We start from the raw sequence: 72089 nt of genomic DNA on the forward strand, positions 1-72089 counted from the left end.
GGCCGGTGAATTGAGATAACCAGTGACTGTGCGGCAGCCCCACTGTACATTGTTCAGAGCGTGAGTGGGCTCATAGCGAAAAGGCAAGGGAATGTTGACCATAATGTTAAGAGCGCTCACAATGGACATGACTACGCTGGCTATTCTTTCAGTGCAACATCTCGCCTTCAACTTGTTGCAGCAAATTGCTACAAAACGGTCAAAGGTGAAGGCGATGGTAAACCAGATGGTGAGCTTGAGGCTCAGACGTTGCAGGAGAGCACTGAGTCGGCACGCAGGAGTGCAGTTCAGCAGCCAGCTCGGGAAATTATACCTGAAGATCTGGCTCACAATCACATTGAAGACAACGACCATCAGATCTCCTGTTGCCATTGCAGTCATGTAGCGAATTATTCCTTTGGAAAGGCCACACTTCCCTTGGGAAAGAATCAACACTGTCATCATGTTTGCTGAAAAAATAGAATCCCAATTATCACATGTATCAAAATGCCGATCAGAAATGGGCAAAGACAAGGCCTGGAATTACAGAAGGAGGGTTCTGCAAGATAGTGGGCTGCTTCCTGGTAATGCTCGACTTGTACATCAATGAACAAAACTGACATCTTAGTGGCAACACATTATCTCTCTCATAGAAGTATTCTGAAGGTGATTTCAGGAGTAGAATAGAACTCACTGTCACTTTGCACACCTTGGCCTGCCTATTCCAAGCAAATAAATATTGCTGCTTTAGAAGCTTGGAGAAGGTTCATTTACCTTAGTCCAGGGATTAAAATATGTTGCTGTGAAGAAAGGTTATGCTTCATCCAGTTATTAAGTTATTAAGCAGACAGGATAAGGTGGATCAGTGGAAATATACTCCTCTTCATGGGACACTTGGGGATACAGTTTAGTAATAAGTAGTTCCCCTTATCAAATAGAGATAAGGACATTTCTATTCTCTTAGAGGGTGTTTCGTATTTGGAATGCTCTTCCTCTGAAGGTAGTGGGACTGTGTCGGAAGGACTGAGTTGAATTGTTTTGATCACACAAGGCATTCAAAGGCTATGGAATGCAGGCAGAAATCTGGATCTTATTCTCATCAATAGTACTCCTACTGAAATTTGGAAAGGTTTCAAAGGGCCACATTGCCTTTTTCTGTTCCGAATTCATAGGTATCTGTATTCATCTCCTTTGGCTAACTTTCATCAAAGAAGTTGTATTTCTGTGGGGTCTTATATGTATGGCACTACCATCAAGAATATCTCTATGTCAGGCCTGAAAAGTACATGTGAACTCTGCCCCCACACCTCTCTCTATGGCAAGAGGTTCCAAACATTCACAATTCTCTAGCGAGAAGAAATTTCTCCTCATCTACGAATTAAGTTGACACTCCTTTATGCTGAGACTGTCCCCTCTGGGACATATCAAAACAGAACAGGCAAGGAAAATGTCGCAACATCTTTCAAGCACTTCCCAAAAATTTCAAGGATTTTCATGATGGAATTGAACATTTCTCTTCGAAATGTTTGTTGTCCTAATTTCTGGTGAAGCCAAAGCACACTCTGATGAGAGGAAAGCATTCTCTCACCATTCACCCTGTCAATTGCCTTAGAAATCCGATATGTCTCAATGAGATCAACTTTAATTCTTCTAGATTCCAGTGAGTAGACTTCCACGCTAAGCTTTACCTGTGTATTAACTTTATATGCTTCATTCTGAAGTAAAACCAAGATGTTTTGAATTCCCGCTTTCTGCAACTCTTCTCCATTTAAATAAAATTGTGTCCTTTGTTCTCCCTTCCAAAATGAACAACTTCACTTTGATCTACGTCATACTCCATTTTCTGACATATTCCCTACTTACTTAACTGATCAACATCTTTCTGTAAACTGCTTGTATTCTTCTCTTAATCTGCCTTTTTCACTTATGTTTGGTATCGCCTGCAAATTTGGCCATAGAACATTCACTTCCTTCCTGCACATACTTAATATATTTGTATAATTACTAACCCTGCAGAACCCAACGAATCCTTTGCCCCATTCATTGTTTCCTTTCCATCAGCCATTTCTCTATCCATACTATTATGCTGCCTTCAATACAGTATAATGTTATCTTATAACTTAACCGTTTGTGAGGTACATCATTGAGTGCTGTTTCATTGTCCAAATCCAACGCATCTCCTGTTTCCACTCCATCCAATCTGGTTGAGACATCCTCAGAAATTTCAAGCAATGCATTAGACACGAGTTCCCTTTCATGAAGCTGTGCTGACTCTGCTTGATAAAATATTTGTTTTACAAATGTGCTGTTATCCCAACCTTATTAATTCATTCCAATATTTTTTCAACGATACATATGTTTACTCACTTTATGCCTCCCTCACTTTTTCAACACGAGTGTCACGTTGTCAGTTTAATAAATCTCTGGCATTTCTGGACATGCCAAGATGTTTTTGCGAATTACAGGCAACGTTGAGGTTTACAAAATCATGGAGGGTATAGACAGAGTGGATAGAGACAAGCTTTTTTCCAGGGTGAAGGATTCACTAACGAGAGGTCACGCTTTCAAGGTGAGAGCTGGAAAGTTTAAGAGGGATACATGCGGTAAGTGCTTCACACAGAGGGTGGTGGGCATTTGAACCGTGTTGCCAGCAGAGGTGGCAGAGGCAGGCACGGTAGATCCATTTACGATGCGTCTGGACAAATGCATGAGTATGTGGGGAGCAGAGAGATACAGATGCTCAGAAATGGACTGACAGATTTAGACAGGCTTGGAGAGCTTGGAGGGCCTGGGGGCTGTACATTGCCTTTGTTCTTTGCCTCTACTATCTCTGTAGCTAACTCTTTTAGGTTGCTGGGATGCAAGTCGTCAATGTCAGACACATTTTTTTGCCTTGAGGGCCAATAGTTTTTCGAATACTCCTCTCCCAGTGATGATGAAATGACATGATTGCTCTACCATATCCTTGAGCATTCATGAGTTGTTTGAAATATTCTCCACCGTAAAGATTGATGCAAAACGTTGATTTAAATCATTTGCCATTTGTTGTTTTCTTTATTTAAGTGAAACACAGTTGTTTCCAACCCTCAGTCATCTGGGACTGGACTGATCAACTGAGGCTGAAACCAATGGTAATGAACCACTCAGTGTTGTCCTATACCAAATATTAGTGATGTCCCTGCCCAATTGTCCCATTTAGCGGTGCCCTAGTCTAATTCTCCCATTCAGTATCAACCTACCCCAATTCTCCTATTTAGTACCACACTGCACTAATTCTCCCAATTCATCCTGCTCTGCACCAATTCTCCCATTTAGGGCGAGACAGCAACAATTGTCCCATTTAGTGCAACACTGCCCTATTTCTCCCATTTAGTGCGATAACACCCAAGTTCACCCACTTCGTGCTACGCCACCCCAATTCTCCCATTTATAGCTACATGTTCAAAGTTACCCATTTCGTGCCACATTGCCCCAATTCTCCCATTTTGCATGACACTGCCCCAATTATCCCATTTAGTGCTACATTGCATCAAGTCTCAGTATTCAATATTGTTTTACTCACATTCTCTCTTTTACTCGGATACACATCTTCAACACAATGGTGCCCTGCTCAATGTTTTTTTTCATTCAGTGGTGCGCTACGTGGAGTAAAGTGGTGCTTCTTTGCAAGATTTCTCCATCTCACGGAATCCAGCCTGTGTTCTCCAATTTATCTGTACTCTTATTACCACCCTGCACCAATTTTCTCATTGACTGATGCCATGCACTAATTCTCCAAATCCCTGTTGCCCAACACCAATTCCCCAATTTCCTGATGTCCTGAACAAGTTTTTGACTCAGTGTTGCCCTACATCATATATTAGTGATGCTCCAGCCCAATTGCTTCATTTCGGTGTGGCCTACTCTCATTCTCCCATTCATGATTGATATTCCCCAATTCTCCCATTTAGTGCTACACTGCACCCATTCTCCCATTTTATCCTAATCTACATCAATTCTCGCAGTTAGTGTCAGAATTTTCTCATTTTAATGTTACATATATAAAATTCCCAATAGTGATCCTGCACAAATTCCATCTTTTGAGGTGAACTGTACCAGCTCTTCCATTTGGGTATTCCCTGACACACATTTTCCACGTAATGGTGCCCTGCTGAAATTGTTCTCATCTGGTGGTGCCCTGTATTGAGTCTCCACTTCACTGCACATTGGAAAATTGGAGGAGAACTGGTACATGGCATCAGTAAATGAGAAAAATTGGTGCAGGGTGGTAATAACAGCACAGATAAATGGTAGAACACAGGCATGGTATCCGGAAGTTGGAGAAATGTTGCAAATGAGCACTCCATGTAGGGCACCATTAAATGAAAAAGAAACGTTGAGCAGAGCATCATTTTGTTGAGGGTGTATACCAGAGTAAAAGAGAGCATATCAGCAAGACAATACTTAATACTGACGGTTGTTGCAATTTCGCACTAAATAGGGAGATTGGCGCAGTGTCTCAGTAAAAGGGATAACTGGGGCAGTATTACCCAAATGGGAGAATTGGTGCATTACAGCACAAAATGGGAGAATTGGGGCAGTGTCGCACTAAATGGGAGACTTCGATCGTGGAGTCTAAGAGTCGCACAAAATGGGAGAAGTAGAACAGTGTCACTCGAAATGGGAAATTGGAGCAATGTCGCACTAAATAGAGGATGTGTGGCAGTGTAGCAATAACTGGGAGAAATGGTGCAGTTTAGCTCTAAATGGGAGAATTTGGGCATTGTGGCACTAAATGGGAGAGTTGAGGCAGTCCAGCCCTAAATTGCAGCATTGGTGCAGAATAGGGTGGATGGGGAGAATGACTGCAATGTAGCACTAAACAGGAAAATTGGGTAAGGTAAATACTGAATGGGAGAATTGGAGTAGCGCACCCCTAAATGGGACAATGGGCTGGGCCATTACTAGCATTTAGTGCAGGGCAACACTGAGTGGAGAACTTGTTCAGGACATCAGGAAACGGTGAAATTGATGTTGAGAAAAAGTGAATTGGAGAATTGGTTCATGGCATCAATAAATAAGAGAATTGGTGCAGGGTAGTAATAAGAACACACGCAAATGGGAGAACTCACGCATGGAATCCGTAAGACGGAGCAGTAAAGTAAAGATTCGATGCAGGGCACCACGAAATGAAAACAAATTGAGCAAGGCACCATTATGTGGAAAGTGTGTGTCATGGAATAAGTAAATGGGACAGTTGATAGAGTTCACCACAAAAGGCGGGATTTGTGCAGGATCAGTTTTCGGAATTCGATATAGGTGACGCCAAAGTTAGAGAATTCTGACACTAAATGCGGGAATTGGGGCAAAGTAGAACTAAAAGGGGTAATTGGGTCGTGTAGCATTAAATGGGAGAATTGGCTCAGAATAGGTTGAAATGGGAGCATGGGTGCAGTGCAGCACTAAATGGGAGAATTGAGGAAGGTCATTACTGAATGAGAGATTTAGAGTAGGGCATCCCTAAACGGGACAATTGTGCTCGGGCATCACTAATATTTGGTGTAGGGCAACACTGAGTGGAGAACTTGTTCATGACATCAGGAAATGGGTTAGTTGGTGTTGGACAACAGGGAATTGGAGAATTAGTGCATGGCATCAGTAAATAAGAGAATTCTTGCAGAGTGACAATACCAGCACATGTAAATGGGAGAATACAGTCTGAGGATCCGTAAGCCGGAGGAATGTTTGAAAGTTGCACCATTTTACTCTACGTAGGGCACCACAAAATGGAAAAATAAACCATTGAGCTGGGCACCATTGTGTTGAAGATGTGTATCAGAGAAAAAGACAGAATTTGTGCAAGACAATACTCAATACTGAGATTTGGTTCAATGTAGCAACTGAATGGGAGAACTGGGACAGTGTCCCGCGAAATGGCAGAATTAAGACAGTGTCACACTAAGTGGGAAAATTGTGGCAGTGGAGCACTAAATGGATCAGTGTAGCATTAAAGGGGAGAATTAGTGCAGCTTCACTCTCAATGGGACTCTTTGGGCAGAGTAGCACTAAATGGGAAAGTTGGGGCAATGTTGCATAGAATGGGAGAGTTGGGGCAGTGTTGCACTGAATGGGAGAGTTGGGGAAATGTAGCACTGAATGGGAGAGTTGGGGAAATGTAGCACTGAATGGGAGAGTTGTGGCAGTGTTGCGTGAAATGGGAGAATTGAACAATGCAGCAATCTACTCAGCATTCGGAGCGACAAGATCCTCCACGGCTCTAAACTACCTCGAGTAGAATTCTAGACATTTCTTGGAGGACGAAGGCACCAATTCTCACCTTGCGGCATCTCCCAAACAAACCAAGTTTCATCAGCACAGAGTTTTCCAAAATAATGGACTCCTGGTGGAAACCCCTGAGAATATAAATGGTGTGGTTCAGCCTGAGTCACCTTTCTCTGACCTTACAGTGGCATACCTTTTCAAGTGTAGACTGGTAATTATCAACAATTCCTGGAAAGTGGAGGACCTTGTCGCACTCACAATATTTCTCTTCGTGTCCTCTTCCTCCCGTCTTTCCTGAAGCCACCAGGTTACTCCTTTCGTCGTTATTGGATCACTCCAGCCGTGCCATCCAAATTCCAATGTTTTTTTTCTGTCATTTCAGGTGTTCTTCATTTCAAAAGACAATCAGCTCCTTTTGAAATAAAGAATCAAAGCCTTCATTCTTGTGAATATCTTTATGAAGAGTTGAGGTAGAATCACAAATGTGTAACAATGATGGTTTTAATACCCATTTCCTTTCCAGATGCGCTGATTTCTGAGAATTCCTCAGACATTTCAACACTACAATCGATATCCCACTGAAAGTTCAAAAATGAGATGTTCTGTTCCGAGCATCATTTCGATGGATAGATGTTAGTTTCTTCACATCATTTTAAGATCAGGAGCTTTATGACTTTTGCATTCTCCCATTTGCTCCAGAAAGGTCCTTCCAACCCAAGGTATTCTATCCCTCCAATCTCCTTCTGAATTCCCTCATGACCAAGTCCAAATACCAGACATCATTGGCTTCCGTCAAAACTCCAGCATCTTGGGTCTTTGAAACTTGACTTGATACTTGACAAAATCGACATATGGCGGATGTTTCCTCACATGGAGAAATCTGGGTGGAGAGGTAACTGCTTTCTGATTTGCATGAAAAAATTTAAAACAGAGATCAGGAGAAATTTCTTCCAGCAACGGTCATGATTCTATGGAATGTGTGTTGGATGCTGGAACATTGAGTGAATTTAAGAATGATGTTGGCAGATTGTTATTTAGTAATAGATGAAATGATTATGGTTTTCTCAGTCCCTAAGGCGAAATGCAAAATCCGGTGATATGTTGACGTGAATATATTTTATCAGTAGTTGATTCTGAACTGCAGAACTGCAGTGTCTCCTTCCTGAAATGTATTGAACAAAGCGAAAAAAAACATTGAATGAACACAGGAATGTTTAAAGCATTATTTTGCTTCTGGTGAGATATTGTGGGGAACGACATGAATTTTTGGGACTTTAAAACTTGAGCTGTCTTGCATAAAAATAATTTATTTGCCTGAGAGAACAATATTCCAATAGAAACTTCGTTTTAAATCGATTTTGTTGCTGACAATGTGAGTTTAGATCTTCTAGTCTAAACAGACTTAAGTAAAATGTGTTTTATATGTCAACCATTGTAATGTATAACTGTATTTTGTATATGTTATCACTGCTGTCGATGAATACCATCGAAATCACGTTTAAAACAATCTTTCTGTTCGAAAATGAAAATGGCTGTAAAAAAGTTTTTTTTTCATTTTTCACAGAATGCAATAACTAAAAAGAGAAAGACTATGGTGAGACTAGAAATGTGTAACTGAGGGCTCACGTCGCACATTTGTAGGATCACTCTGGATGGGTTAGAAGGCCTGGATTCAACTCTGACTTTGTCCAGAGCCGTGACGTAGCACAGGTTGATTTAAAAGTCTAAAACTTGGTGATTTGCATCCTCCTCTTGAACTAACCACCTCTCCGTGCCTGGTAAAAGTTGAGCTGAAGCATTCAGGTCTTGAATGACCTCCTGAGAGTTAAGAGCTGTGGAGCCTGAGAGAACTGGTCCTGATCCTCGGGGGATAATACAACTCACTGTTAATGCTGCTCAGTTAAGCGAGATGTTAATTTGTTCGTTAGAAATAGCATGTTTAATGAGATCTGTTTACTGTTTCACTGGAGGATTGGCTTGTGTATAAATTGAGTGTGTTTCAGTGCATTAACTCATTTGGACTTTGTCTGCTTACACCTGAAAATGCGAATGCAGGCGCTTCTAATAGAAATTCTCTTTCCTGTTCTTGCAATTTTTGGAATTCCAGGTAAGTGATTAGAAACCGCTGTGACATTTTGCTTACCTCTTCTGGTTTAAATTAAATCTTTGCAATTTGATATACACACCGAATTGAACACTTGGTTTCTGCTGAGTTTTCCTTTCTTTTAATTACCATTGATTTCGGTTTGAGCCCAGTTTGTCCTGTCCTCGCTGATTGAATTGGAAACAACTATGTTTGAAGTAACGAAATTAAACGGTAGAGGATTTAAACGTTTATTTTCCATCAGTCTTGACGTTGGATGAGACGTTGAAGATCCCAATAATACGAGGAATGAGGTAGAGGGAGTAAGTCAGAAGACCATCATTAAAAGAGGCGTATTTCACGAATTGATATGGTTTATAGCAAATAACGTTCCTGCCTCTGATGACTTGCAACCTTGCATTCTGAAATAGGTAGGTGCAGAAATAATGTCTGCATTATTATTGTGGAGAAGTTGCACAGGCATGAAAAAACTGTCAATGCATCATCCTTTCCAAAAGGAAGGACAGCAAAATGCGGGTAGCTAGATCAGTTGAAAAAGCATTGGAATCGGGTAATTACGAATGGATAACAGAACATTTAGAAAATCTTAATGTCATCAAGTGGAATATTGCAGACGATAGCAAACTGTATGGAAAGGTACATTTTGAGAGGGATACAAACGCTTTTTTCAGAGAGATACTGATAGAAAAAGTAAATGGGCAAAATCTTGCAAATGGTGAATAATGTGGGAAGATGTCAAGTTGTTCATTTGAGAAGGGAGAAAAAGCAATCGAGTTTTATTTAAATGGTGACACGCATCAGGAAGCAGGTACACAAAGGGAAATGGGGCCTTCAGAAATACAAAAAAACAGATAATTAGCAAACAGGAACACGTTGTGATAAGGAAGGCGTGTGGAATTCTGGACTCTTATTTCAAGAGGGTTGCAGTACAACAATAGGGACGTCTTTCTGCAAGTTCCAAGCAGCTCTGAGAATTGATTTGGAACACTGTGAGCAATTTCGTTCAGTAACAAAGGAAATAAATTTTCCTGTGGCACAATTCATACGAGGACAATTAGGATGATCAGAGGGATGGAAAGACTGTCTTATGGTCATAAATTCAACAGTTTTGGAGTCTACTGTCAGGAGTTTAGAAGAATGAACAGTGATCCAATTGAGACATATCAGATTCTTAAGGATCTTGACAGGGTAAATGCTAAGACAATGTTCCCCTCATGGGAGAGTGCTTTGGCTGTTTCTACTTAAGCAGAAAATGGGATCATAAACAATTGGAACAGAAATTCTCGATCTCATCCTTGTAATCATTAAAATTAGTCATCAATGGCTGACAGTTATTCTGCCTGGAAACCATAGCCTTCCACTCCTTTGTGTATCCAAATCTGTCTAACTCAATCTTATACGCCAACATCCCATTACCTTCAAGGGAACAGAATTGCACTCTCCAACCACTCTCTCGGAGAATAATACATTTCTAACGTTTGTTTGAAAAAGGAAACAGTTTATTCTGATACCGTGTCCCCTAGTCTTAATCACTGTAGTCGAAAGAAAATATCTCTTTTTGTGTTCCACTTTGTCTCGTCCCCGCAAGATCTTATATGTTTCAATGAGATCGCCTTATATTCTTCCAGACTCGAATGGAGATGGGCATAACCTCACTTTAGCCAACAAGACCTTAATCGCAGGAATGTGGCAAGTGGTCCTTCTCTGAGTGACTTCTCAAATAATGCTATTTGTTTCCTTGAAATCAGGAGAGCAAACGGTGCAAAGTGATGACCAATTGAATATACCAGTCCAGAAATTACCCTTTGATTATTTCCATGACACAGACAATGTATTGCTAATGAGATTTCACTGTTTTCCATTGAAGTTCAAGTCTAAAATTGCCAGCAGCACATCAGTCTTGTCCAACCCAAGGCCTTCTCGCTGCACATCTCTGGGTGTTTGGATACATCTCACGATTTGATTTTCCTTACAGCAAACGTGATGACAGTGTTGATTCTTTCCCAAGGGAATTGCGGCCTTTCCAAAGGAATCACTCACTACATGATTGCCATGGCAACAGGAGATATGATGGTCCTTGTCTTCAACGTGATTGTGAGCCAGATCTTCAAGTATCATTTCCCGGATTCCCTGCTGAACTACACCCCCGCCTGCCGGCTCAGTGCCTTCCTGCAAGGGTTCAGCATCCAACTCTCCATCTGGTTTACCATCGCCATCACCTTTGACCGCTTTGTAGCAATTTGCTGCAACAAATTGAAGGGGATGTATTGCACTGAAAGAATGGCTAACGTGGTCATATTCATCGTGGGTTCTCTTAACATCATGGTCAACATTCCCTTGTCTTTTCGCTATGAGCCCACTCATGTTCTGAACAATGTACAGTGGGGCTGCCGCACCGTCACCGGTTACCTCACTTCACCGGCCTGGGCAGCTCACCGATGGCTCACCAACATCTCAAACATGTTTCTTCCTATTCCCCTGCTCCTGCTGTTGAACACTCTCACCGCTGGCCATATCCTAGCAGCCAGCAGAGTTCGCCGGGCTCTGAAGGACAGCAGAGGTGGTGCTGGGGAAATGGGCAGAGACCCCAAGCTGAAGAGCAGGAGGACCTCCATCATTCTGCTCTTCACTATCTCTGGCTGCTTCATGGTGCTGTCAGCCCCCATCACTGTCATCCATATCTGCGTCAGCTTTGCCCACATTACGTCTCTCCAAGTTTCAAACTCACTCTATGTGGCAATCAGGGCAGCGTTCCTGCTGATGTGCACCAGCTCCTGCACAAACACTTGTATTTATGCACTGACCCAGAGGAGATTCAGAGAGGAGGTGAAGAACTTGCTGAAATCTCCTTATGTTCTCCTCAGAAAGTTATGAAAATAATTTATATTGATGGGGGGAGTTGGTGGTTGAATGATAACCTCACTGGGCCAGCATTCTAAAACCCAAACTCATATCCTGGGGACATAGGTTGAAATTCCACACTGGCAAATGATGCATTTTCTATGCAAATAGCGCGAGCCTAATGTTGATTATGTCGCCATTCATGATTAACATGCGGGAAAATTAATTGTCTTCAAAAACTGATTGTCTTTCGGCAAGAACCTCTGACGGCTTTTAAGCATCTCCATCGTATATGTGATGTACGATCCACAGCCATGTCGATCTCAGAGCATTAGGATTGAGTCTTAGCTGCCCTTTGGGAAAATGCCAACCTTGGCAGGGATGCCCACGTTCTGGAATGAACAAAATAAAATACGTCATTATTAATCAAGTGACCGATATTTTACTGTGTCTTTCGTGATGATACTGCTGCCTTAACAGGGTTCTGTCATAATTGTATTTTTTTTTCAAAAGGGATTGTGTAAGGCAGAGGTTCTGATTTGTCTCTGTTTAGGCCACTTTGATTATGGCTAACAGATACTGCCTCAAGCAATAATCAGGGAAAAGGTCTTTTGGTTTTAAAAAAACACTTGTCCAATGAAAGGGGAGTGGCCAGTTCTACCAGCTCAGGGTCGTTTTGTTCTAGTTTGGTTTTAGGTATCAGCACACAGGCTGCACAATTCTGGTCAAAGAACGCTGTGAGGAAAATAAAAGGCTTCCTTGATTCGACAGATGCCTCTCTCTAACATCTCTCCCGTAAGAACCTGTAGTTTGAACTAAACGTTTTTTCCAAGGACTGTGTTTATGGGGTTGTTGCAGCAAATTGGAACCGCTCCTTTGTTAAGTTGTGGGGTTTGTCGTGTTGGTTCGGTTGTCCAATTATATTTCAATTTGTGTTTCATTCAGTGGTGTGTAAATAAATTGTTTTATTTGAAGCCAAGTGGTTTTACCAGGTGCATCAAAGCTGGAATATGTACCTTACATCTGCCTAAAACAACTGGAAGAGTTAGAGTATGGGCGACCTTCGTGAAATATTTTAGGAGGTTCGAACCTGATATTCTACTTTTTTCATTCTGAATTGATATAAACAGTTAGAACGCTGAAGGGTTGGACCAAGTGATTAGATACAATGGTTAGTAAGTCCAGAGGACTGGAGATCGATGTAGAGAGGAGATGGAAGTACTACTGGATGAATTCACAACAACTTTGTGACCCATGTCCATCAAAACTACAGATGGCTTTTTCATGGGTACTGACGACAGCAGCGTCCAGGCCAATATTGAACAACGGCCTTAGTCTGTGACAAGGAGACTTCTTGACACAGTGACAGTGAAGTATTAGCAATATATTTCCAAGTCACGGTGATGTGTGGTTTGAATGGGGACCAGCGGTGGTAGCGTTCCATTGTGTATGCTGTCATGTCCATCTAAATGGTAGACATCACAAGCTGGGAAGATGTTATGCCAGGAGCCAGGATAAGTTGTTGAATTGCATCGTATGTAGGGTACACATTGCTGCATATGTGCGTTGGCACACGGATCGGATGTTAAAGGCATTAGATGGTGCATCAATGCTGTGCGTGTCTTGCTACGTATGAGCATATAGCGGAAGAGGGGGTCTACTTTGGATAGATGTGAGCTAATACATTTATGTGACACAGACCAAGTTAGGAATTGCAGGGTTAATGGTTGGGAACTGTTGAGTGTTGTCCAGCGGAGTGACCTCGGGAGGCAGGTGCATAGTTTCTTCAAAGTTGCACATTGGTAGACGGGTGATTAAGGAGACGTTTCGAATGCTTGCTTTCATTGGTTAGAAATTGAGTATAAAATTGGGACATCTTGTTGCGGCAGAGCAGATCATTATTACATCTACATTTGGCGTTCTGAATACAATTCGGTTAGTCCTGCTATAGGTACGATGTTATTGAACTGGAATTGGCGTAGAAAACAATTGTAAAGATATTACTGAGATTGGAGGGAAAGACGATTAGCAGCAGCTGGATATGTCGTGACACTTCTTAATCTTTGGACCATAGGGATGATCTCATAGAGGTTTATAAAATCATGGCTGGGCAGAGATAAAGTGAATAGCCAAGGTCTTTTCCCCAGGATATGGAATTTTAAAACATAAGGGCATAGATATTAGGATAAAAAGGCAAACATTTTAGTGGGACCTGAGGGGTATATTTTTCACACAGAGGGTGATGTTCATATAGAACGAACAGTCAGAGGAATTGGAGAGCGGAGTACAATGACACCATTTTGCAAGACATTTGGACAGATGTGGATACACAGATGTTTCAGCGTAATTTGAACAATTTGTTTTCATGGCCAAATGCACAGCAGATGAACATGACAGAAGGATAAATGTGACTGTATCCACTTTAATAACAAAAACAGGAAGGCAGAATATTACCTGAATGACAATACATTGGGAGGTTAGGAGGTGCAACAATTCATGGGTGCGCATGTCCACCAATCTCTGATAGTAAGCATGCAGGTGAAGAAGGTAATGAAGAAAGCAAATAAATGCTGTCTGGATAGTAAAAGCATTTGAGAAATGGAGAAGGGGAATCTTGTTGTGATTATTTCGGGTTTTGGTGGGACCACATCTGGGATATTAAGTGCAGATTTGGTCTCCTTATCTGATGAGAAAGTTATTGGCATTGAGGAAACATAACGAAAATTTACCAGACTGAATCCTGGGTTGGCAGGACTGACCTATGAAGATTGGGTATTTTCACTGAAGTTTAGAAGAATGAGAGAGGATGTTAGACCAATTTAGTTCTCTAAAACTAACCTTAAAACTCAAAAATTCCAAAAAGACTGAGCAGGGCAAGAGTACGAAGAATGATCCGATTAAAGGAGAGTTATGAACCTGTGGTCATACACTGAGCACTTAGGACTGAGATGAAGAGAGGTTCCTTCACCGAGAGTGGTGAGCCTCCACAACTTTCTGCCTTAGGAAGAGGGTGAGACTAAAATATTGAGTGCTTTCAAGAAGGAGTTTATTTTATTCCGAGGGTTAAGGGAGCAAAGGGTATCAGGAGAAAGATGTACTGAGTTGGATGAAAGTCTGAGTCCAGTATCATCGAATGTTAAAATGAAACAGATGTCAAAAAAACCCCAAAAGATTTGAAGTTACTGAAGAGCACAATGTGAAATGAATAAAATCATAATGAAACTAAAATCCAACATGAATTCCCATGCAAATTGTGCTCAACATCATTGTGTTTTCACATGAAAGAACAGGTAAGCAATAATTGACCTCAAACATTAACCAGACATCGCTGCCAGACAGGCCACCAGCATGAGGCACACAAGGTGTTTGTGACAAAAACCTGCTCAATTGCGTCCAGTACAATATAAGTTCCTTTCTTTGAGGATTCAGCCACAAATCTTCATTTTAGGGAAGCTCCCAAGCAAGTCCGTTTTAAATGCACCAAACAGTCGCAGTTATTTTTGCAAAATGATGGACTGCCGTGGAACCTCCTCAGCACTGTTCACGAGAATCTTACTCTTATTTTTCCACCAGAGTCACTTTTATCTGACACTTAAGTAACAGCCCTGTACAATGAATGCTCGCCAAATCAACAAGTTCCTGTTAAACACCGGAACTGTGACAATCACCATATTGCTTCTCGTCTCTGCTTCTTCATCCTCTTTACAGCAGACTCCAGGTCATTCCTTTTTAAGTTGTGGGATCACTCCTGAAGCTCTGATGGTGCTGTATCCCATGATTTTGTTTGGTGTTTGGCTGATACGTCCTTATAATTGAAATATACAATCTGTAGCTTGTAAATATTAGGCATGAACAAATTTTCCAAGAATAGATTCATTCATACTCTCTTGGCCATCACTGCCTGTTCTACTTTTTGTGTTTTTGGACCACAAAGTCCATATAAACAATACTTCTGGGCACCACGTAGAACCCCAGCATTATGTGATGAGCGACTCTACTTGAAACTTATTGCTTATCCCACATTAGGATAAAACCTTTTCTGAGAAGGACAGGACATTCAGTTTACACTTGGATAGATGCAGGTCTCGAAACTGTTTAAGGATAGAGAGCAGGCTATTCAGGAGTGGGATGAGGACAAAATTCTTCACCCACCGTCGTGAACTTGTGGAATTCTCTGCCGCATGAAGTATTTGCGATAATGACATTAAATGATTTGTAGAAGGAGTTGGGCGTAGTTTTTAGTGTAGAAGGAGTAACAATGTATGTGGAGAGAGCGGGAACAAGGGACTGAGATCAATGATCAGCCATAATCATGTTAATGCCAGAAGAGGCTTAAATGATTTATCCCAAAAAGCCTGGTGATATGTAATTGCCCCTCGGGAGAAAAGTGGGATGTTGCACGGCCTTCTTTGCTCTTGCTGTTACTGAACACACATGAAATCGCCCCACCTTTCAATTCTGCTTTGGCAGTGCTTAAGAGCGAAGATGACTTGTTTTCATTGTGGCTTAAAAGAGTCTGAGAGGAGTGATGATGCTGCTACTTTAACAAGATTATGTTGACCTTGGTTTTCTTTCAGAGAGGTCGTAAAAGACTCTGGAATGTCTACGTTTGAATATTTTTGAGGGCCAATTTGATCATAGCTAACAGATACTGCCTCAAGCACAGGCTTTCAAGTTTAAAAATAAAGCATTTGTCCAGTGAAAGGGGAGTGGGGTCGTCCCCCAGCTTAGCTTTTCTCTGGTTTGATTTGGTGTTTGTCAGTCAGCTATACACTGCAAGCAGTCAGCCAGTTGTGAAGCTGCTGGACCCATGCTGAACCTGTCTCTCTGAATTCTCTCCTGTAAGACCCTGTGTTTGATTTTACCTCTTGTGCCATGAGGTGTTTGTGCAGGATGTTGCAAGTTTTGATAATTTGTTGGGTTTTCAGATGGGGTAAGTTATTAGGTATTCTGTCTCTTTTGTTTGTGTTTCATGCATTAATCTTGTAAATAAATACTGTATTAATTAATATTAAGTGGGTTTGAACAGCCGCATCTCTCCTAGAATATCCACTTTACATATGCTTAAAACAACTGTCAAGCTCAGTGTCTGGGCTGCATTGTTGAAATATTTTGAGGGGGTTGGGCATGGTGTATAACAGAGGTCTGCACATGTGGGAGAATGCCTGCTTAAAATACAAAGCCAAAACGCTGAAAACTACAGCAGAAAATACTTGACTGCTCGGTCAGTCAAGCAGCGTCTGTTGAGATATCAACAGTGTCAACATTGAAGATGGCTGCAGAAAGACTCGCTGCCTCTGTCAGAGAACACCCCCCCCCCCTCCCAATTCTCAAGAAGGATTACACACGAAACATTGATTTCTCTAACTCCTGATGCTGCCTCCCTTGCTATGTTCTTGTAGCCTCCCGTTTCTCTCCGAAAGACTCAGTGATTGCAGGTGAGCAATGGAGGTTGCAGCTCCCACTCTCCAATGCGGCTGGGAAACAGCTCTATGGCAAGTAACGAGAAGCGTGCATGCACTTCGGGAGCTAAGCTTTCAAAGTGAAGTGACGAAGCTGCAGCGCTCCGAAAACTTGTGATATCGAATAAACCCTTTGGACTATTAGCTGGTGTCGTGTCACTTCTGTATCTATCGATTGCATTCGAACACCAGCGCCTCTACGTCAGTTTCTGATGTTTACTGACCGTATACGACTTCACATTGTATGCCGGGCATGAATGCCTGCCATTAATCACCATTGAAAATAAAGCAAAGCTTGCGAATTCCTGGCTCTCCCTCCAAATCAATTAGTTCTTGTTTTGTCCTCAGAAACTGTACTTTAAAAAAAAAGTCATGGTGTATTGCAGGTTCCTCTTTGCGAGTTAGAATGTAATGCATCATCATTTTCTGTCTGATGAACACTTTGGTGAAGTGCCTTCGATTATGGTGTTATCTGAACCCTCGTTGCAATTGGTCCCAGCGAGAGGTAACGCAGTGATCAAACACGATTTCACGTAGAACAATCTGGAGGTCCTCCGCTTGGTGTCACACAGATCGATGGGACACATGAGGCTCATACATAGTCAGGTTTTAGGGACAAGTAATTAAACGATCTACAGTCAGAAATATCTGGAGAACAGCCGGCCGATAATCAATGAATGCAAAATTTAACCAACAGAGCATGAGTACTCTCCGTTTGGATTTATGCTTACTGGAGGTTGCATATTGTTATGTGCCAGGCAAGACGTCCTCAAAATATTTCAAGAATGTAGCCTAGACCCATAACTTTTTTGTTATTTTAAAGACAGATGTGGAGTGGATATTCCAGGAGAGATGCAGCTGGTCAAATCACTCAGCTTTAAGCAGCACAGAATTTATTTAAGCTCTACAGTTGAAGCATGAACAAAAGGAAACTGAATTTAGAATAACTCAATCATTGAAAATCCACTAGGTGTCAAGTGAGGACTGCAGATGCTGGAGATTAGAGTCAAGATTAGAGTGGGTCAGGCAGCATCCGAGGAGCAGCAAAAATCGACGTTTCGGGCAGGAACCCTGTATTTGGAAACGGATGAAGTATCAGGTTTGAAAATCCAACTGACTCGACATAACTATTTATCCAAGCAGGTGTTCCAATTCCCACTACATCGTATCGACACATCCTTTGGTAAAAGCCATCTTCAAACACACATTCTTACAGGCTGGAGAGATTTCTGAGAGAGAAGCCAGTAAAGAATCACCTGCTGCAGCATGGAAACTTTAACATGTACTAGCTTCTGCTGCAGCTACCATCAGCTTCTCTGCTGCAACTAAACCAAACTAGAAAAAAAAACCTGAAATGGGAGAACAGGCCAAACCCCTGCCTTTCTTAAAGTAGAAAATATGGCACCACTGCCATTACGACTTCTTTTGAAAAAAAAAATCAATACACTTGCACACTCAGGAACCTGTCCACTGTAGAAAAGCAGGAACTTGTTCAAACATTGCACTTCTTTATTTAAACAAAATCTTTGGGGACAATTATCCAGTTATTCTGTGCCAGAACGTTCCGATCAGCTCACTTTGGAGTTAACAAATGGTTCTCAGTGCCACTGACAGGTTGATGTTACAAACTGTTCTTCAGATCTAAGGGACAGGGGGAAAGTCATGAGGTTTACTTTGTTGAAATGAGAGTGGGCAATTGGAATAGACTATCTGGGGAAGTTTGGAGATCTTTTGTGTCAAAACAAAATACAAAGAGAGTAGTAATTGTTGTAGAAAAGAGACCTAGAATTACAAAAGGAGAATAAGTTCTCACTGAAAGCTGAAGTATATGAAAGAACGTACATACATTCAGTGGGTATTAGTGAAGTGAAAATATCTAAGTGGAGGAGAGACTCAAAGACTGAAGTTGATATGATTAGTACATTCGGAACGATGACAGGGGAGGAACTGTGTGTATACTGGTGACGGATCATCCTTTGAATGTACTGCTAGTTGTATGGATAGTGAGGACAGGGGTTACAATCGGGTGTGTTTGAGAGTGATTATTCTCCAGAGATGCTGTCAGATGACCTGGACTTTTTCAGTACTTTGTTTTTATTTCAGATCTCCAGCAGCTATGGCATTTTGTTTTAACATTAGTTTGTCTTTTACAGAATGCGGAGAAGATAAGACGATAAGATGATCAAGCACAAATAAGCCACTCAGTCTGGTGAATTCGTTCCATAATACAATGAGATTATGTCTGATAACCAAGAGAATGATTAGGAAATGAGGAGGTGCAACAATTCCTGGGTGTCCTTGTCTCTGACAATAAATATGCAGGTGCAGCAGATACTGAAGAAAGCAAAAGAAATGTTGACTGCAGAGCAAAACCATTTGAGTAATGGCACAGGAGTGTCTTGCTTCGGGCTTCAGTAAGACCACATCTGGACCTTTCAGTGCAGTTTTGGTGACATCATCTGATGAAGCATGTTTTGTTGTTGCAGGGACTATATCGCAAATTTATCTGTTTCACTTCTGGGATGACAGGACTGAACGATGAAGACAGTCAGGATTATATTCACTGGAGTTTAGAGGAATGAGGGAGGATCTTATAACTATAAAATTCCATGAAACTGTGTGCAAAACTCTAAAATTCTAAGAGGACTCGTCAGGGCATGAATAGGAAGAATAGGAAATACAGACACTGAGGTCACAGTCTTAGGACACAAAATTTCTTTACGAAAGGAGGAGAACGCCTCTTTATTCCCTGCCACAGGATGAGGTTGAGGCGAAAACATTGAATGATTTCAAAAAGAATTTAATTTTGTTCTTTGCACTAAAGGGGTCAAAGGGTTTTGGAAGAAAGCAGGAAAGGGGTACGGACGGCTTCTGATTGGCAGAATTTTAAAATAATCACACTTTTAATCTCGTGAAATGCGGGATTACCAAATGTATTGTTATGAATGACATAGAACAACTTAAAAGGATTGAAATTACTGCATGAGGCAGCGTGAAATGTGAACAAAATCACAATTCTTTTTTTTGTCTCATAATGAAGTCAAATATAGCACGAATTCAAATGGAAATCCTGATTAATGTAATTGTGCTTACACGTGAAAGAACAGGTACAACAATGACTTATCTAACCCATTCACTAAACAATCTACTCAGCATTAGGGGCACGACGAGGGACAAAATCCTTCACAGCTCTACCTCGAGTAGAACTCTAGACATTTCTTTTAGGCCGAAGGCATCAATTCTCACCTTACAGCATCTCCCAAACAAACCAAGTTCAACCAGCACAGAGTTTTCCAAAATAATGGACTGCTGGTGGAAACCCCTCAGAGCTGTTCAAGAGAATATAAATGGTGTGGTTCAGCCTGAGTCACCTTTCTCTGACCTTACAGTGGCATACCTTTTCAAGTGTAGACTGGTAATTATCACCAATTCCTGGAGAGTGGAGGAACTTGTCGCACTCACAATATTTCTCTTTGTGTTCTCTTCCTCCACATCTTCCCTGAAGCCACCAGGTGACTCCAATCGACGTTATTGGATCACTCCAGCCGTGCCATCCAATATCCAAATTTTTTTCTATCATTTCAGGTATTCTTCATTTCAAAATAAAGACAATCAGCTCCTTTTGAAATAAAGAATCAAAGCCTTCATTCTTGTGAATATCTTTATGAAGAGTTGAGGTAGAATAACAAATTCGTATCAATTATGGTTTTAATACCCATTTCCTTTCCAGATGCGCTGATTTCTGAGCATTCCTTCGACATTTCAACACTACGTTCGATATCCCACTGAAAGGTCAAAAATGAGAGGTTCTGTTCCTAGCATCATTTCAATGCATAGATGTTAGTTTCTTCACATCATTTTAAGATCAGGAGCTTTATGACTTTTGCATTCTCCCATTTGCTCCAGAAAGGTCCTTCCAACCCAAGGTATTCTATCCCTCCAATCTCCTTCTGAATTCCCTCATGACCAAGTCCAAATACCAGACATCATTGGCTTCGGCCAAAACTCCAGCATCTTGGGTCTTTGAGACTTGACTTGACACTTGACAAAATCGACATATGGCGGATGTTTCCTCACATGGGGAAATCTGGGTGGAGAGGTAACTGCTTTCTGATTTGTAGTAGAAAATTTAAAACAGAGATCATGAGCAATTTCTTCCTGCAACGGTCATGATTCTATGGAATGTGTGTTGGATGCTGGAACATTGTGTGAATTTAAGAATGATGTTGGAAGATTGTTATTTAGTAATAGATGAAATGATTATGGTTTTCTTAGTCCCAAAGGCGAAATGCAAAATCCAGTGATATGTTGACGTGAATATATTTTATCAGTAGTTGATTCTGAACTGCAGAACTGCAGTGTCTCCTTCCAGAAATGTATTGAACACAGGAAAAAAAAACATTGAATGAACACGGGAATGTTTAAAGGACTTATTTTTCTTCTGGTGAGATATTGTGGGAAATGAAATGAATTTTTGGGACTTTAAAACTTGAGCTGTCTTGCATAAAAATAATTTATTTGGCTGAGCGAACAATATTCCATAGAAACTTCGTTTTAAATCGATTTTGTTGCTGACAATGTGAGTTTAGATCTCCTCGTCTAAACAGACTTAAGTAAAATGTGTTTTATATGTAAACCATTGTAATGTGTATCTGTATATTTTATATGCTATCACTGCTGTCGATGAATACCATCGAAATCACATTTAAAACATCTTTCTGTTCGAAAATGAAAATGGCTGTAAAAAACGTTTTTTTTTCATTTTTCACAGAATGCAATAACTAAAAAGAGAAAGGCTATGGTGAGACTAGAAATGTGTAACTGAGGGCTCACGTCGCACATTTGTAGGATCACTCTGGATGGGTTAGAAGGCCTGGATTCAACTCTGACTTTGTCCAGAGCCGTGACGTAGCACAGGTTGACTTAAAAGTCTAAAACTTGGTGATTTGCATCCTCCTCTTGGACTAACCACCTCTCCGTGCCTGGTAAAAGTTGAGCTGAAGCATTCAGGTCTTGAATGACCTCCTGAGAATTAAGAGCTGTGGAACCTGAGAGAACTGGTCCTGATCCTCGGGGGATAATACAGCTCACTGAAAATGCTGCTCAGTTAAGCGAGATGTTAATTTGTTCGTTAGAAATAGCATGTTTAATGAGATCTGTTTACTGTTTCACTGGAGGATTGGCTTGTGTATAAATTGAGTGTGTTTCAGTGCATTAACTCATTTGGACTTTGTCTGCTTACACCTGAAAATGCGAATGCAGGCGCTTCTAATAGAAATTCTCTTTCCTGTTCTTGCAATTTTTGGAATTCCAGGTAAGCGATTAGAAGCCGCTGTGACATTTTGCTTACCTCTTCTGTTTTAAATTGAATCTTTGCAATTTGATATATACTCCGAATTGAACACTTGCTTCCTGCTGAGTTTTCCTTTCTTTTAATTACCATTGATTTCGGTTTGAGTCCAGTTTGTCCTGTCCTAGCTGACTGAATTGGAAACAACTATGTTTGAAGTAACGAAATTAAACGGTAGAGGAGTTAAACGTTTATTTTCCATCAGTCTTGACGTTGGATGAAACTTTGAAGATCCCAAAATTACGAGGAATGAGGTAGAGGGAGTAAGTCAGAAGACCATCATTAAAAGAGGAGTATTTCACGAATTGATATGGTTTATGGCAAATAACGTTCCTGCCTCTGATGACTTGCAACCTTGCATTCTGAAATAGGTAGGTGCAGAAATAATGTCTGCATTATTATTGTGGAGAAGGTGCACAGGCATGAAAAAACTGTCAATGCATCACTCCGATTCAAAAGGAAGGACAGCAAAATGCGGGTAGCTAGATCAATTAAAAAAAAGCATTGTAATCTGGTAATTACGATGGGATAGCAGAACATTTAGAAAATCTTCATGTCATCAAGTGGAATTTTGCAGACGATAGCAAACTGTATGGAAAGGCACATTTTGAGAGAGACACAAACGTTTTTTTTTCAGACAGATACTGATAGATAAAGTAAATGGGCAAAATCTTGCAAATGGTGTATAATGTGGGAAGATGTCAAGTTGTTCATTTGAGAAGGGTGAAAAAGCAATTTGTGGAAGCAGGTACACAAAGGAAGATGGGGCCTTCGGACATACAAAAAACAGAAAATTAGCAAACAGGAACACGTTGTGATCAGGAAGGCGTGTAGAATTCTGGCCTCATATTTCAAGAGGGTTGGAGTACAACAGTAGGGACGTCTTACTGCAAGTTCCATGCAGCTCTGAGAATAGATTTGGAACACTGTGAGCAATTTCGTCCAGTAACAAAGGAAATACATTTTCATCTGGCACAATTCATACGAGGACAATTAGGATGATCAGAGGGATGGAAAGACTGTCTTATGGTCATAAATTCAACAGTTTTGGTGTCTACTGTCTGGAGTTTAGAAGAATGAACAGTGATCCAATTGAGACATATCAGATTCTTAAGGATCTTGACAGGGTAAATGCTAAGACAATGTTCCCCTCATGGGAGAGTGCTTTGGCTGTTTCTGCTTAAGCAGAAAATGGGATCATTAACAATTGGAACAGAAATTCTCGATCTCATCCTTGTAATCATTAAAATGAGTCATCAATGGCTGACAGTTATTCTGCCTGGAAACCAGAGCCTTCCACTCCTTTGTGTATCCAAATCTGTCTAACTCAATCTTATACGCCAACATCCGATTACCTTCAAGGGAACAGAATTGCACTCTCCAACCACACTCTCAGAGAATAATACATGTCTTACCTTTGTTTGAAAAAGGAAACAATTTATTCTGATACAGTGTCCCCTCGGCTTAATCACTGCAGTCGAAAGTAAATATCTCTTTTTGTGTTCCACTTTGTCTAGTCCCCGCAAGATCTTATATGTTTCAATGAAATCACCTTATATTCTTCCAGACTCGAATGTAGATGGGCATAACCTCACTTCAGCCAACAAGACCTTAATCGCAGGAATGTGGCAAGTGGTCCTTCTCTGAATGACTTCGAAAATAATGCTATTGGTTTCCTTGAAATCAGGAGAGCAAACGGTGCAAAGTGATGAGCAATAGAATATACCAGTCCTGAAATTACCCTTTGATTATTTCCATGACACAGACAATGTATTGCTAATGAGATTTCACTGTTTTCCATTGAAGTTCAAGTCTAGCATTGCCAGCAGCACATCAGTCTTGTCTAACCCAAGACCTCATCGCTGCACATCTCTGGGTGTTTGGATACATCTCACGATTTGATTTTCCTTACAGCGAACCTGATGACAGTGCTGATTCTTTCCCAAGGGAAGTGCGGCCTTTCCAAAGGAATCACTCACTACATGATTGCCATGGCAACAGGAGATATGATGGTCCTTGTCTTCAACGTGATTGTGAGCCAGAACTTCAAGTATCATTTCCCGGATTCCCTGCTGAACTACACCTCCGCCTGCCGGCTCAGTGCCTTCCTGCAAGGGTTCAGCATCCAACTCTCCATCTGGTTTACCATCGCCTTCACCTTTGACCGCTTTGTAGCAATTTGCTGCAACAAATTGAAGGGGATGTATTGCACTGAAAGAATGGCTAACGTGGTTATATTCATCGTGAGTTCTCTTAACGTCATGGTCAACATTCCCTTGCCTTTTCGCTATGAGCCCACCCATGTTCTGAACAATGTACAGTGGGGCTGCCGCACCGTCACCAGTTACCTCACTTCTCTGGCCTGGGCAGCTCACCGGTGGCTCTCCAACATCTCAAACATGTTTCTTCCTATTCCCCTGCTCCTGCTGTTGAACACTCTCACCGCTGGCCATATCCTAGCAGCCAGCAGAGTTCGCCGGGCTCTGAAGGACAGCAGCGGTGGTGCTGGGGAGATGGGCAGAGATCCCGAGCTGAAGAGCAGGAGGACCTCCATCATTCTGCTCTTCACCATCTCTGGCTGCTTCATGGTGCTGTCAGGCCCCATCACTGTCATCCATATCTGCGTCAGCTTTACCCACATTACGTCTCTCCAAGTTTCAAACTCACTCTATGTGGCAATCAGGGCAGCGTTCCTGCTGATGTGCACCAGCTCCTGCACAAATACTTGTATTTATGCACTGACCCAGAGGAGATTCAGAGAGGAGGTGAAGAACTTGCTGAAATCTCCTTATGCTCTATTCAGAAAGTTATGAAAATAATTTGTATTGATGGGAGGAGTTGGTGGTTTAATGGGCTGCACGGTGGCACAGTGGTAAGCACTGCTGCCTCACAGCGCCAGAGACCCGGGTTCAGTTCCCGCCTCAGGCGACTGACTGTGTGGAGTTTGCACGTTCTCCCCGTGTCTGCGTGGGTTTCGTCCGGGTGCACCGGTTTCCACATAGAACAATACAGCACAGAACAGGCCCTTCGGCCCACGATGTTGTGCCGAACATTTGTCCTACCTTAAGCACCCATCCATATACCTATCCAATTGCCGCTTAAAGGTCTCCAAAGATTCTGACTCTACCACTCCCATAGGCAGCGCATTCCATGCCCCCACCACTCTCTGGGTAAAGAACCCACCCCTGACATCTCCCCTACACCTTCCATCCTTCACCTTAAATTTATGTCCCCTTGTAACGCTCTGTTGCATCCGGGGAAAAAAGTTTCTGACTGTCTACTCTATCTATTCCTCTGGTCATCTCATACACCTCTATCAAGTCACCCCTCATCCTTCGCCGTTCCAACGAGAAAAGGCCTAGCACTCTCAGCCTATCCTCGTTCGACCTATTCTCCATTCCAGGCAATATCCTGGTAAATCTTCTCTGCACCCTCTCCAAAGCTTCCACATCTTTCCTAAAGTGAGGCGACCAGAACTGCACACAGTACTCCAAATGTGGCCTAACCAAAGTCCTATCCAGTTGCAACATCACTTCATGACTCTTGAATTCAATCCCTCTGCTAATGAACGCTAATACACCATAGGCTTTCTTACAAGCTCTGTCCACCTGAGTGGCAACTTTTAAAGATCTATGAACATAGAGCCCAAGATCCCTCTGTTCCTCCACCTCAGTAAGAACCCTACCATTAACCTGATATTCCGCATTCTTATTTGTCTTTCCAAAATGGACAACCTCACACTTGGCAGGGTTGAACTCCATCTGTCACTCCTCAGCCAAGCTCTGCATCATATCTAAGTCTCTTTGCAGCCGACAACAGCCCTCCTCACTATCCACAACTCCACCAATCTTCGTTGAATTTTCTTTGCAAATAGCGCGAGCACAATGTTGATTATGTCGCCATTCATGATTAACATGCAGGAAAATTAATTGTCTTCAAAAATTGATTGTCTTTTCGGCGAGAACCTCTGACGGCTTTTAAGCATCTCCATCGTATATGTGATGTACGATCCACAGCCATGTCGATCTCAGAGCATCAGGATTGAGTCTTAGCTGCCCTTTGGGAAAATGCCAACCTTGGCAGGGATGCCCACATTCTCGAATGAACAAAATAAAATACGTCATTATTAATCAAGTGACTGATATTTTACTGTGTCTTTCGTGATGATACTGCTGCCTTAACAGGGTTCTGTTGTCCTTGTGTCTTTTATTCAAACGGGATTGTGAAAGGCAGAGGTTCTGATGTCTCTCTCTAACATCTCTCCCGTAAGAACCTGTAGTTTGAACTAAACGTTTCTTTCCAAGTGCTGTTTTTATGGGGATGTTGCAGAAAATTGTAACAGCTCCTTTGTTAAGTTGTGGGGTTTGTCGTGATGGCTCGGTTGTCCAATTATACTTCAGTTTGTATTTCATTCAGTGGTGTGTAAATAAATTGTTTTACTTGAAGCCAAGTGGTTTGACCAGGTGCATCAAAGCTGGACTGTGTACCTTAGATCTGCCTAAAACAACTGGAAGAGTTAGAGTATGGGCGACCTTCGTGAAATGTTTTGGGAGGTTCTAACCTGGTATTCTACACTTTTCACTCTGAATTGATACAAACAGTTAGAACGCTGAAGGGTTGGACCAAGTGGATAGAAACAATGGTTAGTAAGTCCAGAGGACTGGAGATCGATGTAGAGAGGAGATGGAACTACTACTGGATGAATTCACAACAACATTGTGACCCGGATCCATCAAAACTACAGATGGCTTTTTCATGGGTACTGACGACAGCAGCGTCCAGGCCAATATTGAACAACGGCCTTAGTCTGTGACAAGGAGACTTCTTGACACAGTGACAGTGAAGTATTGGCAATATATTTCCAAGTCACGGTGATGTGTGGTTTGAATGGGGACCAGCGGTGGTAGCGTTCCATTGTGTATGCTGTCCTGTCCATGTAAATGGTAGACACCACAAGCTGGGAAGATGCTATGCCAGGAGCCTGGATAAGTTGTTGAATTGCATCGTATGTAGGGTACACATTGCTGCATATGTGCGTTGGCAGAGGGATCGGATGTTAAAGGCATTAGATGGTGCATCAATACTGTGCGTGTCTTGCTACATATGAGCATATAGCGGAAGAGGGGGTCTACTTTGGATAGATGTGAGCTAATACATTTATGTGACACAGACCAAGGTAGGAATTGCAGGGTTAATGGTTGGGAACTGGTGAGTGTTGTCCAGCAGAGTGACCTCGGGAGGCAGGTGCATAGTTCCTTCAAAGTTGCACATTGTTAGATGGGTGATTAAGGAGACGTTTCGAATGGTTGCTTTCATTGGTTAGAAATTGAGTATAAAATTGGGACATCTTGTTGCGGCAGAGCAGATCATTATTACAGCTATATTTGGCGGACTGAATACAATTCGGTTAGTCCTGCAATAGGTAGGATGTTATTGAACTGGAATTGGCGCAGTAAACAATTGGAAAGATATTACTGAGATTGGAGGGAAAGACGATTAGCAGCAGCTGGATATGTCGTGACACTTGTTAATCTTTGCACCATAGGGATGATCTCATAGAGGTTTATAAAATCATGGCTGGGCACAGATAAGGTGAATAGCCAAGGTCTTTTCCCCAGGATATGGAATTTCAAAACATAAGGGCATAGATATTAGGATGAAAGGGGAAACATTTTAATGGGACCTGAGGGGTATATTTTTCACACAGAGGGTGGTGTTCATATAGAACGAACAGTCAGAGGAATTGGAGAGCTGAGTACAATGACACCATTTTGCAAGACATTTGGACAGATGTGGATACACAGATGTTTCAGCGTAATTTGAACAATTTGTTTTCATGGCCAAATGCACAGCAGATGAAGATGACAGAAGGATAAATGTGACTGTATCCACTTTAATTACAAAAACAGGAAGGCAGAATATTACCTGAATGACAATACATTGGGAGGTTAGGAGGTGCAACAATTCATGGGTGCGCATGTCCACCAATCTCTGATAGTAAGCATGCAGGTGAAGAAGGTAATGAAGAAAGCAAATAAATGCTGTCTGGATAGCAAAAGCATTTGAGAAATGGAGAAGGGGAATCTTGTTGTGATTATTTCGGGTTTTGGTGAGACCACATCTGGGATATTAAGTGCAGATTTGGTCTCCTTATCTGATGAGAAAGTTATTGGCATTGAGGAAACATAACGAAAATTTACCAGACTGACTCCTGGGTTGGCAGGACTGACCTATGAAGATTGGATATTTCACTGAAGTTAATAAGAATGCGAAAGAATGTTGTTATACCAATATAGTTCTCTAAAACTAACCTAAAAACTCAAAATTTCCAACAAAACTGAGCAGGGCAAGAGTACGAAGAATGATCCGATTAAAGGAGAGTTATGAACCTGTGGTCATACTCTGAGCATTTAGGACTGAGATGAAGAGAGGTTCCTTCACCGAGAGTGGTGAGCCTCCACAACTTTCTGCCTTAGGAAGAGGGTGAGACTAAAATATTAAGTGCTTTCAAGAAGAAGTTTATTTTATTCTGAGGGTTAAGGGACCAAAGGGTATCAGGAGAAAGATGTACTGAGTTGGATGAAAGTCTGAATCCCAGAATTCAAAATAATCATAAATCTGATACTGGAGTTCTCCAGATTATCGAATGTTACAAATGAAACAGATATAAAAAAAACAAAAGATTTCAAGTTACTGAAGAGCACAATGTGAAATGAATAAAATCATAATGAAACTAAAATCCAACATGAATTCACATGCAAATCGTGCTCAACATAATTGTGTTTTCACATGAAAGAACAGGTAAGCAGTAATTGACCTCAAACATTAACCAGACATCGCTGCCTGACAGGCCACCAGCATGAGGCACACAACGGTTTAGTGACAAAAACCTGCTCAATTGCCTCCATATAATATAGGTTCCTTTCTTTGAGGATTCAGCCACAAATCTTCATTTTAGGGCAGCTCCCAAACAAGCCAGTTTTAAATGCACCAAACAGTCGCAGTTTTTCTGCAAACCTGCTGAACCTCCTCAGCACTGTTCACGAGAATCTTATTCTTATTTTTCCACCAGAGTCACTTTTATCTGAGACTTAAGTAACAGCCCTGTACAATGAATGCTCGCCAAATCAACAAGTTCCTGTTAAACACCGGAACTGTGACAATCACCATATTGCTTCTCGTCTCTGCTTCTTCATCCTCTTTACAGCAGACTCCAGGTCATTCCTTTTTAAGTTATGGGATCACTCCTGGACTGTGCCATCCCATGTCTGATATTTTCCAACCATTTCAGGTGCTCTTGATCTGAAAAATGAAGAAAGTGGACTTCCTTGAAATGAAAGACACAAAACCTTCATTCTACTGAATCATTTTGTCAGTGGGTGATGAAGAATGTGCCCTGTATAACACTCTTATCATTAAATATCCATTTCCTTTCCAGATTCGCTTTTACCTGCGGATTACTTCGACTTTCCAGCACTTCAATAAGTGCCCCAATGAAAGTTCCCCAATGTCTATCATTATTTCAACTGATGTGTTATTTTCTTTTTATCATTCTAAGTTCAGCGCTTTCAGATTTATGGCCTTTACATGCTTCCATTCGCTCCCTAAAACTAGTTCCATCCCCTTAAATTCTGTCTCTCAAATCTCTTTATGAATTCCCACGTCTAAGCCCCCTCTTGCAACAGACAGCGTGTGATATCATAGGTATCTGCCAAAGCTGTTAGTTCTTTGAACTTTGATAGTTGATTTGATAATTGACAAAAGAAACACAGTGAGGATGTTTCCTTTCTGTAGGGCAATGTACAATGAGAGTGCACTGTTTTTGATTAAGTGATAGCAGATGAGCAGAACTTCTCTCCCGCAAAGGGTCATAAATCTGTGGATTGTGTGTTCGCTCCTTGGGCACTGAGTAAATTTAAGTAAATGCGAGATAGATTTTCTTCATTAATAATGGGTTAAAGGGCCACAGTTTTAGTGGTACCTGAGATGAAATACATAATTCTGTAAAATGTTGACATGAATGGATTTTTGGAAGTTCTAAATTACAGCACAGTGGAGACTCCTTCCGGAAATTTAATAAAGAATGTTTTTTTCACAAAAAGGAATGACTACAGGAATCTTCGAGGGACTTCTATATCGTTAAGGGAGAACTTGTGGGAAAATAGTATACATTTTCGTAAACTGTCATGACTCAGTAGAAGTAGAACCAAAGAAATCATGTTGTGAAGACCTTTCTGATAGAAAATGACAATGGCTCTTAAGAATGCTTCTTCATTTTTCGCTGAATTCAGTAACTGTGGGAGGAAGAGAAGGATGAGATTGGAAAGACGCAACTTGAAGGCTCATGTGACCCTGTTGTGCGATTCCTCTCCCTGGGCTAAAAGACCTCAGTTTAACGGTCACATTCTCCAGAACAGTCTGAATGCACAGTGTGATTTACAATGGTGATAGTTGACCACTTGAATCTACCTGTTGAATGACCTTATGTTCCACACGCCATTAAGATCAGGCTGAGGCAATCAGGTCCCTCATCACCATTTCTAAACTCAGAGTTCTAACGCCTGACAGACACTGGCTTTGTTTCTGTGGGGATCACATAGCTTACTGTAAATGCTTCTCAAGGACAGGCGGCAGACTGTGATACAGTCATGGAGTTGCACAGCACGGAATCAGACTCATATATCTTAGACAGTAATGAGAAGATTTGTAGTTCAGGTTTGGCTCCTGGGCGTAGACTTGCTCACAGACCTGGAAGGTTCATTTTCAGACGTTTTGTCACAATACTAGGTAACATGTTCAGTGAAACTCTGGCTGAAACACTGCTGGGGTTTCCAGCTTTCTGATTATACGTTTGGGTTTCCTTGTGTCGGTGAAGTCATTTCTCGTGGTGGCGTCATTTCATATGATGATGTCATTTCCTGTTCTTTTTCTCAGGGCTGGTAAATGGGGTCCAAGTCAATGTGGTTGTTGTTAGAGTTCCGGTTGGAATGCTATTCTCGTGTGTGTTTTCTTTAATGGCTTGTCCTAGGATTGATGTGTTGAGAGGGTCATGTCGTTTTGTGGCCAGTTGAAGTTCATGTATTCTGGCAGCTAATCCTCTGCCTGCCTGTCCAATGTGGTGTTTGTCCCAGTTATTGCATTGTATTTTGTAACTTACATTAGCTTTGCTTGCTGTCTGTATAGGATCTTTGAAGTTAATTCGCGGCTGTTTTAGTGTATTGGTGGGTTTGTGGGCTACCATTATGCCAAGGTGTCTCGGTAGTCTGGCAGTCATTTCAGAGATGTCTTTGATGGAGGGGAGAGTGTCTAAGGTTTATGGACGCGTTTTGTCTATTTCTTTGGGGTTGTTGCTGAAAAATCGGCGAACTGTGTTCATTGGGGACACTTTCTATTTGAATACACTGTATAGGTGATTTTCCTCTACTCTGAGTAGTTCCTCTGTGTTGCTGTGTGTGGTGACTCATTGAAATACTGTTCTGATGCAGCTTCATTTGTAGATGTTGCGATGGTTGCTTCTGAATTCAATATCTGGCCCGTTTGTGTTATTTTCCTGTAGATGCTGGTTTTTCGCTCTACTGTGACATCTCGGAATGGCAGTTTATTGTTGTTTTCCTCCTCTTTAGTGACTTTTATGCCAGTAAGTGCATTATTGCTGGTCTTGAAGGTTTCCTCTAATTTGTTGCATTTACTGACGACAAAGGTGTCACCCACATAGCGGACCCAAAGTTTGGGTAGGACGGTTGGCAGAGCCTCTGCATTTGTTCGAGTCTCTGCATTGCTGCCTCTGCTAAGAATCCTGATATTGGAAATCCCATGGGCATGCCATTGGTTTGTCTGTAGATTTTGGTTTTGAAAGTGAAGTGCGTGGTAAGGAGAGGTCCAGTAGCTTGATGATACTGTCCTTGCTGATGAAGTCAGTGGTGTTTGGTGTATGTGTCTTTGGGTCTTCTAATTGTGTAGTCAGTGTTTCCTTGGCCAGGTTGATTTAGAGGACGCTGCCAGAATTCATAAATTCAGACATGGATATGTTGGACTAAAGGTCCTGTTTCCATGCTGTACATCTCCGTGGTCATATTGTGGTCTCCGCTGGACCAATTCTCTCATTTACCACTCCTGCACAAATCCAGGCGGTGCACCAACTCTCCCTTCAAGTATAATCCTGCCATAGTTCTCCCACTTCGAATTTAAAGGCACCTGCATGAATATTCCAATTATTGAAGCCTGCATCAATTCCTTCCACTTAGATGTTCCCCAGATACACTTCTGCAGCATCTGCAGTCCTCACCTTCTCCGAGAAGATTTTAACCTCCTGCGAATCCTCTTACAAGGATGCCGTCCTTGAAGAAGCTCTCTTTCTCCCTCTACATGGATTTCAGTGAGTCCCTCTCTCACTGCACACCCCAGGTCATCTCCTCTGCCCAAAAGATCTTCAGCAATGTTTCATGCAGGTCCTTGGACTCCTCCATCGCCAGACCATAGCAACACGACAGCTGGAGGAAGAGCGCCTCATCTTCCGCCTAGGAACCCTCCAACCACAAGCGATGAACTCAGATTTCTCCAGTTTCCTCATTTCTCCTCCCCCACCTTGTCTCAGTCCCAACCCTCGAACTCAGCACCACCTTCCTAACCTGCAATCGTCCTCCTGACCTCTCCGCCCCCACTCCCACTCTGGCCTATCACCCTCACCTTATCAGCCTCACCTTAACTTCCTTCCACCTATCGCATTTCCAACGCCCCCTCCCCCAAGTCCCTCCTCCCTACTTTTTATCTTAGCCTGCTTAGCACACTTTCCTCATTCCTGAAGAATGCTGCCTGCCATGCTGCGCTTTTCCAGCAACACATTTTCAGCTCTGATCTCCAGCATCTGCAGTCCTCACTTTCTCCTAGAAGATTTTAACCTACTGCGAATCCTCTTACAAGGATTCCTTTCTTGAAGAAGCTCTCTTCCTTCCTCTACAAGGATTTCAGTGAGTCCCTCTCTCACTGCACACTCCAGGTCATCTCCTCTGCCCAGACGCTCCTCAGCCACGTTACATGCAGGTCCTTGGACTCCTCCATCGCCAGACCATAGCAACATGACGGCTGGAATAAGAGCGCCTCATCTTCCGCCTAGGAACCCTCCAACCACAAGGGATGAACTCATTTCTCCAGTTTCCTCATTTCCTCTGCCCCCACCTTGTCTCAGTCCCAGTCCTAGAACTCACCGCCACCTTCCGAACCTGCAGTCTTCTTCGCGATCTCTACGCCCCCACTCCCACTCCGGCCTATCACCCTCACCTTAACCTCCTTCCACCTATCGCATTCCCAACACCCTTTCCCCAACTCCCTCCTCCCTACCTTTTACCTTAGCCTGCTTGGCACAATTTCGACATTCCTGAAGAAGGGTTCATGCCCAAAACATCGATTCTCCTGCTCCATGGATGCTGCCTGACCTGTTGCGCTTTTCCAGCAACACATTTTCAGCCCTGATACACTTCCTCAACTTAAAGGTGTCCTGCTAATTTTAAAAAAAAATAGTGGTGCACTGAAGTGAGTCTCCAATTTACTGATGGTTGCAACATTTCTTCTTTTTATTGATTCCCTGCCCCTTTTCGCCAATTTATACATGCTGTGCTCCAATTCTCGAATATATTGGCTCTCAATGTATTACCAAATTTCCAATGTAATGGCGCTGTGCACCAAACCTTCCATTTACTGATGCCCACCAATTCTCCCAATATTCATACTCCAATGTGAATTCTTCCATTTACTGATGCGCTCACCCAATTATACCATTTAGGGGTGCCCTCCTCTAATTCTCCCATATACTGGTTCCATCCCTCAGCTTTCTTTTTTAGTTCCACTGTGCACCAGTTCTTCCATTTAGTATTTCTCTGTAATAAATCTCCCAATTAGTGGTCTGCTGCCAGAATTACCTAATCTTGTCAATCCCTGTATCAATTCTACAAATTACCGATCCTGAACATATCCTCCGTTTTCTGGTGAACTGCAGCAACTCTCCCATTTTGTATTGAACTGTATTGAATCTCCACAACTAATAATTTGCAATATTTTCCCTATTTACTGATTCACTGCCCGTGTTCCACACTTTGCTCCAATTCTCGACGTTGTCAGCACCCTGCAGCTTATCTCTCATTAACTGATTCCCGCACCAATTCCTCAATTCGGTGTTGCTTAGCAGCATTTCCACCAATTTTGAAATGTTTTGTTCCCATTCTCTAATATTCTCCAACATTGAGTGGAGAACCTGTTCAGGACGTCAGTAAAAGGTGGAAAATGGTGCTTAACAAGCACTGAATTGGAGAATTGATGCGGGCATCAGTACATGAGAGCCCTGGTGCACAATACTAGATGGGAGAATTCGAGAGGGCACCCCTAAATTGGAAGAGGACATCAGTCAATATTAGATTTGGTATAGGGAAACACTGAGTGGAGAACTTGTTCAGGACATCAGTAACTGGGGGAAATGGTGCTGGGCAACATTGAATTGAAGAATTAGTGCGGGGCATCAGCAAATGAGAAACCTGATGCAGGATGCTAATAACTTCGAGAAATGGAGCAAATGGGAAAACATGGGAATCAGTAACTAGGACAAATGTTGCAAAGGATTAGTGGTAGAGAGTCAATGCATTGCACTGTGAAATGGAAAATTGGATCAGTTCACCACTAAAGGGAGGATATGTGCAGGATCAGGAATTTTGGAGATTTGATGCAGTGATTGTCAAGATTAGAGAATTCCGGCTGCAGGCCACTACATAGGAGAATTGTTGAAGAAAAATTCTAAATGGAAGAATTGGTGCACAGCAGAAAATTAGGGAACTGAGGCATGACAGCATAAAATTGGAAAATTATCATAGAGCACCTCTAAATGGTAGAATCAGGCTCGGATATCAGTAAATGGAAGAATTTGTCCAGGGGTATGAATAAATGGGAGACCTGTTGGGAATCAATAAATGGGAGATTCTGAGCAAAGTGCACTCACAATACAAAGTTGATGGGCGTGCCACTGTATTAGAGAATTGGAGCAGAGCATGTCGATATTGGGAAATTCGGGGTAGGGAACCATTAAAACGGAAAAATGTTGCAAGCATCAGTAAATTGGAGATTCAGTTAAGTGCACCACTAAATGAAAAAAAACTCAGCAGAGAGCCATATGTAGAGGTGTATCAGGGAACAACTACATGGAAGGAATTGATGCAGGTTATCAATAATTGGAGAATTCATGCAGGATCCATTGCATTCTAAGTGGGAGAGCCTGAGCAGGATCATACTCAGAGGGAGAATTGGTGCATTTCCGGGTTTTGTACAGGATTGGTAAATGGGAGAATTGGTACAGTAAAGCTGAGCCCGAAATAGAGACACCGAGATGTACAGCACAGAAACAGACCCTTCCATCCAACTTGTCCAAGCCTAATGTTAAGAATTCTACTAGCGCTCCACTAAACTGGAGATAATGGGAGAATTTGTGCAATTCAACATTACTTGGGGGATTAAGGGCAGTGTAGCACTAAATGAGAGAATTGGGACAGGACAATACAGATTGGCAGAATTAGTGTAGGGCACCCCTAAATTGGGCGAGGGCACCAATCAATATGAGGCTTGTTGTAGGGCAACTCAGTGTGGAGAACTTGTTCAGGACATCAGTAAATGGTGGAAAGGATGCTTTGCAAAACTGAATTGGAGAATTGCTGCGGGGCACCAGTAAAGGTGAGACCTGTGTCAGGCTGCTAGTAACTTCGAGAATTGGAGCAAATGGGCGAACACGGTCAGTGAATCAGTAAATAAGACAAAGGATTAGTGGTGGAGAGTCATTACAGGCACCACGAAATGGAAGAGTTGGCGCTGTTCTCCACTAAATGGAGGATATGCGCAAGATTGGCAATTTGGGGATTTGATGCAGGGATCGCCAAAATTAGAGAATTATGACAGCAGACTATTAAATTGGACAATCATTGAAAAGAACTACAAAATGGAAGAATCTAAATATGAGAATTTGAAACAGGGCATCAGAAAAACGAAGAATTTGGGCAGTTTCACACGAAATGGGAAAAATGGTGCAGTGTAGCTCTAAATGGCAGAATTGGTGCAGTTCAGCACTAAATGGCAGAATTGGGACAGGACAAAATAGGAGAATTAGAATAGGGCACCCCTAAATTGGGCGAGGGCATCAGTAAATATGAGGAGTGGTGTCAGGCAACACTGAGTGGAGTACCTACCAGGACATCACAAATTGGGGGAAATGGGCAAGACCAAATTGAAGAATTGGTGTGGGGCATCAGTCAATGAGAGACCTGGAGCAAATGGGAGAACACGGGAATCATTAAATAGGTCAAATGTTGCAAAGGATTCATGGCGGAGAGTCAATACAGTACACCATGAAATGGAAGATTTGTTGCAGTCCAATACAGAAGGGAGGATATGTACAGGATTGGTAATTCTGGAGATTTGATGCAGAAATTGCCAAGATTAGAGAATTCTGACTGCAGACCACTAAATGGGCGAATGATTGCAGAGAAATACTAAATGGAAGACTTGATGCACAGTAGAAATAAATTAGGGAACTGAGGCATGGCAGCAGTAAATGAGAAAATTAGTGGAGCATCAGAAAATGGAAGAATTCGTCCAGGGGTATAAGTAAATGGGAGACTTGTTGGGAATCAATAAATGGGAGATTCTGTGCAAAGTGCGATTGCAATAGAAAATTGATGGGTGTGCCAATGTAACAGAGAATTGGAGCACAGCATGTCTACATTGGGGAATTGTGGCAGGGAACCAGTAAAAAGGAGAAATGTTGCAAGCATCAGTAAATTGGAAATTCTGTTAAGTGCACTACTAAATGAAAAAAAAAAAATCAGCAGGCTAGCCATAGGTGGAAGAATTGTATCAGGAAACAACTAAATGGAAGGAAGTCATGCAGGGCATCAATAATTGCAGAATTCAGGCAGGTGCCATTAAATTCTAACTGGGAGAACGTGGACAGGATAATACTAAAAGGGTGAATTGGTGTATTTCCGGGATTTGTGCAGAATTGGTAAATGGAAGAATTGGTCCAGGGAAGCTCAGCCCAAAATACAGCCATCGATATGTTTAGCACACCCTTCTGTCTAACTTGTCCAAACCTAAATTTAAGAATTCTAGCAGCACTCCACTAAATTGGGGATAATGGGAGAATTTGTGCAGTTTAGCACTAAATGGAAGAATTGGGAAATGATAATACAGGATGGCAGAATTAGAGTAGGGCACCCCTAAATTGGGCGAGGGCACCAGTCAATATGAGGATTGGTGTAAGGCAACACTGAGTGGAGAACCTGTTCAGGACATCAGTAATAGGCAGAAATGGTGGTAAGAAACACTGACTTGAAAAATTCTTGCGGGACATCAGTAAATGAGAAACCTGGTGCGGGGTGCTGATAACTTCGAAAGTTAGATCAAATGGGAGAACACGGGCAATAAATGGGACAACTGTTGAAAAGGAGCAGTGGTGGAGATTCAATATAGTGCACCACGAAATGGGAGGGTTCCTGCATTTCACCAGTGAACGGAGGATATGCATAGGATCGGTAATTTGGAGATTTGATGCAGGGATCGCCAAAATTAGAGAATTCTGGCCGTAGACCACTAAATTGGCGAATCATTGCAATGAAGTACAGAATGGAAGAAATGTGCAAGGGTATATCTAAATATGGGAATTTGGAAAAGGACATCAGATAATGTGAGAATCTGTGACGTTTAGCTCGAAATGGGAGAACTTGGTGCAGTGCAGCACTCAATGGCAGATTTGGTGCAGTGGAGTACGAAGTGGGAGTTTTGGGGCAGCACAATACTGGATGGGAGAATTAGAGCAGGACATCCCTAAATTGGGAGAGGGCATCAGCCAATATGAGGATTGGTGTTCAGGCAACACTGAGTGGAGAACTTGTCCAGGACATCAGTATTGGTGTTGTCCAGTATCAGTATTGTCCAGGAAATGGTGCTGGGCAGCAATAAGTTGAAGAACTGTTGCGGGGAATTAGTAAATTAGAGAGCTGGTGCAAGGTGCTGATAACTTCAAGAAATGGAGCAAATGGGAGAACGCTCGAATCAGTAAATAGGACAAACTTTGCTAAGGTTTAGTGACAGAGAGTCAATACAGTGCACCACAAAATGGGAGAATTGGTTCAGTTAACCTCTGAAGGAAGGAAATGTGTAGGACCGGTAATTTGGAGACTTGATGCAGGGATTGCCAAGATTGGAGAATTCTGGCTGCAGACCACTAAATGGCTTGGGCAACACTGAATGGGGAACTTGTTCGAGACATCGATAATGGATGAATTAGTATAGGGGTATGGGTGAATGGGAAATTTGGTGGGAATCAATAAATGGGAGATACGGTGCAAGTGGGAGAACAGCGGCAGTGAATCAGTAAATGGGACAAATGTTGCAAAGGATAAGTGGTGCAAAGTGAATAGAGTGCACCACGAAATGGGAGAGTTCTTGCAGTTCAACAGGAAAGGGAGGATATATGTAGGACTGGTAATTTGGAGATTCGATGCAGGGATTGCCAAGATTAGAGAATTGTTGCAGAGGAATACTAAATGGAAAAAAAAACTGGAGCGCACTGGAACTATATTAGAGAAGTCAGGCATGGCATGAGTAAATGGGAGACTTGGTGTAGGGCACGGCTAAATGGTGGAATCAGTAAATTGAAGTATTCGGACAAGGGCATGAGAAAATAAGAGAATTCGTGGGAATCAATAAATGGGAGATTCCGTGCACAGTGCCATTAAATTAGAAAATTAGTGGGAGTGCCAATATTTAGACACTTAGAGCAGAGCATGTCTAAATTGGGGAACACTGGCAGGGCATCAATAAAAAGAAGAAATGTTGTAAGCATCAGTAAATTGGAGATTCAGTTCCGTGCACCAATGGAATTTGAGACAGAGCAGCAGATAATGGGGGAATTGGTGCAGTGAATCACTAAATGGGTGAATTGGGCAAAGGCTGAACTTAATATGAGAAATTGGAACAGGGCAACAGATGATGGGAGAATTGGTGCAGTCGAGCGCTAAATGGGAGAATTGCAGCAGAATAATTCTGGATGGGAGAATTAGAGTCGGCCCCCTTAAACTGGGCGAGGGAATCAGTCAGTATGACGGTTGGCTTGAGCAACATTGATTGGAGACCTTTTTCAGAACGTCAGTAATGGAAGTATTAGAATAAGGGTATGAGAAAATGGGAAATTTGGTGGGAATCAATAAATGGGCGATTGGGTGCACAGGACCATTACATTAAACAATTGGTTGGAGTGCCAATACATTACAGAATTGCAGCACAACATTTCTAAATTGGGGATAGTGCCAGGGAACCAATAAAAAAAGAGAAATGATGGAGGCATCAGTAAATTGGAGATTCAGTTCATTGCACCACTAAATGAAGAAAATTCATCATGGCACCAGTACCTGGATTAAAGATGTCGGGGAATAACTAAATGTTAGGAAATGATGCAGGGCATCAATAATTGCAGAATTCATGCAGATGCTCTTAAAGTCTAAATGGGAGAACTGCAGCAGGATAATGCTCAAAGGGAGAGTTGGTCCATTTCCCGGATTTGTGCAGGCTTGTCAATTGGGAGAATTGGTGCAGTGGAGACCTGAATAGAGCCATACAGATGTACAGTGCAGAACTTCGGTCCAACTTGCCTAAATTTAAAAATGCTGGCAGCACTCATCTAAATTGGAGAATCATTGCAAGTAACTACTAATTGGAAGAATTGGGCATGGGGTAATCGATATATGATAAGTTGGAACAGAGCAATCAGATAATGGGCGAATTGTTGCAGTGTAGCATTAAGTGGGAGAATTGGAGCAGGACAACACAGGTTGGCAGAATTTGAGTAGGGCATTCTTAAATTGGGCAAGGGCAACAGTCAATAAGAGGGCAACACTGAGTGGAGAATTGTTCAGGACAAGAGTAGTTGGGGGAAATGGTGATGAGGAACAATGAATTGAAGAATTGATGCAGGGCAACAGTAAATGAGAACCCTAGTGCATGGTGATGATAACTTCGAAATTTGGAGCAAATGGGAGAACACAGGCATTGAATCAGTAAATAAGGCAAATGTTGCAAAGGATTAATGGTGGAGATTCAAAACAATGCACCACGAAATGGGAGAATTCCTGCAGTTCACCACTAAAGGGAGGATATGTGTAGGACTGGACATTTGGAGATTTGATGCAGAGTTTCCCAAGATTAAAGAATTGTTGCAGAAAAATACTAAATGGAAAAACCGGTGCACAGTGGAACTATATTAGAGAACTGAGGCATGGCACTGGTAAATGGGAAACTTGGAGTGGGGCACCCCTAAATTGTAGAATCAGTCTCGGGCGTCAGTAAATGGAACAATTACTACAGGGGCATGAGGAAATTGGAAAATTAGTAGGAATCAATAAATGGGAGATTCGGTGCGCAGTGCCATTACATTAGAACATTGGTGGGAGAGCAAATATATTAGAGATTTGGAGCAGTGCATGTCTAATTTGGGAAATACTGGCAGGGATCAACAAAATGAAGAAACGTTGTGAGCTTCAGTAAATTGGAGACTCAGTTCCGTGCACCACTGGAATTTGAAACAGAGCATCAGATAATAGAAGAATTGGTGCAGTGTAGCAGTAAATGGGAGAATTGGGGCTGTGGAGCACGAAATGGGAGGATTGGACAAAGGCTGAACTAAATATGAGAATTTGGAACAGGGCATCAGATAATGGGAGAATTGATGCAGTACAGCACTAAATGAGATAATTGGGGCACGACTATTCTAGATGGACAAATTAGAGGAGGACACCGCTAAATTAGGCGAGCAAACCGGTCAATGTGATGGTTGGCTTGGGCAATACTAAGTGGAAAATTTTATCAGGACATCCATAATTCAAGAACTACTATAATTGTGAGATTTGGTGCACAGTGCCATTATATTGGTGGGAGTGCCAACATATTACAGAATTGGAGCAGTGCATTTCTAAATTGGGGATAGTGCCAGGGAACCAGTAAAAAGAAGAAGAAATGTTGCAAACATCAGAGAATTGGAGATTCAGTTCAGTGCACCACTAAATAAAAACAATACAGCAGGGCACCAGCACTTGGAAGAAATGTCTCTGGATCAACTAAATGGAAGGAAATTCAGGGCATCAATAATTGGAGAATTCATGCAGGTGCCATTAAATTGTAAGTGGAAGAACTGGGGCAAGATAATAGTCAAAAGGGAGAATTGTTCCATTTCCCGGATTTGTGCAGGATTGTCAAATGGGAGAATTGGTGCAGTGGAGACCTGAATAGAGCCATAGAGATGTACAGTGCAGAAACACAAACTTTGGTCCAACTTACCTAAATTTAAGAATGCTGGCAACGCTCCACTAAATTGGAGAATCATTGCAAGTAACTACTAATTGGAAGAATTGGGCAAGGGATTATCTAAATATGAGAATTTGGGACAGAGCATCAAATAATGGGGAAAATTGTGTCGTTTAGATCTTAATGCGTGATTTGGGGCAGTTGTACCACTAAATGGGAGAAATGGAACAGGACAATGCAGAATGTCTGAATTAGCGTAGGGCACGCCTTAATTTGGCGAGGGCATCAATCAAATAAGGATTGGTATAGGGCAACATTGAGTGGAGAACGTGTTCAGGAGATCAGTAATTGGGTGAAATGGTTGTCAGGAACACTGAAATGAAGAATTGATGCGGGGCATCAGTAAATGATAAACCTTGTGCAGTTGCTGATATCTTTGAGAATTGCTGCACATGGGAGAACCCGGGAGTAGATCAGTAAATAGGACAAATGTTGCAAAGGATTAGTGGTGGAGATTCAATACAGTGCACCAGGAAATGGGAGATTTCCTGCAGTTCACCACTAAAGCGGGATATGTGTAGGATGGATAATTTGGAGATTTGGAGATGGGATTGCTAAGATTAGAGAATTGAAGAAATGGTGTTAACATCAGTAAATCGGAGATTCAGTTCCGTGCACCACTGGAATTTGAAACAGAGCATCAGATAATGGGAAAATTGGTTCAGTGTAGCACCAATTGGGAGAATTGGGGCAGTGCAGCTCGAAGTGGGAGAACTGGGCAAAGGCTGAATTAAATATGAGAATTTGGAACAGCACGTCAGATAATAGGAGAATTGGTACAGTTTCGCACTAAATTAGAGTATTGGAGTAGGACAGTGCTGGATGGGAGAATTAGAGTAGTGCACTCCTAAATTGGGCGAGCGAATCAGTCAATATTATGTTTCACTTGGGCAAATTTGAGTGGAAGATTTGTTCAGAACATCAGTAATGGAAGAATTTGTACAGAGGGTCTGAGTGAATGGGAAATTTAGTGGGTATCAATAAATGGGTGATTCGGTCCACAGTGGCATTACACATTATAAAATATATGGGTGTTCCAAACTATTAGGGAAATTGAGCAGAGCATTTCTAAATTGGGGGGTGTGTGGGGTCAGAGGCTGGGAACCAGTGAAAAGAAGAAATATTGCAAGCATCATTAAATTGGAGATTCGGTTCAGTGCACCATTAAATGAAAATAATTCAGAAGGGCACCAGTGCTTGGCAGAAGTGTATCAGGCCACAACTAAATGGAAGGAAATGGTGCAGGGCATCGCTAATTGGAGAATTTATGCAGGTACCATAAAGTGGGAGAACTGGGGCAGGATTCAGCTCACTAATAAATGAAAAAAATGTATCAGTGAACAACTAAATTAGAAAATTGAAATAGGTCTTCAATAATTGGGAATTGGTGCCAGTGCCAGTAAATTAGAGAGTTGGTCCACAATTAGGGAGCTGGAGCAGTATAATACTTTATAGATGAGTTGACAAAAAAAAAATGTTTGCGCAGGATGAAATGGCAGAATGGGTGCAGTGTAGGACTTAATGGGAGATTTGGGGCAGTGTCAGATTAAAAGGGAGACTTGGGCAGTGTCACACTAAGTGGGAGAATTGGGGTTGTGTAGCGCTAAATGGGAGAATTGGGACAGTGTGGATCAGAATGGCAGAATGGGTGCAGTTCAGCTGTAAATGGGAGAATCTGGGGAGAGTATCACTTAATTGGATAAACTGAACAGTGTAGCACTGAATGGGACAATCGGGGCAGAATCGCATTAAATGGGAGAATTGGGGCAGTGTCGCACAAATTCACTAAGTTGGGATACTCTGTTGGGTTTTCAGGGATGTTGTTATTCTGTATTCTGCTCTCTTTTCTTTGTGTTTCATTCGGTAATAAATTCTGCTGTGTTTAAAACTAAGTGGCTTGACCAGCTGTATCCCTTCTGGAATATCTGTGTTACACCTATTTAAAACAACTGGCAAAGTTTGCGTCTGAGCTACTGTCGTGAAATGTTTTGAGTCGGTCTGGCCTAGCCATTGTATTATTATCACTATTTCCCAAAGGATCATCCATTATGAGATTGATAATTCGTATTGCTGCATTATTCAATACTGCAACTGGAAAAAACATCCCTTGTCACCCTTGTCTCACAAAGAACACTTCTCTGGGTAGATTTCCACTACCAGCTCTGCCCATCTCATTGGCCCTGCTGATATCCTCCTGCAGTTTATGGCCATGCTCCTCAGTCACACCAGGAATTGGAACACCATACTTTGGGAGAATGTGCAGGAGACTAGGAGGTTCAGTCAGCAATCAGGACAGAGTCAAATCTCTAACTTCAGAATTCTGTGCAATCGATTGGACAAAATATTGATTCATCATTATCCAGCAGCTTCAGCATTTTCATCACTACCTGCTCACCACAGTGAGGTGAAAACTGGAGATGTTCCTTGCCAATTAGCCATGCTCAGTCCCTTTCACAATTGCACAGAATCTGAAGCATACATCGAGTCATAGAGATTAATACAATCTTTGGACCAACATGTCCATGCTGATCGAGTTTCATAAACTGGACTCGTCCCACGGGCATGCATTTGGCCCATGTACCTCTAAACATTTCGTATTCAGCTACCTGTCCAAACATCTCTCAAATGGTTGTAATTGTACTCACCTCTTCCACTTTCTTGAACAGCTCGATCTCTCTGCACACCACCCTCAGATCCCTTTTAAGTGTTCCCCCTCTCATCTTAAACCTGAAACCTCTAAATTTGGACTCCCATATCTGGGAAAAAGAACTTGGCTGTTCACTTTATCTACGCGCTTCATGATTTTATAAACCTCTATACGCTTGAGGGAAAAAAAAACTTCCACGCTTATCCAGCATCTCCTTATAAATCAAACCCTCTAGCCTTGGTACCATTCTTGTAAATCTTTCCTGTACCATTTTCAGTTTAATGACAAACTACTAATGGAAGTGCGAGAAGAATTGTATGTCGTCTCCAAATGCAGCCTTGCCAATATCCAGAACAGTCTCAATATGACATTCCAACACCAATACGCAATGTTCTGACCAATGAAGGCAAGCATGCTTAATGTCTTCTTCACAACTTTGTATACCTGTGACACCACTTTGGAGAAATTACATACCTGCACCCGGAAATCTCTCTTTGCAAGACTAAATGCCAGGGGGCCTAAATTAACTGTCTCAGTCCTGCCCTGGTCTGTCTTACAAAAATGCAATACCACACGTCTATCTAAATTAAAATCCATCTGCCACTCCATTTGTAAGAATATAGGGTCAAGATTCGGGCTTGGCTGATAAGTGGCAAGCATTGACATGCCACGTAAAACCATTAAAATTAATTAACTCCACCCCCAATGCTCACACCCCACAAACATGTATTATCTTCAAGACACACTGCAACAAGTGAAGAAGGCTCCGAGGACAGCATCCTCCAAAGTGGTGGTCTCTCCGATTTAAAAGGACAAGGAGAGCAGATACAAGAAACAGCACCACTGCCAATTCCCATTCATAGCACCACCATCCTGCATTGGAAATATTAACCATTCCTTCACTGTCACTGGTCAATAATTCCTCTGGTGTCAGTCTTGATCCATTCTTTGATATTGATTTGGTTGCTGCGTCGTCAACCAACTCTGACAATACATCTGACAGTTTCAGTTAGCCAAGGGTTAACAAGTTCCATTGTTTTCAGCCAGCAAGTCCTTGCATCTCATCGCGAACTTGATGCCTACTACATGTAGACCTGTAAATGTTTGTTACTGCGTTCTCAGAGCCAACCTTTCATCATTCTAACCGCCTCTATCAATTGAGTCTCTTTCATTCAGAATTGAATTGAATTTATTGTCGCGTGTACCGAGGCACAGTGAAAAGCTTTGTCTTGCAAGCGGTACAGGCAGATCACAGAGGTAAGTAGCACAGATAGTAAGTAATAGTTAAACAGCAGCAAAAACAAAAACACAGGTACAGGGAAATGTTAAGGGTTTGTGAGTCCATTCAGTATTCTAACAACAGTAGGGTAGAAAAAGTTACAAAACCAACTGATGCGTGTGTTCAGACTTCTCTACCTTCTCTCCGATAGGAAAAGTTGTGGCCAGGGTAGGATGGATCTTTGAAAATTCTAGCGGCCTTTCCTTGACAGTCGGCCTGGTAGATGGATTATATCCAAAGAAATAAATCCAACGCTTACATTTCTGCTTCACAGTTACAGGGATTTGTATCTGGTATTATCCCAGTTTATCTCTTCGATGCATTCAGTATTACCCCCAAACTGTCAATGTGACTGCCAAAACCACATTAAACTTGAAAATTGTGGTCTTGCTAACATCTGGTTTAAATTTACTGTACATCCCATCATTTGCAGATAGTTGAACCGAATTGGTCATATGTTAAGAAAAGATTTACAAGGATGTTGCTAGGTTTGGAAGATTTGAGCCAAAGGGAGAGGCTGAATAGACTGGGGCTGTTTTCGCTGGAAGCTGAGGGGTGAATTCATAGAGGTTTATAAAATCATGAGGGGCATGGATAGGGTGAATAGACAAGGTCTTTTCCCTGGGGGGAGTCCTTAACTAGAGGTGAGAGGGGAAAGATATAAAAGGGACCTAAGGTGCAACTTTTTCTCACAGAGGGCAGTGCCTGTATGGAATGAGCTGCCAGAGGAAGTGGTGGAGGCTGGTACAATAACAGCATATAAAAGGCAGTTGGATATGTCTATGAATAGGAAGGGTTCAGAAGGATATGGGCAAAATGCAGGCAAATGGGACTAGATTTGGTTAGGATATCGGGTTTGCATGGACACGTTGGGCTGAAGGGTCTGTTTCCGTAATCTTGATCTCCATGACTGTACGTGTGTTATTCTGCAACTCTGAAATCGATTGGGCTTCGCCCAGGCTTTCAGGATCATATGAGTTGCATTGAGAATTACAAAAAATAGATGGGGTACAAATGTGTTTTGTTCATTTGAGAGACAGTTATCACCAGTAAGGTTGGCATCTATTGCCTAGAGGGCAGCTATGAGTAACCCAGATGACCGTGGACCTGATTCCACAGGTAAGCAGACCAGGTAAAGGTACCAGAATTCCATCCCTTCGTTCTGAAATGGCAATTAACTTTCAGGCTTGACAATCACTAATGGCCAGACAGTAAATATAGCTTTTTATTGAATTGAAATTTCACAAATGATGTGATTTCAAACGAGGCATCCAGGATTTTAGCGTTGGTTTCTGGATTGTGGGCCCAGTGAGTTTATCATTACATCAGCACCTCACCATGTCAATGTAAATTAGTAACGTGCATTACAGAGCAGCGAGGAGGGATATTTAAGCATATTTTTCATCTCCTCCCTGAATCTCCTCTGGGTCAGTGCATAAATACAGGTGTTTGTGCAGGAGCTGGTGCACAGCAGCAGGAACGCGACCCTGATTGCCACATAAAGTGAGCTTGAACCTTGGAATGCCACAAGCTGAGAAACACCGACACAGATGTGGATGACAGTGATGGGTGCCGACAGCACCATGAAGCAGCCGGAGATGGTAAAGAGCAGAATGATGGAGGTCTTCCTGCTCTTCAGCTCGGGGTCTCTGCCCATCTCCCCAGCACCACCTCTGCTGCTCTTCAGGGCCCGGCGAGCTCTGCTGGCCACTAGGATGTGGTGGGCAGTGAGAGAGTTCAACAGCAGCAGCAGGGGAATAGGAAGAAACAAGTTTGAGATGTTGGTGAGCCACCGGTGAGCTGCCCAGGCTGGTGAAGTGAGGTATCTGGCGACTGTCCGGCAGCCCCACTGTACATTGTTCAGAACGTGAGTGGGCTCATAGCGAAAAGGCAAGGGGATGTTGACCATGATGTTAAGAGCGCTCATGATGATTATAACGATATTGGCTGTTCTTTTCGTGCAATAACACGCCTTTAATTTATTGCAGCAAATTGCTACAAAGCGATCAAAGGTGAAGGCGATGGTAAACCAGATGGAGAGTTGGATGCTGAACCCTTGCAGGAAGACATTGAGTCGGCAGGCCGGAGTGTATTTCAGCAGCGATCCCGGGAAATAATCCCCGATGATCTGGCTCACGATCACGTTGAAGACAAGGACCATCAGATCTCCCGTTGCCATGGCAGTCATGTAACGAGTGACTCCTTCAGAAAGGCCGCACTTCCCTTGGGAAAGAATCAGCACTGTCATCAGGTTCGCTATAAAGAAAATCCAATCGTGAAATGTGTCAAAACGCCCAGCTGGAGGCACTCTGTCAGCGATTGACAGTCAAGACTGTGGGATGCTGTATGTAATTATATACTTGTACAACTGTGAAGAACAATGACATTTCATTTGTAATCCATGGTCTCTGTCCTGGGCGTAATTGGGTTAAGGTTAGGGATAAGGTTAGAGTAATTGCAAGACGATTTCAGGAATAATATAAAAGTGGTTAACACTTTGCACCACTTAACCTCCCGTTTCAAGAAAACACATCTTATTGCTTTTGAAGCAGCTCAGAGAGGATTCATTTGTCTCATTCCAGGGATTAAAGTCTAGTTTTGCGAAGAAAGGTTATGCCTATATGAGTTTGAGTCCAGAAGAATGTCGTGATCTCACTGAAACATCTAAAACCTTGATCGGAATGCACAAATTAAAATACCAGGAGCGAGTTTCTTCTTGAGGGAAGGATATAAAGAAGGGGACAGGGTTTAAGGATGAGCAGTTTCTCTTCTCAAACAGAGATAAGGAAGTTTGTATTCTCTCAGAGAATGGTGATGATGTGAAATTCTCTTCCTCGAAAGGTCATGAGGGCTGGGCCTATGAGACTGAGTTGGATAAATTTTGCATACACCAGTGAGTGGACCCCCATGGAATGCAGGCAGGAGGATGCAGCTCATTCAGATCAGCCAGTATCCTCCCGAAAGTCAGAAGGTGTTCAAACGACCAATTGGTCTATTTCTACTCCTAATCCATGTGTTCCAGCATTCCTTTTCTCTGGTTAATGGCCGTCAAAAAAGTTGCCTTGTTAAAAGTCTACCACTGTCATCAATAAACTGTCGACTTCAGCATTAAATATACAGAAGGACTCTCCCTACATAGCTCCCTCAGTGCTCACAACCCCTGGAGAGAAAGCGTTCCTCCTCACCTCAGTCTGAAATTGACACTCCTTTCTTTTGAGACTCTGCCCTTTTGGCTCTCGCCAAATAGAACAGACAAGAAGAATGCCACAACAGCTCGTCACCAGTTAACAGGAATTTCAAGGATCACAAGGGTGAGATTGACAATTTCCATCAGAAAGTACTTTTGATCCCATTTTCAGGTGGAAGCAGGAACAGTTAAAGCACTCTCCCATCAGTGGAAACACCTTCACAGCATTTACCCCGACAAGCCCCTAAAGAATCTGATATGTCTAAACGAGATCACCTCTCGTTCTTTTAAAATCCATTTAGTGGACTCCCAAAGCGTTTAGCCTTTAGTCATTGTACATTTCCTCCATATGTGTGATCGACCTAAAAATCCCTCTTTGATGTGATTTTTATGAAATGTTATCTTTCTTTCAATAACAGAATCAAAACTGCTCACAGAAATCCTGATCTGGTCTCACCAATACCGTGTACAATAGCAGTAAGACTTCCCTACTCTAACACTCCAACTTGAATACACGTATGAACAGGTTCAAGAAAAGCTTCTGAATATTCGAGTGCTGAATGGTCTCTCTAACTTCAAATAATGTTGACTTTGCTAATGTTGATCTTGTGTTGCAAAATCCCTGTGCATTTGTAACCTGTATGTTTCAGATCATCGGAACACCCATGATCTGTATGGTATTGTTTGCTATGATCTGTCCGTACTGCTCGCAAAACAAACTTTTTTTTACTGTACTGAGGTACATGCGACTAAAGTAAATCAAATCAAATCAACTCTTGAAATTAGGCTTAACATTCCATTTCCTTCCAGATTACCGGCTGCACCTGTGTGCTAGCTTTGTATGCTCGATGCATAAGTATCCCTTTGTGTTCCAGATTTCTCCAGTTTTTTTCTCATGAAATAAAACTCTGTCTCTTGCTCTACTTTCCAGAATGAACATCTTCACCCGATCGCATGTTTGACTCCATTTGCCAACTTGTTGCCCGCAGTCCCCATCAATATCTCGCTGTAAACTGCTGACGTACCTCTCATAGTCTGCCTTGCCACTTATGTTTGGGGTCATCTGCAAATTTGGCCATCGTGCATTAACTTTCTTCCTTCAAGCCATTAATGGATACTGTGAAGAGTTGCAGTCCCAGATCCCCGTGGAACCCAATGTTCATAGAACGCCAAACTCAATAAAAACCCTTATCCTCAATCATTACTTCCTGGCGTGTGGCCACTTCTCCATCCATAACAATGCACGACCTCCAATAGCATGGGGATCTTATTTAATGGTTGAACCTTCGGTGGCTACCTTGTTGAGGGGATTCTGAAACGTCAAGTAGAACACATCTACAGTTGCCTCTATATCTATTCTGGTTGAATCTTCCTCAAAACAATCAAATCATTTTGTCAAACAAAATTTCACTTTCATAAAGCTGTCCTGTCTGCTGGATGAGATTAATATTTTTCAAATATAGTGCTATACCATCTTTAGTAATTGATTCCAATACTTTTTCAACGATACAGATAGTTATTCTTTGCTCACATCCCGCCCCGCCTTTTTGAATACAGCTGGCATGAAACCGCTAATTCTGGTGCTATTCCAATTCCAAGGATTTTGGGAAATTACACACAATGCGGCATGGTGGCTCATAGGCTAGCACTGCAACCTCACAGCGCCAGGGACCTGGTTTCAAATCCCACTTCAGGAGACTGCATGACTGGCGTTTGCAAATTCTCCCCGTGTCTATGCAGGTCTCCTCTTTCAATCCAATGATATGAAGGTCAAGTGAATTGGCCATGCTCAATTGCCCATAGTGTTAGGTGCATTAGCCAGCGGTAAACTTAAGGGGATGAGTTACTCTTTGGAGGGTCAGCGTGGACGTGTTGGGTCAAAGAACCTCTTTCCATACTGTAGGGAATCTCATCTCATGCATCCATTATTTATATACATACTTTTTTTTCATCTGAGGCTGCAAACCATCAGGCCTAGGGAACTTATTTGTCTTTAACATCATTAGGTTGTCTCATCCTCCTTCTTTAGTGATTGAGGTGAGCATCAGTTTCTCCACAATATTCTTTAGAATCAATGACATGTTCGAAGTACCATCCACTGTAAAGTGTGATGCAGAATATCTGTATAAGCGCTCTGCCAGTTCCTGGTACCTTGTGATTATCTCCCCAAGTCAGTTTCACTCTGATCACTCTCTTCCTTTTTACATATTTATAAAAGCTCTTACAGTCAGTGTTTATATTCCTTGGTAACTGGCTCTCAGTTTATTTTCTCTCTCTCTTCAGTCCTACTTTGCTGACTTCTGAATTTACCTCAGTTTGCAGGCCTGATTTCTGCATCTGTGTGTGCTTTATCTTTCAACTCAATATGCTCTGACTTTCCTTTGTTTAACATGTCGGGTTTATCGCACTTGTGGAATCTTTCCTCCTTACTGGGTTATATTTTGTTTTTGCCAAGAGTCATGAATTAGTCCCTTAAATGTCTGCCATTGCAAGCATTTCTGTGAATCTATCCATCCAGTTTACTGTAGCTAAATCTATTTCATTTCATTGCAATCCTCTTTGTTCAGGCTAAACACAAGTGGTTCCAAACCAGAGGGTGGGTTAGGACAAACTGCACTCAAATTGAAACTGATGTTAATGAAGAACAGCAAATATGCAGGAGATGAAATCGTGGGGTACAGCTGCAAATTACTGAAACGAAATTCAACGCAGAACCAGCAATAAAAATGTCACAGAACGTTTAACCACTTACCAGGAATTCCAACGATTGCAAGAATGGGAAAGAGAATTTCCATCGGAAGTGCCTGTGATCCCATTTTCAGGTGAAAGCGGAAGCAGTCAAAATGAGGCAAAGCATTGAAAGGCACTTGGCTTATATAGAAGCCAATCCTCTGGTGAGGGAGTGAGCAGATCTCATTAAACACACTATTCCTACCAAACAAGTCACTGTGCAGCATTTAAAGTGTGCTCTGTGATCCAGAGAGAATCAGGGACAATGACTCCCAGCTTCCAGAGGCACTAATCTCTGAGAGAAACACGAGAGACCCAATTATTTTGGCTTAACTTTAATTCGATGCGGAGAGTAAGTTATTCTTTCAGGTAGCTACAAAGCATCACGTTTCTGCCGTTTAAATCAACGTGTGCAAGGAGAGCGCAGTGGAGAAACAGAATTGGAACCAGGCCAACTAGCCCAGCGTGAGAGATTGTACAACAGTGCCATGTCAGCCCTCAGTTGTAACTTTCTAATCTTACCCTTCTCTTTCTCTAGTGATCTAATGCATCTGTTGAACAATGGAAAGGCATTCTTAAGAGGCAGTTTGACATAGTATTCGAAAGAACTTTTCGACATGATTTCTATGGCTCACCAAAGTTAATGAAATGAAATACATTGATTGCCAGAGCAGTGATATTACACTTAAAGCTGCTTCAATCAGGACGTTTTAACACATTGGTTTAATTCACATTAGCTTTTACCAAAATATCCATTAAAATGTTATTCTTTCCAGCAAAATGAATGGCTTTTATATTATACAGCTGCATTATTAAACTCCCAGAAACTTCATTTCATTTTACACACAGGTTTTCCGAAAGCAAAGAAAGCACGAAAGGATTGTCGTCAATATGAGTAAGTCTGTCAAAATTCATTTCGGCCATGAGACCTTAAGAAATTTGATTGTGCACATTTCGAACCTGTACAGAGACAATACAAGCCTCGGTGTCTCTTTGCACGCTGCAGACATTATTGAAAAACAGCCTTTTTTTTGGAAAAATAACAGAGTAGCCCTACCCTATCCTGATCCGAATATTAGAGCAAGGGTTGCAAAATAAGGTGTGGTTCATTTAGACAGTGATGGTGAGAACTGATTTCTCTGAAAGGAATGCAAGTTTGGAAATGCCGTGCCTCATAAAAAATGTAATGTAGAATTCTTACGTTTTTTTTAACCTGTAAGTAGATATATTTTTGATTATCACTGGGATGAAGATCATCAAGAACATGCTGGAACGTAGACTTCATGTTCAAATCAAATCAAATCAGCCAATGGCAGAGCAAATTCAAAGTGCTGAATGGCTGAGTTTTGCATCCATGTTCACAAGCTCAACCGCCACCTCATATTCTTGCAGTAAAATGACAGCATATCAATTTTTCTGGCATCCGCAGTCACTTTGCATGGCTTCACAAAACTTGGGTAATTGCTAAAACTAAATGCAATTGTCGGCACAACTTTCAAGTTGTCATATCCCCACTCACTCTCCTGTTTCCAATCAAGTGGTTTTCTTTTCTGCCACAAAATTCTGGAAGGTGCCACTTTATTGCTGAAATTTAGAATGAACTTCTGAAAGAACTCGTCCATATCACAGAATTTTTCATTTCGTCTTAAGTACAAGATGAAATACCATTTAAGATATTGATAACTAAAAATCTGTCTTTTTCCTGTGAATGTTGAAGCATCCAGCGCACATTGCTCAGATTCATGCTTCTTGTGGTAAGAAATTTCACTTCATCCCTGTATTATATCTGCTAACACATTTCCAAAAACGATGACATTTCATTCGACACTGTCCGGCTCGAGGAAGCATGTTCGACATTCCTACATGCATCCATTGAAGTAATATTAGACATAGAAAACCTCTTTTTTGGACTTTAGGACTTTAGATACCAATTGCAGTTGTGGGCTTGTCCTCAGGGTGGGGTGAATCTGGAAAGAAAATGGCTATTCAAAGATTAGTTGTGCAGTGCAGGGCACATTCCTCCTCAACTCTTGATAAAATGAACCAGAACAATACAGACTTTGCATCTTTTATTTTAAAAGGAGTCGATTTTATTGTATTCCCCAAACTGCTGAGTGAAACATCAGGAGCAAGTCGGTCACTAACGTTGACTGATTATATACCTGCTGAATGAGTGAAATCTGATTTTGAGGCAACCATGCAGATTTCATTCAGTTCCAGCACACAGAGTTGGATTAAAGATTGAAACCTATTTTTTTAAAAGTTGCATTCTCGGCTTAGCTTCAACATATTGTCTAGCTATCACCATTGTTAACAGCTAACCCGAGAAAGCAACTTTAAAAAAAAAGTTTTTGTGATTTACACATGAAAGAAGTGAAACTATCACTGTATTCTAACAGATGAAAGGCTTAACAGACAATCAATTTTTCAATGTATAATTTCAGTTACATGACAATGTAAATTTTTGCTATAAATTCTGTGTGTTAGGATTGAGCCCTCCACTACCACATGATGAAGGAGCGTCGCTCCGAAAGCTAGTGTGCTTCCAATTAAATCTGTCGGTCTATAATCTGGTGTTGTGTGATTTTTAACTTAGCACTATTGGAGTTTTTGTGAATTCAAGCGTTACCTCCAACAATCATGTGCAATCAATCAGAAAACAAGAAGGAAATTCAGTAATAGATCTAAGGCACTTGACTTGAATGAGTTCAGCTCTGGGTACAGATTGGCTGACCATGAATGCACACTGCTTCACATCAAGGTTGACACGTGTACGAGACTTTGATAAAAAATTTCAAAGCATTACTTACATTTCGAAACATTGAGTTCGAAAGTAGAGCTATGCGGGATTTTGATTTCCATTCTGTGAAGGAGCCTTGTTTTTACTAAGTGCCAGAAAACCAGTATTTTGGCATTTCGTCAAAACAACATTTGTGAGAAATCATGTGACTTAAGATAAGTAATTAGACAAGCTCCCTTGTGAGGTATTTGCTGAAGTGCTTAAAATCAGATTTACGACCTAGCTCAAGGTAGAAGATGAGGGAGCTGAAGGAGATTCAAATCGAAGAGAAAATATCCACACTGGCAAAACGACATAGAAATTTGAACGTCCCCAGGCCATTAAATGTGGAAAGCAGTTTTAAGCTGTATTAATAGTCCAAGTAGATAGGGCTGGGAAATCTGAGGCTTTTTTTTTAAACAGTGTTAACTTGTGTTTGTGTCTCTTGATGAGAGAGAGGGCGTTCGAGAGAGAACCATACCTGATGAATATGCATAGGTTACAGAAAGGAATTGCTTGTGACCCGAAAAGTTGAATAAGAAATTAAAGAATGAAGATGCTTCATTAGGTTTGAATACCTACAAAGGATATTACTGAGAAAAAAAAAGTTGATTTTTATTTGTTGGTAATGATAATACTTGTTAACATTATTTGGAAATCTAAAAATAAGTAGCTCAGAGAATTAATGGTTTTGGAAAGTGAAAGGGACACATCATTTGTTCCTGTGAACTGGTGCTATTGAACTGTGCATTCTCATTGCTTTCTTGAACCAGGAGCAATCTTCTTTGTTTGTCTGTGTATGTGAACATAGAGGATTAAGAAGGAGTTGAAAGTTCCAACCAATAAACTCACAAGTCGGTACATCATATTCAGTTTACCTGTGGTTAGAGTTGATTATTCTACAATGATTAGTACTTTTGTATTACGTACAAAAACCTGGTCAGTGCGTTCTGTTGCCCTGAGTTTGTCAGAAAAGGAAACTGAGGACTATTTAGTCATTTATTAAACCTTTAATGTTAGTGTCAGCCTGGAAATGGAAGGATTTATGTATCAGTTCACTTTTGCACATGACTCATGACAATGCCTCAGTTGATTTCCATTCTGTCATCCATATCTCAGTCAAGGCTTTCAGTAAGTCTGAAGCCCAAATATTCTGGTAGCATCGAAACTAATTATTGGCTTTACCAAAGCATCCTTTGAAATAATTTCTTCCCGCAGTCCTTCCTACACTCCACGGTGACAATCTGATAATACATACATCAATCTAGAACTAAAAGCTTTCCATCTTCAACATCATTTTGCTTTTTTTGAGCAACAATCAACATCTTTCTTGAGGGAGGGTCTGTCACCAAATGGCGTGAAAATATGTTGCCTACTTAATTAAATGAAGTATTGTGATATTTCCAATAAACAATGTGAATTGGTGGCACAAATGGAATAAGTGGGAAGGATATAATTGCCTTTATAGAGACATGGTTTCAGGGTGACTAATTGTGGAAACTGAGGATCTTGGAACAGAGTGTCAAGATGAAGAGTATGAATACAACAGCAATATAAAGGGCAACAATAATTAATTGGAGATGTTCATAGACTACACACTCGCAATGATTGTTTGGAAGGATATTAATTAGGAAATGAGAAGTGCATTTAACAATGCAAAAGCAATCCTGTTCGGTGATTATAATGTTATATAACCTGGGAAAAGTTGATGCATACCAATATGATTGACATAACCTTGCTTTATTTCTTTTCTGGATTGCTTGCTGGTTCAGATTTATTGCCTGTCCATAACTGCCCATGAACTGACCAGTTTAATAGACCAATGCAGATTCAGCCATTTTGCTGTTAGTCCAGAGTCACAGGTATGCCAGATCAGGTTCCTAAAGGATACCAGTGATCCAGATGGGATTTTACAAATAACAGCAAAGATGACAAGGTTGGTATTAGGTTGATATTTATTGAATTGAAATGGTAACATCTGCATCTTTGGATAAGAATTGCAGACCCCAGAACATTAATATGGGAGCCAGTGTTACTAGTCTGAGGATTTTACCACCACTCTGCTACTTTCTTCTCCAGAACATGCTGAGATGGATTTTCTTGAGCCGTTTGTTGAGGAATCAATCAAGGAAGGGTTTATTTTCCAATTTTACGCCTCACATTAAACGATGAGAAAGAGTCAACTATTAATCTTGTTGTAAAATGCTATATTTAACAATAATGACTATTCAAGAGTTAAATTAAAAGCTACGCTGATGGAAGAGCAAGATCTCGTGCTAACATCATTAACATATGGCTTTGAGCAAGTATGCATTCCTTTAAAGTAAAAAGACACAAGAGGGAAAGTGAGGTCAGTGAAAGAAGCAAAGGAATTTAAATATTACAAAGTAGAATTGAACTGAAAACATTAAATCTATTTCTCTTTCCAATGTTGCAGTTAGGCCTGTTCAATTTCTCCAGCAGTTTCTGTTTCTAGTTAAGTCAAATATTGCATTTGATCAATACATCACAAAGGTGATGAAAACTTGTAATCCTAAAGATTAGGTGCACTTCAGAATTGAGCAAAGAATGCCCAAGGAAGCAAAAAAAAGAGTCGAATATTGATTTAAAAAAGCAGGACACATAAAGTTGTGAAACCTTCAACATGTAATAAAAAGTAAATGGTTAGCAGAGACAAAATTGGTTACGGGATTATTTATCACAACAAACAGAGAAATGCTAGAATTAAAATAATTACTGTGTGTCTGGCTGCTCAGAAAATGTTACAAGAAATCTCAGAGAAATGCCAACTATCAATGAGAATGAAGAACTGAAAGCAATTTAAGAAAAACTCCTGTACAAATCAATGAAGCAGAAGGTTAACAAATCTCCGACATCTGAAATTATGCATCCCAGTGTTTCAAAAGTGATGGCTAAACAGTTTCTGGACACAGTGCTGATCATCTTGGAAACTGGTTTCTGGAATACAGATTTACAATATTGCAAATGTGAACCCTTGTTGAAAAAAGAATGAAGTGAGAAAACACAGAATGCCAAACTTGTTAGCCTGATATGACTGGTAGGGAAAATCCTGGTCGACAATATATTCTGAAAAAAGTATAATTGGACAGATAGAAAATGATGGTCTGATTGGGCTGAGGTCAATGAAATGGAAATAATGTTCAGCAAAGTTTTTGAGATATCTGAGTCTGTTGCTGGCAGTATAGAGGTGGTGAAGTCAATGCCTTCGTGATACAGTTTCTGGTCTATCATTCCAAAGAAACAGAAAAAGTTATGATGACCTGGGTTCAAATATTGCTACAGCCGATGAGAGAATTTAAAAATCTGAAATTAGGAGTCTACTGATGACATTGAATCCTTTGCCAATAGTGAGAAGATGCTGTGTGATTCACTAATGGCCTTTAGGGAAGTACCTGACTGGTTTACCTGTCTCCTGCCTACATGCAATTCCAGATGGGGTTGATGCATAAGTGTCCTCTGGGCAATTAGGGATGGAGAATAAATGCTGGCCTAGACAGTCACACTCATATCCTGAGAATGAATGAATTTTAAAAAAGTAATTGACATGTCCTCTGATTTTAAAAAGGCACTTGATTATAGTTGCGCAGATGAGGTAATTAAACTAAATTGAAGCACTTGGTTGAAGGAGGTGGATTTAGGAATGGTCAGCAGAAACAACACAGACATTCTCAGGTTAGCAGGCCGTGACTGGTTGAGCATAACAAGTACCATTGCTTGAGCCTGAGCTGTTCATAATCTCTGCATCACAATTTGGGAACAGACCTAATATTTACAGTTGTGTGGATCACAGAATACGAGGTGGGGATGTGTGCTGTCAGGATAATCAAGAGGCTGCGAAAGGAATTCCACAGACTGAATGAATAGCTAACAATATCCGAAGAGAATGTCATTTCAGTTCGTGTGAGGTTGTCCACTTTGTTAGCAATGATCGAGGTGTGGATTATTTATAAAAAGGGCAAAGGTTACAAAAGTCTGATGTCTAAAGGGCAATAGGTGCTCTTGTTTGTAAGTCACCGAAAACTAGCATGCAGGCACCACAAACAATTTGGAAGGCAAATGGTTTGTTGGACTTTAACATAAGATGATGGACGTGCAGGAATAAGGAAGTTGTGCATCAGTAATGTCGAACATTGGCGAGACCACTTGGAATACTTTGTACCATTTTGGTACTCTCAACAAAGGAGAAATAACATATCTTCCCAAAGAGGGTCGCAGGTTGATTCCCCAGACTGTTTTCTGGAATATTACAAATTCCTGTGTGGAGGATTTGCAAAAACCAGGATTGTATCCTCTACAATAGGCGAAAGTGAGTACTGCAAATGTCAGAGATCAGAGTCTCGATTGGAGTGGTGCTGGTAAAGCATGGAAGGTCAGGCAGCATCCGAGGAGTGGGAAAATTAACGTTTCAGGCAAAAACCCTCCCGTTGAAGACACTAATCTTGCGTCCTCTAAAGCTTGGGAAAATGACAGGGAATCTTGTTTCAGCTTACAAAATTCTATGAACTCTCACAGGATAGAGGTTACCACTCGCAGAACCAAGGGATAGAGTTTCAGAGCAAGGGAAAGCCATTTAGGACCGACAATAATCAAGCAAGTTCTGAAGCTCTTTCACTTGAAACTGTAGCTTAATGGGACACAGATATTGGTCTGTTCAGAGCATCTCCCTTGTTTTAACAAGGAAACCAAATGGAATTTTGGAATTTGCTGCTAAAGGAATAAAACACAAAACAAAACGCACATGCAGCTATGTGTAATCTCTATAAGATAGGTCGCAACAACTTAGTAAGTCCCCTTGGGCAGCATTTGCCAAACCTGTGAACTCCACTAGCATATACATGGGAATACCATCAGTGCAAATTTCTTTTCAAAGCACATGCCTTCCTGACCTGGAAATGTACTGCTATTCCTTCAATGTCACTTCGTCAAGAATTTCGTTTGTCTCAGCCTATTCTTCAAAACTGGTCTGGTCGCTGCTTCCTTCAGTGATTCTGAAAAACCATCCCGCACTTTTGGATAGTGAAAGGTCATCAATTGCCTCTGTTTTCAGCAGAACATCTCTAAATCGATTTCTTCCACATCTCGAACCATCAAAAATTGTTACAGTACATTCTGCGCAAATCCTTTATCATTCTAACTGCCTCTATCAGCACACAATGAAAATGACCTCATTGTTTCCGTTTCTGGTTCATAGTTACATGGATTTTTTTTTACCTGGCATTATCTGAATGCATGTCTTCTGCACCCTCAGAATTAAACCTAACCTGCCAATGTGACTCCGAAATCCATAGAAAACTCTACAGTTGTGGTCTCACTAATGACTGGTTCACTATTAGTCCCACCATTTTTGATATTTGAACCATGATGGTCACATGTGTTATAACACACTTCTGAAACAGATAGGTCTTGGCACAAATTTTATTGATCAGAGTCAGGGGCACTACCAGTGCACCACTTGACCCTGATCTTCATATTTACTGCATACCCTGTACATCGCCTCCCCCACCTCACTTCAATTTATTCAAATCCTTTGTGGATTGCACCGAAAATTTCAAGAAAAAGGGACAATGTTCAACGTCAGTCGCTCTATTAAAATTGGCATCTCGTATTTTGTTCAGTGGGGTAAATGGGCATCACTGGCGAGGTTGGCATTAAGAAATTTTTTTCCCAAAAGGACATTAATTCTTCGATGACAATTGACACTCACTCTTGCCGGGCAGTGAGAGAGTTCAACAGCAGCATCAGGGGAATTGGAAGAAACATGTTTGAGATGTTGATGAGGCACCGATGAGCTGGCCAGGCCGGTGAATTGAGATAACCAGTGACTGTGCGGCAGCCCCACTGTACATTCTTCAGAGCGTGAGGGGGCTCATAGCGAAAAGGCAAGGGAATGTTGACCATAATGTTAAGAGCGCTCACAATGGACATGACTACGCTGGCTATTCGTTCAGTGCAACATCTCGCCTTCAACTTGTTGCAGCAAATTGCTACAAAACGCTCAAAGGTGAAGGCGATGGTAAACCAGATGGTGAGCTGGAGGCTCAGACGTTGCAGGAGAGCACTGAGTCGGCACGCAGGAGTGTAGTTCAACAGCGAGCTCAGTAAATTATACCTGAAGATCTGGCTCACAATCACATTGAAGACAAGGACCATCAGATCTCCTGTTGCCATAGCAGTCATGTAGTGAATTATTCCTTTGGAAACGCCACACTTCCCTTGTGAAAGAATCAACACTGTCATCAGTTTTGCTGAAAAAATAGAATCCCAATTATCACATGTATCAAAATGCCGATCAGAAATGGGCAAAGACAAGGCCTGGAATTTCAGAAGGAGGGTTCTTCAAGATTGTGGGCTGCTTCCTGGTGATGCTAGACTTGTACATCAATGAACAAAACTGACATCTTAGTGGCAATACATTATCTCTCTCATAGAAGTATTCTGAAGGTGAATTCTGGAGTAGAATAGAACTCACTGTCACTTTGCACACTTTGGCCTGCCTATTCCAAGCAAATAAATATTGCTGCTTTAGAAGCTTGGAGAAGGTTCATTTACCTTATTCCAGGGATTAAAATATGTTGCTGTGAAGAAAGGTTATGCTTCATCCATGTAAGTTATTAAGCAGACAGGATAATGTAGATCACTGGAAATATACTCCTCTTCATGGGACACTTGGGGATACAGTTTAGTAATAAGTAGTTCCACTTATCAAATAGAGATAAGGACACTTCTATTCTCTTAGAGGGTGTTTCGTATTTGGAATGCTCTTCCTCTGAAGGTAGTGGGACTGTGTCGGAAGGACTGAGTTGAATTGTTTTGATCACACAAGGCATTCAAAGGCTATGGAATGCAGGCAGAAGTCTGGATCTTATTCTCATCAATAGTACTCCTACTGAAATTTGGAAAGGTGTCAAAGGGCCACATTGCCTATTTCTGTTCCGAAATCATAGGTATCTGTATTCCTCTCCTTTGGCAAACGTTCGTCAAAGAAGTTGTATTTCTGAGGTGTCTTATATGTATGGAATTATCATCAAGAATATCTCTATGTCAGGCCTGAAAAGTACATGTGGACTCTGCCCCCACACCTCTCGCTATGGCAAGGGGTTCCAAACATTCACAATCCTCTCACGAGAAGAAATTTCTCCTCCTCTCCGAATGAAGTTGACACTCCTTTATGCTGAGACTGTCCCCTCTGGGACATTTCAAAATAGAACAGGCAAGGAAAATGTCGCAACATCTTTCAAGCACTTCCCAAAAATTTCAAGGATTTTCAGGATGGAATTGAACATCTCTATTCGAAATGTTTGTTGTCCTAATATCTGGTGAAGCCAAAGCACACTCCGATGAGAGGAAAGCATTCTCTCACCATTCACCCTGTCAATTGCCTTAGAAATCCGATATGTCTCAATGAGATCAACTTTAATTCTTCTAGATTCCAGTGAGTAGACTTCCACACTAAGCTTTACCTGTGTATTCTGAAGTAAAACCAAGATGCTTTGAACTCTTCTCCGTTTAAATAAAATTGTGTTCTTTGTTCTCCCTTCCAAAATGATCAACTTCACTTTGATCTACGTTATACTCCAGTTTCTGACATATTCCCCACTTACTTAACTGATCAACATTTTTCTGTAAACTGCTTGTATTCTTCTCTTAATCTGCCTTTTTCACTTATGTTCGGTATCGCCTGCAAATTTGGCCATAGAACATTCACTTCCTTCCTGCACATACTTAATATATTTGTATAATTCCTAACCCTGCAGAACCCGACGAATCCTTTACCCCATTCATTGTTTCCTTTCCATCAGCAATTTCTCTATCCATACTATTATGCTGCCTTCAATACAGTACAATGTTATCTTATAACTTAACCATTTGTGAGGTACTTCATTGAGTGCTGTTTCATTGTCCAAATCCAACGCATCTCCTGTTTCCACTCCATCCAATCTGGTTGAGACATCCTCAGAAATTTCAAGCAATGCATTAGACACGAGTTCCCTTTCATGAAGCTGTGCTGACTCTGCTTGATAAAATATTTGTTTTACAAATGTGCTGTTATCCCAACCTTATTAATTCATTCCAATATTTTTTCAACGATACATATGTTTACTCACTTTCTGCCTCCCTCAACTTTTTCAACACGAGAGTCACGTTGTCAGTTTTCTAAATCTCTGGCATTTCTGGACACGCCAAGATGTTTTTGCGAATTACAGGCAACGTTGAGGTTTACGAAATCATGAAGGACATAGACAGAGTGGATAGAGACAAGCTTTTTCCCAGGGTGAAGGATTCACTAAGGAGAGGTCACGCTTTCAAGGTGAGAGGTGGAAAGTTTAAGAGGGATACATGAGGGACGTGCTTCACACAGAGGGTGGTGGGCATTTGAAACGTGTTGCCAGCAGAGGTGGCAGAGGCAGGCACGGTAGATCCATTTACGATGCGTCAGGACAAATGCATGAGTATGTGGGGAGCAGAGAGATACAGATGCTCAGAAATGGACTGACAGCTTTCGACAGGCTTGGAGAGCTTGGAGGGCCTGGGGGCTGTAAATTGCCTTTGTTCTTTGCCTCTACTATCTGTGTATCTAACTCTTTTAGGTTGCTGGGATGCAAGTCGTCAATGTCAGAAACCTTTTTTGCCTTGAGCCCCATTAGTTTTTCGAATACTCCTCTCCCAGTGATGATGACTCCTCTACCATATCCTTGAGCATTCATGAGATGTTCGAAATATTCTCCACCGTAAACATTGATGCAAAACGTTGATTTAAATCATTTGCCATTTGTTGTTTTATTTATTTAAGTGAAACACAGTTGTTTCCAACCCTCAGTCATCTGGGACTGGACTGATCAACTGAGGCTGAAACCAATGGTAATGAAGAGATGGAAAACTCAGCAATAAGCAGGACTTCAATTTGGGGGACACTGGATAAAATTGCAGACACCCAAATTAAATCAGAACACACAAGAAAAATGTCATAGCGGCTTCGAATCACTTACCAGGAATTCCAAAGACGGCAAGAATGGGAAAGAGAATTTCAAGTGGAAGCGCCTGTGGTCCCATTTTTTGGTGAAAGCAGAAACAGTCAAAATGAGGCAACGCATTTAAATACACTCAATTTATACACAAGTCTCCATCCTCAGGGAGAGTGTGAACAGATATCACTAAACACACAAATTCGAACACAGACAGTAATTAAGGCGAGGAGCCTGGGGCTGGTAGTGCGGTCATCTCCTGTTCTCCCATTTAGGGCTCCACATCCTGCATCATTTCTCCATTTACCACTCTTGCACAGATCCTCTTTTCGTTCTCAACTCTCCTACTGAATATTATCCTGCTCCAGTTCTCTAACTTGATGCACCAATTCTCTAATTTACTGGCACTGGCATCAATTATTGATACCCCGTATCAATTCTCTCATTTAGTTGCTCCCTGATACAATGCATATACTTTTTTCCTTTAGTGGTGAGCTGAACAGAATCTCCAATTTAAAGATGGTTCCAACATTTCTCCTTTGCATTGATTCTGTGCTCCCATCCTCCCACGCTCTGATCCAATTCTTTAATATATTATCAAACCCAGCAATCTTCGAATGTGAACAATGTTCAAAATCTCCCATTTACTGATGCCCAATAATTCTCCCATTTATTCATACCCCTATTCTTCCATTTACTGATGCCTAGAACAATTCTGCAACTTGGGAGTGCCCTACTCTATTTCTCCCATTTACTGGTGGCATGTCCCAACTCTCCAGTTTAGTTCCATTGTGTGCCAGTTTTTCCAATTCGTATTTCCCTCCAGCAATTCTCCCACTTAGTGGTATAGTGCCAGAATTCTCTAATTTTAACGTCACCTATATCAAATTTGCAAATAATGGAACCTACAAATCCTTCCTTTTTTTGGTGAATTGTACCAACTCTCCCATTTAGTTATTCCCTGTCACACATTTTCTGTATAATGGTGCCCTGCACAAATTGCCTCATTTAGTGGTGCCCTGCATCGAATCTCCACTTTACTGATCCTTTGCAACATTTCTCTGACTCACGGAATCCATGCATGTGTACTCCTATTTACATGTGCTCTTATTACCACCCTGCACCAATTCTCTTATGTACTGACACCATATATCAATTCTCCAATTCACTGTTGCTCTACACCAATTCCCTCATTTCCTGATGTCCTGAACAAGTTCTCCACTCAGTGTTGTCCTATACCGAATATTAGTGATGCCCCAGCCCAATTGTCCCATTTAGCGGTGCCCTAGTCTAATTCTCCCATTCAGTATCAACCTACCCCAATTCTCCTATTTAGTGCCACACTGCACTAATTCTCCCAATTCATCCTACTCTGCATCAATTCTCCCATGTAGGGCGAGACAGCAACAATTGTCCCATTTAGTGCAACACTGCCCTATTTCTCCCATTTAGTGCGATAACACCCGACTTCACCCACTTCGTGCTACGCCACCCCAATTCTCCCATTGATAGCGACATGTTCAAAGTCTCCCATTTCGTGCCACATTGCTCCAATTCTCCCATTTTGCATGACATTGCCCCAATTATCCCATTTAGTGCTACATTGCATCAAGTCTCAGTATTCAATATTGTTTTACCCACATTGTCTCTTTTACTCTGATACACATCTTCAACACAATGGTGCCCTGCTCAATGTTTTTTTTTCATTCAGTGGTGCGCTACGTGGAGTAAAGTGGTGCTTCTTTGCAAGATTTCTCCATCTCACGGAATCCAGCCTGTGTTCTCCAATTTATCTGTACTCTTATTACCACCCTGCACCAATTTTCTCATTGACTGATGCCATGCACTAATTCTCCAAATCCCTGTTGCCCAACACCAATTCCCCAATTTCCTGATGTCCTGAACAAGTTTTTGACTCAGTGTTGCCCTACATCATATATTAGTGATGCCCCAGCCAAATTGCTTCATTTCGGTGTGGCCTACTCTCATTCTCCCATTCATGATTGACATTCCCCAATTCTCCCATTTAGTGCTACACTGCACCCATTCTGCCAATTTAACCTAATCTACATCAATTCTCGCAGTTAGTGTCAGAGTTTTCTCATTTTAATGTTACATATATAAACTTCCCAATAATGATCCTGCACAAATTCCATCTTTTGAGGTGAACTGTACCAGCTCTTCCATTTGGGTATTCCCTGACACACATTTTCCACGTAATGGTGCCCTGCTGAAATTGTTTTCATTTGGTGGTGCCCTGTATTGAGTCTCCACTTTGTTGCATTTTGGAAAATTGGAGAACTGGAACATGGCATCAGTAAATGAGAAAAATTGTGTGCAGGGTGGTAATAACAGCACAGATAAATGGAAGAACACAGGCATAGTATCCGTAAGTCGGAGAAATGTTGCAAGTGAGCACTCCATGTAGGGCACCATTAAATGAAAAAAGAAACGTTGAGGATGGATACCAGAGTAAAAGAGAACACATCAGCAAGACAATACTTAATACTGACGGTTGTTGCCATTTCGCACTCAATCGGGACATTTTCGCAGTGTCTCACTAAAAGGGATAACTGGGGCAGTATCACCCAAATGGGAGAATTGGTGCATTACAGCACAAAATGGGAGAATTGGGCCAGTGTCGCATTAAATGGGAGACTTCGATTGTGGAGTCTAAGAGGCGCACAAAATAGGAGAATTAGAACAGTGTCACTCTAAATGGGAAAATTGGAGCAATGTCGCACTAAATAGAGGATGTGGGGCAGTGTAGCAATAACTGGGAGAAATGGTGCAGTTTAGCTCTAAATGGGAGAATTTGGGCATTGTGGCACTAAATGGGAGAATTGAGGCAGTCCAGCCCTAAATTGCAGCATTGGTGCAGAATAGGGTGGATGGGGAGAATGACTGCAATGTAGCACTAAATAGGAAAATTGGGTAAGGTAAATACTGAATGGGAGAATTGGAGTAGCGCGCCCCTAAATGGGACAATGGGCTGGGCCATTACTAGCATTTAGTGTAGGGCAACACTGAGTGGAGAACTTGTTCAGGACATCAGGAAACGGTGAAATTGATGTTGAGAAAAAGTGAATTGGAGAATTGGTTCATGGCATCAGTAAATAAGAGAATTGGTGCAGAGTAGTAATAAGAACACACACAAATAGGAGAACTCACGCATGGAATCGTAAGACGGAGACATTTTGCAAAGTAGCGGTAAAGTCGAGATTCGATGCAGGGCACCACGAAATGAAAACCAATTGAGCAAGGCACCATTATGTGGAAAGTGTGTGTCATGGAATAAGTAAATGGGACAGTTGATACAGTTCACCACAAAAGGCGACATTTGCGCAGAATCAGTTTTCGGAATTCGATATAGGTGACGCCAAAATTAGAGAATTCTGACACTAAATGCGGGAATTGGGGCAAAGTAGAACTCAAAGGGATAATTGGGTCGTGTAGCATTAAATGGGAGAATTGGCTCAGAATAGGTTGAAATGGGAGAATGGGTGCAGTGCAGCACGAAATGGGAGAATTGAGGAAGGTCATTACTGAATGCGAGATTTAGAGTAGGGCATCCCTAAACGGGGCAATTGTGCTCAGGCATCACTAATATTTAGTGTAGGGCAACACTGAGTGGAGAACCTGTTCATGACATCAGGAAATGGATTAGTTGGTGTTGGACAACAGGGAATTGGAGAATTAGTGCATGGCATCAGTAAATAAGAGAATTCTTGCAGAGTGACAATACCAGCACATGTAAATGGGAGAATACAGTCTGAGAATCCGAAAGCCGGAGGAATGTTTGAAAGTTGCACCATTTTACTCTTCGTAGGGCACCACAAAATGGAAAATAAACCATTGAGCTGGGCAGCATTGTGTTGAAGATGTGTATCAGAGTAAAAGACAGAGTTTGTGCAAGATAATACTCAATACTGAGATTTGGTTCAATGTCGCAACTGAATGGGAGAACTGGGACAGTGTCCCGCGAAATGGCAGAATTAAGACAGTGTCACGCTAAGTGGGAAAATTGTGGCAGTGTAGCACTAAATGGATCAGTGTAGCATTAAAGGGGAGAATTAGTGCAGTTTCACTCCAAATGGGACTCTTTGGGCAGAGTAGCACGAAATGGGAAAGTTGGGGCAGTGTTGCACTGAATGGAAGAGTTGGGGCAGTGTAGCACTGAATGGGAGAGTTGGGGCAGAGTTGCACTGAATGGAAGAATTGGGGCAGTGTTGCACTGAATGGGAGAGTTGGGGCAGTGTTGCACTGAATGAGAGAGTTGGGGCAGTGTTGCACTGAATGGGAGAGTTGGGCAGTGTTGCGTGAAATGGGAGAATTGATCAATGTAGCAATCTACTCAGCTACATTGAGTAGGGGCCCAACAACTAGCGACAAGATCCTCCACGGGTGTAAACTACATCGAGTAGAATTCTAGACATTTCTTGGAGGACGAAGGCACCAATTCTCACTTTGCGGCATCTCCCAAACAAACCAAGTTTCATCAGCACAGAGTTTTCCAAAATAATGGACTGCTAGTGGAAACCCCTTAGAACTGTTCAAGAGAATATAAATGGTGTGGTTCAGCCTGAGTCACCTTTCTCTGACCTTACAGTGGCATACCTTTTCAAGTGTAGACTCGTAATTATCACCAATTCCTGGAAAGTGGAGGACCTTGTCGCACTCACAATATTTCTCTTCGTGTCCTCTTCCTCCCGTCTTTCCTGAAGCCACCAGGTTACTCCTTTCGTCGTTATTGGATCACTCCAGCCGTGCCATCCAATATCCAATGTTTTTTTTCAATCATTTCTTCATTTGAAAAATAAAGACAATCAGCTCCTTTTGAAATAAAGAATCAAAGCCTTCATTCTTGTGAATATCTTTATCAAGAGTTGAGGTAGAACAACAAATGTGTAACAATTATGGTTTTAATCCCCATTTCCTTTCCAGATGCGCTAATTTCTGAGAATTCCTCAGACATTTCAACACTACAAGCGATATCCCACTGAAAGTTCAAAAATGAGATGTTCTGTTGCGAGCATCATTTCAATGGATATATGTTAGTTTCTTCACATCATTTTAAGATCAGGAGCTTTATGACTTTTGCATTCTCCCATTTGCTTCAGAAAGGTCCTTCCAACCCAAGGTATTCTATCCCTCCAATCTCCTTCTGAATTCCCCTCATGACCAAATCCAAATTCCAGACATCATTGGCTTCCGCCAAGACTCCAGCATCTTGGGTCTTTGAGACTTGACTTGACACTTGACAAAATCGACATATGGCGGATGTTTCCTCACATGGGAAAATCTGGGTGGAGGGGTAACTGCTTTCTGATTTGTAGTAGAAAATTTAAAACAGAGATCAGGAGAAATTTCTTCCTGCAACGGTCATGATTCTATGGAATGTGTGTTGGATGCTGGAACATTGAGTGAATTTAAGAATAATGTTGGCAGATTGTTATTTAGTAATAGATGAAATGATTATGGTTTTCTTAGTCCCTTTGGCGAAATGCAAAATCCAGTGATATGTTGACGTGAATATATTTTATCAGTAATTGATTCTGAACTGCAGAACTGCAGTGGCTCCTTCCAGAAATGTATTGAACAAAGGAAAAAAAAAACATTGAGTGAACACAGGAATGTTTAAAGCATTATTTTTCTTCTGGTGAGATATTGTGGGGAACGAAATGCATTTTTGGGACTTTAAAACTTGAGCTGTCTTGCATAAAAATAATTTATTTGCCTGAGAGAACAATATTCCAATAGAAACTTCGTTTTAAATCGTTTTTGTTGCTGACAATGTGAGTTTAGATCTCCTAGTCTAAACAGACTTAAGTAAAATGTGTTTTATATGTAAACCATTGTAATGTATAACTGTATATTGTATATGCTATCACGGCTGTCGATGAATACCACAGAAATCATGTTTAAAACAATCTTTCTGTTCGAAAATGAAAATGGCTGTAAAAAAAAGTTTTTTTTCATTTTTCACAGAATGCAATAACTAAAAAGAGAAAGACTATGGTGAGACTAGAAATGTGTAACTAAGGGCTCACGTCGCACATTTGTAGGATCACTCTGGATGGGTTAGAAGGCTTGGATTCAACTCTGACATTGTCCAGAGCCGTGATGTAACACAGGTTAACTTTAAAGTCTAAAACTTGGTGATTTGCATCCTCCTCTTGGACTAACCACCTCTCCGTGCCTGGTAAAAGTTGAGCTGATGCATTCAGGTCTTGAATGACCGCCTGAGAATTAAGAGCTGTGGAGCGTGAGAGAACTGGTCCTGGTCCTCGGGGGATAATACAGCTCACTGTAAATTCTGCGCAGTTAAGCGAGATGTTAATTTGTTCGTCAGAAATAGCATGTTTAATGAGATGTTTACTGTTTCACTGGAGGATTGGCTTGTGTATAAATTGAGTGTGTTTCAGTGCATTAACTCATTTGGACTTTGTCTGCTCACACCTGAAAATGCGAGTGCAGGCGCTTCTTATAGAAATTCTCTTTCCTGTTCTTGCAATTTTTGGAATTCCAGGTAAGTGATTAGAAGCTGCTGTGTCATTTTGCTTTCCTCTTCTGTTTTAAATTGAATCTTTGCAATTTGATATACACACCGAATTGAACACTTGGTTTCTGCTGAGTTTTCCTTTCTTTTAATTACCATTGATTTCGGTTTGAGTCCAGTTTGTCCTGTCCGAGCTGATTGAATTGGAAACAACTATGTTTGAAGTAACAAAATTAAACGGTAGAGGAGTTAAACGTTTATTTTCCATCAGTCTTGACGTTGGATGAAATTTTGAAGATCCCAAATTACGAGGAATGAGGTCGAGGGAGTAAGTCAGAAGACCACCATTAAAAGAGGAGTAATTCACGAATTGATATATTTATGGCAAATAACGTTCCTGCCTCTGATGATTTGCAACCTTGCATTCTGAAATAGGTAGGTGCAGAAATAATGTCTGCATTATTATTGTGGAGAACGTGCACAGGCATGAAAAAACTGTCAATGCATCACTCCTATTCAAAAGGAAGGACAGCAAAATGCGGGTAGCTAGATCAATTGAAAAAGCATTGGAATCTGGTAATTACAATGGGATAGCAGAACATTTAGAAAATCTTAATGTCATCAAGTGGAATTTTGCAGACGATAGCAAACTGTTTGGAAAGGCACATTTTGAGAGGGATACAATCTTTTTTTCAGACAGATACTGATAGATAAAGTAAATGGTCAAAATCTTGTAAATGGTGAATAATGTGGGAAGATGTCAAGTTGTTCATTTGAGAAGGGAGAAAAAGCAATTTGTCGAAGCAGGTACACAAAGGGAAATGGGGCCTTCGGACATACAAAAAACAGAAAATTTGCAACAGGAAGACGTTGTGATAATGAAGGCGTGTGGAATTCTGGACTCTTATTTCATGAGGGTTGGAGTACAACAGTAGGGACGTCTTACTGCAAGTTCCATGCAGCTCTGAGAATAGATTTGGAACACTGTGAGCAATTTCGTCCAGTAACAAAGGAAATACATTTTCATCTGGCACAATTCATACGAGGACAATTAGGATGATCATAGGGATGGAAAGACTGTCTTATGGTCATAAATTCAACAGTTTTGGAGTCTACTGTCCGGAGTTTAGAAGAATGAACAGTGATCCAATTGAGACATATCAGATTCTTAAGGACCTTGACAGGGTAAATGCTAAGACGATGTTCCCCTCATGGGAGAGTGCTTTGGCTGTTTCTGCTTAAGCAGAAAAGGGGATCATAAACAATTGGAACAGAAATTCTCGATCGCATCCTTGCAATCATTAAAATGAGTCATCAATAGCTGACAGTTAATCTGCCTGGAAACCAGACCCTTCCACTCCTTTGTGTATTCAATTCTGTCTAACTCAATCTTATACGCCAACATCCCGTTACCTTCAACGGAACAGAATTGCACTCTCCAGAATAATACATTTCTTACGTTTGTTTGAAAAAGGAACCAGTTGATTCTGATACCGTGTCCCCTCGTCTTAATCACTGAAGTCGAAGGAAAATATCTCTTTTTGTGTTCCACTTTGTCTAGTCCCCGCAAGATCTTATATGTTTCAATGAGATCACCTTATATTCTTCCAGACTCGAATGGAGATGGGCATAACCTCACTTCAGCCAACAAGACCTTAATCGCAGGATTGTGGCAAGTGGTCCTTCTCTGAGTGACTTCTAAAATAATGCTATTTGTTTTCTTGAAATCAGGACAGCAATCGGTGCAAAGTGATATAACAATCCTGAAATTACCCTTTGATTATTTCCATGACACAGACAATGTATTGCTAATGAGATTTCACTGCTTTCCATATAAGTTCAAGTCTAGCATTGCCAGCAGTACATCAGTCTTGTGTAATCCAAGACCTTATCGCTGCACATCTCTGGGTGTTTTGGTACATCTCACGATTTGATTTTCTTTACAGCAAACCTGATGACAGTGTTGATTCTTTCCCAAGGGAAGTGCGGCCTTTCCAAAGGAATCACTCACTACATGATTGGCATGGCAACAGGAGATATGATGGTCCTTGTCTTCAACGTGATTGTGAGCCAGATCTTCAAGTATCATTTCCCGGATTCACTGCTGAACTACACCCCCGCCTGCCGACTCAGTGCCTTCCTGCAAGGGTTCAGCCTCCAACTCTCCATCTGGTTTACCATCGCCTTCACCTTTGACCGCTTTGTAGCAATTTGCTGCAACAAATTGAAGAGCAGGTTTTGCACTGAAAGAAGTGCTAACGTGGTCATGTTCATTGTGAGTGCTCTTAGCATTCTGGTCAACATTCCCTTGCCTTTTCGCAATGAGCCCACCCATGTTCTGAACAATGTACAGTGGGGCTGCCGCACCATCACTGCTTACCTCACTTCACCGGCCTGGGCAGCTCACCAATGGCTCACCAACATCTCAAACATGTTTCTTCCTATTCCCCTGCTCCTGCTGTTGAACACTCCCACCGCTGGCCATATCCTAGCAGCCAGCAGAGTTCGCCGGGCTCTGAAGGACAGCAGCTATGGTGCTGGGGAGATGGGCAGAGACCCCAAGCTGAAGAGCAGGAGGACCTCCATCATTCTGCTCTTCAC

General features: G+C 41.5%; 3 protein-coding genes across 3 annotated transcripts; 2 read left to right on the forward strand and 1 right to left on the reverse strand.

The window, feature by feature from the left end:
• The first annotated feature begins 8283 nt into the window (after positions 1-8283).
• Positions 8284-11218, forward strand: LOC148140454 (melatonin receptor type 1A-like). The gene is made up of 2 exons (XM_087978875.1): positions 8284-8347; positions 10353-11218. Exons 1-2 carry the CDS (start codon positions 8284-8286, stop codon positions 11216-11218), a joined length of 930 nt encoding a protein of 309 aa, XP_087835001.1.
• A 10679-nt stretch (positions 11219-21897) lies between these two features.
• Positions 21898-24810, forward strand: LOC148140455 (uncharacterized). The gene is made up of 2 exons (XM_087978957.1): positions 21898-21961; positions 23945-24810. Exons 1-2 carry the CDS (start codon positions 21898-21900, stop codon positions 24808-24810), a joined length of 930 nt encoding a protein of 309 aa, XP_087835083.1.
• Positions 24811-46660: 21850 nt separating this feature from the next.
• On the reverse strand, positions 46661-49559 carry LOC148140456 (putative G protein-coupled receptor 139). Its single transcript, XM_087978958.1, has 2 exons — positions 49421-49559; positions 46661-47565 (listed from the first exon to the last, which is right to left on the reverse strand). The coding sequence occupies exons 1-2, from the start codon at positions 49557-49559 to the stop codon at positions 46661-46663; spliced, it is 1044 nt and encodes a 347-aa protein (XP_087835084.1).
• Between the last annotated feature and the right edge of the window lie 22530 nt (positions 49560-72089).

This window comes from Chiloscyllium plagiosum, unplaced genomic scaffold, assembly GCF_037043375.1.
Source record: "Chiloscyllium plagiosum isolate Xiang-an unplaced genomic scaffold, Cpla_swu_hap1 HiC_scaffold_35, whole genome shotgun sequence".
NCBI lineage: Eukaryota > Metazoa > Chordata > Chondrichthyes > Orectolobiformes > Hemiscylliidae > Chiloscyllium > Chiloscyllium plagiosum.

Excerpts from the sequence above, each read along its gene's own strand:
- LOC148140454 (XM_087978875.1), top strand. The coding sequence starts at position 8,284 with ATGCGAATGCAGGCGCTTCTAATAGAAATTCTCTTTCCTGTTCTTGCA. Across the intron at positions 8,348-10,352 it reads TGCAATTTTTGGAATTCCAG|GGAATTGCGGCCTTTCCAAA; the intron begins GTAAGTGATTAG and ends TTCTTTCCCAAG.
- LOC148140455 (XM_087978957.1), top strand. The coding sequence starts at position 21,898 with ATGCGAATGCAGGCGCTTCTAATAGAAATTCTCTTTCCTGTTCTTGCA. Across the intron at positions 21,962-23,944 it reads TGCAATTTTTGGAATTCCAG|GGAAGTGCGGCCTTTCCAAA; the intron begins GTAAGCGATTAG and ends TTCTTTCCCAAG.
- LOC148140456 (XM_087978958.1), bottom strand. The coding sequence starts at position 49,559 with ATGACCCCAAACATAAGTGGCAAGGCAGACTATGAGAGGTACGTCAGC. Across the intron at positions 47,566-49,420 it reads GAAGATGTTCATTCTGGAAA|CGAACCTGATGACAGTGCTG; the intron begins GTAGAGCAAGAG and ends TTTTCTTTATAG.